The following is a 65,200-nucleotide window of genomic DNA, read 5'->3' as shown; positions in this document are numbered from 1 at the left end:
GAAATGAAGCCCAACAATCATGTTTTACAGTCCTGTGGTCTCAGCCTCAGATACTTATCAAATCACACAAAGCTCGTGTAGAAACAAACAAACAAATGAACAAAATATGTTCTCCTTCATTTCTGTCAACCACACGTTTCCAGCTATCATGGTTGCTAGGCAACCTGGGAAGCGCAACGGAGGCTAGACCGTCCCATTTCACAAGCCTCACACTTAGCGGTCTTTGAGTACGCGGACCTTGAGGCTGCGTACTTTAAGGCTGCAGACGCTGAATTGGGATACAGCCAGTGTCTGGCTCAGATGCTGGCAGTTCTCGCTGCAGTCTGCCGGTAGCGTCTCCTTTCAGGCCAGGATAGACGAACGTCACCGAGCAGTGACTCAGTTTGTGGTCAAAGGCTTGCACCCGTTTGCCACAGCAGATGATTTTCAGTAAGTGAATGTGTTTAATTGTAGGCAGGGACATTACTGGATATTCTTGTGTAATTGTTACAGAGTAATTCATGTTATACTTTGTTATTGCTACAGAAGAATATTTATTTTATTATTTTACATTTACAATGTGGACTGGGGACCCTGTGACGCCCCATTGAAGAGCCGTAGGCTGGATCTCTTAAGATCTCACTGTTGGGTTTCTAAGGCCATGTTACTCCTAAATTTCTATCTTGTTCAAAGAGAAGATATAAAACAAAGTTCTAAGCTAATCGACCTTAGTGTTCTCCTTTTTTAAAAAGAATCGATAAGAGAATCGAATCGTTAAACAGAATCAAAAATGGAATCGGAATCGTGAAAATCTTATCAATACCCATCCCTAGTGATCACTGATATCCATAGAAACCTGAATTTTCTAAATAAATAAATACATTTGAGCCTTCACGAGTAGCCTAATTTCAGAATGTTTTATGGTCAAGACCAAAAAATAAAATTTTTCAAGTCCAGTCCAGTGCAGCTACAGACAAGGTCGATAGAACTGCAGCAAGCACTGGGCAATTACCGTATTTTTGCGTATAAGGCGCACTGAAACAAAACAGTCTGATAAGTCAAACTTTACTCAGCTCATTCTTCTTGCTTCCTCCACTTTCGTACCATTGATTCATTAATGTTGAATTCTCTGGCAGCTGCTCTATTCCCATGGTGTTGCAGTATATTACTGACTTACCTCGTATTGTGGATGGATTATCTCAGTCAATCTCCTGACTGAAGTTTGGTCCGTTTACAGCATCCTGCCATGTGATTGTATTTGTCCCTAACCATCAGGAACCCTCACGTTAACTTTTATCAAGTGGAAAAAAGTTAGCGTTCATCCTCCAGCTTCACTGTGATTATGTTATGCTAACATAGCTGTGTAGCTAGCCACCACGTAGCACATCATTATATACCAGCTAGCACAACTTCCAAGCACAACTAGAATTCATACATAAGGCGCACTGTCAATTTTTGAGAAAATTAAAGGATTTTAAGTGCGCCTTATAGTGCGAAAAATACAGTAACTTCATGCAAGCGTACAGTCTAAAGGGGAAACAAAGGTTATGGTGACACAGGGCGACTGTGGATCAGGTGTGTGTGTGTGTGTGTGTGTGTGTGTGTGTGTGTGTGTGTGTGTGTGTGTGTGTGTGTGTGTGTGTGTGTGTGTTTTTGCAGAGAACTCAGGACTAACTAACCACTCAAATGTACACAAAATATTCCTCAATAACTGATACTGAAAATGTAACTAATGTAACTAAGATTTGCACTAAAATCTGAAAAGTTCAAATATTATGTGAGAGATTTAGAGACAGGCAGAACAGAGTGCGTATCGGTGTGTGGGAGGATGAGTACCACAAAATGATTTTGTTGCATTATCCATATTCGTTTGTATGGGCAGTAGCAAAGAGTTCTACTAACCATTTTGGTAGAAAATACTCTACTCTGTGTAGAATCAGGTGAGCAGGTAATTAAAAATGCAATCTCTCTATCAGCAGAAACATCAGCAAACACTGCCCGAGTGCAGTTTGTGTGTGTGTGTCACTAGCTGTATTTCCAGGGAGAGAAAAATTTGCAAGATAACTTTACTCAAAGATGTTTGAAGTAAATGCCAACTTTATACTGTCTAGTACAGTCATTCTCAAACAGGCCACGGGAAGTCTAAGATTTTTTTTTAAAGATAACATAATTATATATGTCACGGGCAGTGTTGCCAACTTAGTGACTTTGTCGCTATATTTAGCGAGTTTTCAGACCCCCTTAGCGACTTTTTTTCTAAAAAGCGACTAGCAACAAATCTGGCAACTTTTTCTGGTGTTATTGGAGACTTATTTATGATGACTTTTTGACATGAAAGCGTCTATCGCTCTTTCGGTGCGTACATGCGATAGAAGAGACCAGAGAGTCAGGTTTACATGTAGAGTCAATGAAGGAGCACAATGAAGCACGGCTGAAGGTCCTGCGACAAATCAGAAGCAGATTTGCATCGCGAAAAGGCTTTTCTGCCTTATTCGCGCAAACAATTAGCGCAACTGTTATGGCCCTGTCCATAATCTGTTTTGGTGGCTGTTGTTGTCTGTGCCTTTAAGTCTTTGCAGGTCCCGGAGTGGATGAGCTGACGGCTGCTGATTGGTCCCCTGGCCATGTGATCTTCTTCAAATCCCTCACCAGCAGTTGTCCTGGGGCAGCCACTGACAGCAGCAGCAGACCTGACCCTGGCCTCCAAAACCTGAGACTTTTGTGCTTGTGATTTTTGCGGCTTTTCTGAGTTTTGTATATAGTGTGTACATTAGTTTTCATTGTAAATAGCACATTGTAAATAGCACTGCAACAGAAGGGGTGAGCTGCCTTATTGTTTTTCCTTGCACTGTTTTCTCCTGTTTATTTCAGCTAGGGAGTTAGGTGTAGCGCTTGTCTTTTGTTTGATGTTTGATTTCACATAGGGTTTTAGATAGCACCTCCTCCTGACTTAGTTTGTTTTGTTTGTTATTTTGGCCTTTGTTCACCCCGGAGCTTCATTTTTGCAGTGTAGAAAAATAAATCACGATTCACTAAGAAATTGGTTTCCCTCTGTGTATGGTTTTGGGGACCAGGGCGGGGCAATCTTTTCAAACTTATGTTGCGTTCCTGTACCCCTAGACTGGGGCGTAACAGCGACTGACAGAGGTGGGACCAAGTCATTGTTTTGCAAGTCTCAAGTAAGTCTCAAGTCTTTATCCTCAAGTCTCAAGTCAAGTCTCAAGTAATGTCAGGCAAGTCAGAGTCGAGTCTCAAGTCACTGGTGTAAAAGTCCAAGTAAAGTCAGAAGTCTGAAATTTTGAATTTCAAGTCCTTTCGAGTCTTTAAAAAAACATACGAAAAAAAGCATGTTGCAGTTATATGCTAAATGTAAATATTAGACCATGTAATTTTTAAATCTGTGTTTTTCTCAACACATGACAAAATAGTGAACTTAGAAAATATACACAAATTGTGAAATTGCACCTCTTTAAAATGCAGCTCAATTAAACCTAGCTCCAAGAATAATTTTCACCGACAGTTCTGAGATAAGCTGCATGTTATTCTTGGATGCGGTTGTAGGACTGGCTTTAAAATCGCATGACAAAAATATCATACATAAATAAATGATATTTTTTTTTAAAATATCATTTTAAAAAAAACTGCATCACCAACGTAGCCTGGAAAACATTTGCTAGTTAGATGAAGTCAGCTATCTCATCGTAGCATATTTATATGCATATTTATAATCATACGGTTCTTGGAGTGAGTGCATACACTCATGAAGTTTAGTAACTTCCGGTCACTGCAACAAGCCCAGGTACAGTTTACCGACGGATGGGTGCAGGACCTTGAAATGCACCGTGTAGAAAGTAAAGACCATCGTACGTATCATAAGTTTACCAGTCTCACAAATCGTCGTCATAAATACACATTCGTTAACCGTTTATTAATAGGACCTTTGAGCTCAACGGTAGTTAATTAGCAGTGGAAATAATTTCTGGTAGCATCACAGAAATGTAGCAGTGACAATAATATTGTATGCTGTAATCGTACTGGACAATTAGTGATACAAACAACTGTTTTATCCTGTGAATAAAAGTATATGTTTTTGTCAATGTGCCATAATAACAGAAGCGAAACGCAATATTGTGTCAGGACAATTCACTATTTATGCACAATAAATAAAGGAGCGACAATTTCTGTTCAGCGCCAGACTTGCTTGTAACCTATATCACCAATTATGTTAAGAAAAATGACGCATTAACTACAACAGCAGACTGACCTTTGTGGAAATGCTTGGAGCAGACTAACCTGTGAGCTGGAGTGTTCTGGGACGTTATATTTGGTCTTTGAATGGCTGCAATCCAGTCGCCTCTTTGTTACTTCGGAAACATGGCTCGAACAATTTCTCTTCAACGACGTAATCCGATAACAACTGATCTCTTTACCCGTCGGCTTCCCATGGCTGTCATGCGACCGGCTATTGCAGTTAATAATACAACAGCTTCTTGACATTTTTGTGTTTCTTTTTATCGCTGTGTAACTGATTTCAATTGAAAGCCTGCGTGCGCTAGTACCGCTTGCCACGAGTTCCCAGAATCCTTTGCGGTTCTACCCGTGAATGACGTCACATTTTCAATCTCTATATAATATGCATGTTAAATTTTATATTTGGGGTAAAATATCAAGTCTTTTCAAGTAAACCGGTTCAAGTCCAATTCAAGTCCCAAGTCATTGGTGTAAAAGTCCAAGTCAAGTCACAAGTCTTAGAACATTTTTTCAAGTCAAGTCTAAAGTCATAAAATTAATGACTCGAGTCTGACTCGAGTCCAAGTCATGTGACTCGAGTCCACACCTCTGGCGACTGATGCGTTAGAAGCGCAAAGTAAAATACGCGTGGCATTTTAGGTGGTGCATTTTGTGCATTCGCGCTTATCGCATCTGCCACTCAAGTTGGAAAAATCTGAACGCCACAACAACCAATCAGGTGACGGGTGTCAGTGATGCTGTGACTAAGTGAATGGAGTCAGAGCATCAGCAGGACATGGATACTGATAAACACCATGGCTAATCACCCCGAGCTACATGACGCCAGCTGTTTTCTATACAGAGACAGGAATAAAAAAATAAAAAAGGTTAAACTATTTAGACAGGAAAGCTCTTAAGAGGTTTGTGGGTGGCTCTTAAAAGAGCTGTTGTGGCTGCAAAGGCCCCGCTCTCTCTGTCGAGAAGTGAGCCATGAACAGCTTCCTCACCCGGACACCCAGGCCTAATGGCTCCACCACAGCACGTCCTGCGCCGCTCTCATATTATAAACTTTTACTAACCACAGGCAGATGGACAAGCGCTCTGCAGTTGTGATTGAGCGCCTGTAGTTGGTGTCTAGGTGGGCGATGCTTGGACCGACGCGGAACAGCAGCTCCTCAAACTGGGCGAGGGACAGACGGTGGTACCGCTGTCCCTCATCCAGACACAGCTCCTGGAGCAGGTGCTGAAACTCACCAAACTGCTCACGCTTCTGGAGGACCTGATGGACCCAGGTACGGTGAGGATGTCCTTAACACTGCTGCTCTGCTCTTCTCAGTAAATAGAGAAGGCATACTCTCTCTTCAAACGCTAGATTGATGGCTGCCATCTTGCAAACATACCATCTGGCACTACTTCCTCCCACATTCCCGGTTACGTGCATGAAAATTGCATATTTTAAAGAACACGCTTCAAGGTGCGAATGTGCAAGCGACCAGCTAGGGGCGTGTGACGCTTTTTGGTCGCTTCTATCGCGATGTGAACGCACCGTTACTCTCAACAAGCAGCGGGTGCTGCTGCTTGTTGACCTCGCCCATGCCATGCCAAGGCGCTCACAGGCAGAGGGTAGTCCTCCCCCCCAGCTGCTATAAGGGCAGGAGATGTTCCTATGCGTCCTAACTGCAAATGAATCGCGCATGAGCGAAGCCGCTACTCCCACTGTGACTGTAACGCAGTCAGTTCTTCTTTTACTGTTAAGTTGTTTTCTGGACCACAAGGTTTAAAGCTACTTATAAACACACACACACAAAGTAACTCCACCAGAGCGCCTATTTCGGGTCACTTTTGCCGGTCCGAGCCCGGATAAAGGAGCAGGGTTGGAATTGTGACATTAAAAATGAATAATTGCTAAAAGAAATTTAACTTGCAGTTCTAAATACATTCTAAATGCATTTAGAACACTATGTCTCTTCCACAATGTTGTTTCTCTCTCCAACAATGTAGGTTACAATTACATTAGCATGACCAATTATGCAAATTAGGCAATGACATCATTTAGCAACTTTTAGGACAGCCAATAGCGATTTTCTTTACTGAGGAGTTGCCAACTCTGGTCACGGGTGTGACCAGTCACGCCCTTCTAAACGAGGCAGCAGCATGGGGTAATTACAGAAGCAGAAAGATGTAGAACCCAGTCAAATTATACAAAAAATATATATACACTTTTTTTTGTCCCGTTTGGATCTTTAGCCATCAGAATTGTTGTCTTAAGGCCAAGAAAGATGCCAAGCAGATTTACTTTACCAAGTGGATCATCATGGCTTTGCCATATTGGTCCATTTGTTTGACCTTTATTATAATTATGTATTTATTTGATTTTATTTTCGGTTGCTACAGACCGGACAGACATGACTGAGGGATAGGACAGGGAGAAAGAATGAAAGAAAGAGAGGGAGAGAAAGAAAGAAAAACAAACAAAACACCTGGATCACCTGTATGGAGAAAAAAAAAGAAGAGAAAGCAAACAAAAAAGAGCAACATAATAAATACAGCACCATCACAATAAACTAGCTAGCAGTAGATAACAGTAGATACTAAATATTGCAGCACAGAGTCCGGGGCAGCCCACCCGACTCCACCGCAGAGAAAACTGCACCCACCCCATCATCCAATCATCTCCCAAACTACACAAGACAATAGACACCCAGGTTGAGTTCATTCTCTACCTCTCCTATATCTCTCCCCCACCTGCAGAGTGAGCTCCTGTAGAGAGGAGACCACCTGCAAAGATATAACAGCCTCCCCACCAGTTAGAGAGCCCCCTAGTTGGGCTAACATACAGTTGATAACTATCCCGTGGAAGTCGTCCGCCATCAGCCTTGCTCAGCAAACAGCTGAACTTAGTGCCGCTTTCCAACGATGCAGTGTCGCGGTGAATAAGATCCATAGCAGATGATGTTAAAAACACACTGAGCGCATTAAAGTTAGTCGCTATTTTTCTATTCAGTTTGGTGAGACTACATATGTTGCAGATACGGCCAATTTGCTTGTTTACATTAGATATGAACACGAAAGTGCAGCTCAAGAAGACTTTCTGTTCTGTAAGTCACTTCAGACCAGAACTACAGCTGAACACATTTTCCAGTTATTGAATGAATTTTTTCAAGGAAATGGGCTGGATTGGAAAAGGTGCGTTGGAGTCTGCACGGATGGTGCTAAAGGTCCATGACAGGTCGCCATAGCGGAGTAGCAGCCCAAACTGCAGTATCCATCGCGAGGCCTTCGCAGTGCAAAAAAATGCCTGAAGAAGCTGTACTAGACTCAGCTGTGAAAACTGTCAACTTCATAAAGAGCAGGCCGGCGCACTCTCGCTTATTTCATGTGCTCTGTGATGAGATGGGCAGTGAACACCTCCAACTTCTGCTCTGTACAGAAGTAAGATGGCTTTCAAGAGAGAAGGTCCTTTCTAGGCTTTTCAAATTGCACAGAGAGATTCAAATGTTTTTACAGGACAAAAACTTCCCCTCATCAGATGTTTCTGAAGACACTGTGTGGCTCAGTCAGCTGGCATACTTGTCGGACATTTTCTCTCGTTTAAATGAGCACAATTTGGGCCTACATGGACTCTCCATCAGTGTTTTTGATGTGCAGGACAAAATCAATGCAATGTTGAAAAAACTGGAGTTATTTGTAATCAAAGTCAAGACAGGGGATGTTTCAGCTTTCCCCACTTTGGAGTGTTTCCTGTCTGACAACAATCTGACCTTCACCGATGGAGTCAGAGACAACATTGTTGCCACCTTGTATCTCTCAGACAGCAGTTCAGTGAATATTTCCCAGCAACAGTAGATTTTCTCCTCCCATTTGCGACCACGTATCTATGTGAGAATTGCTTCTCTTCACTCGCCTTCATAAAGACAAAATATAGAAACAGATTAGATGCTGAATCCAACTTTAGGCTGAAGCTGACCTCAATCAACCCAGACATCACAGAACGCCATGCACATCCCTCTCAATAGATATGTAGACCAAGTTGCAAATAACAACAACATTTAAATGTTTTGATTGTTTTCATGGAGCCGTTATTATTAATATCGCTTTTGCTGTGAATGTTTTCATGCAGTACATGATCAGTACAGTACAGTACAGATCTTACTAAATGTTTCAGTGCAGTACAGTTGTTATTTTCCCTTGTCACATCCTGAATGTTTAAATGCAGTGCACTTCATATTGTCGCTTGATGGGTGATTTAGTCAAGTACAGTTGTGGTGTTTTATGACAGTTAAAATAAATAACATTCCTATAAGAAATAAAATTATCTTGTGTAAACTGTATATGTTGTTAAAATAGGCCTATACTACTGTATTTTAATGTCGGTCATAAGAGTGAATAATAATAATAATGGATTGGATTTATATAGCGCTTTACATTCATTCACTCTCACATTCACACACTGGTGGAGGCAGCTACAGTTGTAGCCACAGCTGCCCTGGGGCAGACTGACAGAAGCGAGGTATTTCAAGAGCTACATATTTTATGAGGTGGTAGTCATTGTGAAAAGTTTGAGAACCGCTGGTCTAGTATAAAGAGTGTAGTGTGATTGTAGGGGATGGAAATCATGGTAAATGGACTGATTCTTGTATAGAACGTTTCTACTCCCAGTGTACTCAAAGCACTCTATACAACATGCCACATTCACAGCTTCTAAGCTTTCAGTCAAAACTAACATTCATACTCTGATGGATGCATCAGAGAGAAACTTGGAGTTGGTGTCTTGCCCAAATATATTTGGCATGCAGACTGGAGGAGCCAGGGTTCGACCCACCAACCTTCTGATGTAGATGACCTGCTCTACCTCCCGAGCTACAGCCAATCACATCATCCAAGATGGCTTGTGAAGGTGTGAACATCTTGTGAAACATCAGTTGTATAAATCCACACAGAGCAGCAGGTTTGCTGATCACATCATGTACACTCTGCCTGTGCTGAGCCACGACACAGATTTTAGTGTTCCCCCATGAAGGTGAAGAGGACTGGGTGAAATGGGCACAGCTTCATTCCTGACAGTCAGCAGACCTCAGTCTCATGAGGTTGTTGAAAAGCAAATAAAAGTCACAAACTCCCAGTTAGAGAACTGGTCACAGTAACAAGATTAAACATTAAAAACAGCTTAAATGTGTTTATGTTACTTGTAGGGGTGCAACGATACAGAAAATTCACGGTTCGGTTCGATACTTTGTTGTCACGGTTCGATATTTTTTTGATACAAAAAACATGTTCATGCCTTTTTAATTTGTCATTTATTAAATTTCCACGGCACATTCTGCACCACATCTCTGTGCGTTCATCATTTGTTTGAAGCCAGCTCACCTCCTGCAACCACTTTTCCGAGAATACGCGCTTCTTTTGTGGTTCGGACTCCTGACATTTCTTTGGAGGTGGAGGAACATCACAGTAATTGCTTAAAGGAGCTTCTGTTCATATTAGTGAATATTCACACACATAGTCAGACTTATGGAGCCTCTCACCACACTTTTTTTCTCTGTCTATTCACAAACAAGTGATGTTTCCACACTCTCTCCACCTGTCTAAACAAAACACCCAGAGTACATCATTAGACATACACACACAATTATGGGCATGCTGAGGTTTGTCACATGGAATGTAAATGGAGCTGGCACCAGAGGAAAGAGGTTAAAGATATTTAACCAGCTTAAAAAACTACAGGCAGATGTTGTTTTATTACAAGAAACTCATAAACCTGTCACAGGTTTAAACGAACTTAAAACACCTGAGTTTCCTAACGTGTTTGCAGCCTGTTATAATTCTAGACAACGGGGAGTAGCAATCTTAATACATAAAAATGTTAATTTTACAGTACTCGATACAGTTATAGATCCAGAGGGTAGATTTCTAATTATTAAACTATCAATATTGAACAAAAAACTATGTATTGTAAGTATATATGGTCCAAATGTTGGTGATCCCTCATTCTTCCACGGATTTTTTAGTGCACTCTCTAAACACCTTGATTGCACACTCATTCTTGGTGGTGACCTCAACCTTGGACTAAATGAAGACATGGATAGGCTCAACACAACAGGAACTCAGCGTAATTGGCAGTCCACAAATATGATCAAACAGTATATGAGCGACTTTGGTCTTTGCGATGCATGGCGCTCCCTTCACCCCACCAGTAAGGAATATACTTTTTCCTCACATGTTCATCACTCTTACTCTCGTCTGGATTATTTTTTGGTCAGCAGCTCACTGCTGTGTGACATTTCAGACACTGAGATTCATCCTATAGCTGTCAGCGATCATGGTCCTGTATCTTTAACACTAATGCACAAGAATAATACTACGCCAAGTAAAAACTGGAGATTTAATATATCACTACTTAAAGATGAAGACTTTATTAAATATTTTAAAAAGGAATGGACTTCATATTTAGACTTTAATGACACTCCCGGAATATCTGCGTCTGTTCTATGAGAAGCAGGGAAAGCTGTGATGAGAGGTAAAATAATTTCTTTCTCATCACACAAAAAGAAAGAAGAAAACAAAAATATTCAGGAATTAGAAAAAAACATCAAATCACTAGAAGAAGCCTACGCGTGCGACCAAGATCAGGAAACATTGAACAAAATACGCAAAACAAAACTAGAATTAAATGAAACTATTAATAAAAAAACACAATTCCTTATACAAAGACTTCGCTTGCAGAATTTTGAACACAGTAACAAATCAGGTCGATTTCTAGCTAACCAGCTAAAAATAAATAAAGAAAAAACAACTGTATGTGCTGCTAAAGATTTATCGGGGAACACAACATATGATCCTGGAAGAATAAACAACATTTTTAGGGATTTCTATGAAACTTTATACTCACCACAAATAAACCCATCTAAAAATGAAATTGATCTGTTCCTTGACAACGTAACTCTTCCAAAATTACTAGACAGTCAAGCAATGGCACTGGATTCACCACTGACGCCAGGTGAACTCCAGGAAGCCCTGATAAGTATGCCCAATAATAAGGCTCCAGGTCCAGATGGCTTCCCTGCAGAATTCTACAAAGAATTCTGGACAATTTTGGCACCAGTATTCCACAGAATGTTGCAGGAAATCGAGGAAAATGGCAGACTACCACCAAATATGAATTTTGCCAGCATTAGTCTCCTGCTAAAACCAGGCAAAGACCCTTTATTTCCCTCAAGCTATCGTCCAATTTCTCTTTTAAATGTAGACCTTAAAATAATCTGCAAAGCTCTCTCAGAGAGATTAGAGAAAATAACCCCCCTCTTAATTCATCCTGACCAAACTGGTTTCATAAAAGGTCGGCACTCCTCAACAAACACTCGTAGATTACTTAATTTAATAGACTACTCATACAATAAAAACATCGAAACCATAATATTATCTCTAGATGCAGAAAAAGCATTTGACAGAGTTAACTGGAAATTTTTATTCGCAACTTTACACAAATTTGGTTTTGGAAACTCTTTCATAAACTGGATAAGAATATTATACAATTCCCCAAGAGCTCGTGTCAGAACAAATGACCAGACATCCTCCAGCTTCTGTCTCCTGAGGGGCACCAGACAGGGATGCCCACTCTCCCCTTCACTGTTTGCAATTTTTATCGAACCTCTAGCAGCAGCATTTAGACAGGCTACAACAATTAAATTTCTCAATAACTTTATCCCTGACCTGTCTGGTGTGTTCTTTGGACTTCATGGTGTTGTTGCTCCCAATATTCTCTTAGACAACCTCTGAGGCCGTCACATGGCAGTTGTGGAGCTGTTTTCCAAAGAAGAATGGGCAAGAATTTCAGTCTCAAGATGTGCAAAGCAGGTAGAGACATACCCTAAAACAGCGGTCCCCAACCTTTTTTGCGCCACGGACTGGTTTATGCCCAACATTATTTTCACGGACCGGCCTTTAAGGTGTCTCGGATAAATGCAACAAAATAAAACTTGTACCAGTACCGAAAAAAATAAGATTTATTCATAACACATGTGAAAAGACCCAGGAAAACCAAGTTAACGATAAAAGCGATAACAAAATAACGCTGAAAACCGATAAAAACCCTGAAAAGCAGACATTTCACACCTGAGCCTCAACTCTCGTGGCCCGGTACCAAATGACTCACGGACCGGTACTGGTCCGAGGCCCGGGGGTTGGGAACCGCTGCCCTAAAAGACTGGCAGCTGGAACTGCAGCAAAAGGTGGTTCTACAAAGTATTGACTCAGGGGCTGAATAATTACGCACGCCCCAGTTTACTGTTATTGATTTGTAACAAATGTTTGGAATCATGTATGATTTTCGTTCCACTTCTCACGTGTGCACCACTTTGTGTTGGTCTTTCACCTGGAATTCCAATAACATTGATTCATGTTTGTGGCTGTAATGTGACAGAATGTGGAAAAGTTCAAGGGGGCCGAATACTTTTGCAAGCCACTGTAGGTATCGTGGTTGTATGTAAATGACAAAAGTAGTGAAAAAACAAGGAGGAAAAAATTGTCACCAGCCTTCACTCATAAAACTGTTCCTGTTTGGGGGTTCCTCCTTCAGCAGCTGAAACCGACTAACACCTCTACTGCTTAAATGACCAAACCAGTACCCCAGAAGATTGACTGACTTGATGCTATACGCTAATTAAAAGTGTTCCTTTAGTCTTTTTGAGCAGTGCATAAACAATAAACCAATTATATACGCTTGTATTATAAAAACTGTTATTTATTAATGCATTTATTGACTACAGATGACCAAGAAACAGTTCTGTCTCTTTATATTCACCCATTCAAACTGACACTAAGCCCTTGTGGGACCTATATGAACTATCCAAAAGGTGCAGGAGTCATGTGTTGAACCATTTTGAATGGCTGCTAACTAGGTCTGGCTGTGACTCAGTGTAGGTCAGTGGCTCCCAAACGTTTTTTGCTAAGCCCCCCTTTGTCTAACAAGAAAAATGCCCCCCCCCCACACACACACACACACAAACACATCTGCCAACCACACACAAACCATATTTTGTTCCACTGCGGTTTATTTCACACCTCAAACATTTAGTAAACAATTAAGCAAATACAAGTAATAATAAATTAATAAATAAATTACAAGTAGTAATAAAATAAACTACTCTACTACTCTTTTATGCTACGTCCGCACCTACACGGGTATTTTTGAAAACGCAGCTGTTTCGTCCACATAAACGGCGTTTCCAATCACCGAAAACTGAGATTTTTTAAAACTCCTTTTTTGCATTTACATGTGGACGAGGAATACAGAGTTCGTCACGCAACATCAAAGGTATGTGCCTTTATTCACGTCACGCTGTGCGCCACGTTATTTTTTACATGAGATTGTCATGGTCCTGGGCCGTGTTGGCCCAGTATTCTTAGTTCTCTTGTATTTTTGTATTCAGTTCCCTGTTTAGGTTCTGTTTCCTGAGTTGCCCTGTTATGTTGTTCCCTGTGTGCTTTCCCTTTGTGACTCTCACCCCCTGTGTGCCCCTCTATGTATTCATGAGCCCTTGTCCCCTTTCGTGTTTTATTCCATGTTTTCCCCAGCCTGTTATGTCTGTGTTCTCCCCGTGCTCTCTCCTCCTGTCTGAACCTCTGTGTACTTCCTGTTTTACTTTGACAGTCTCTCGTCAGTATGCGTCATGTTGTGTTCACTCCTGCCCTGTCTCATTATGATTATCTGTGTCAGCTGTGTTCCCCGTGTGCTCCCACTTCCCTCGTTAACCCTCTGTGTATTTATGTCTGCGTCTCCCTCAGTTCTGTGTCGTAGTCTCCCTCATAGCTGCGTGGATTTCCCTGTGTCTCTCTGCAAGTGTTAGTTTTTGTTCCCAGTTTAAGTTTTGTATTTCTTGTGATCTGCCTTCCAGCATTAAAGCTGTGATTTTGAGTTTATCCCCTGAGTCCGTGAGTTTGCATTCTGGGTCCTCATCCTGCCTGCCACGCAGCGACCATGACAGAGATGAATTGCAGAATGGCAGATAGAGACAAAATACTGTTAATCTGACTGTCTGCAGGTTTTACACGCAGTTACTGTCCCTCCATTTACAAAGCCAGAGGCGTCACAGTGTCATTATTTTACATGTAGTTGTTTTTTTCCTGTGTAATAATATTCAACGTTGCTGTCAATACATTTTTCAAAAACATGTCTGTGCAAAAATGGGTTCAAAAACATAAACAGCTGTGGGATCCTGTTTTTCCGTGATTTAGACAGGGGGAACAAAGTGTAGCAGGATCAGCCTGATATTATTTGTATCCCGCTGTAACTTTACTGTATAAAGAGCAAACATCTCCAAAATGTCAGGAGCAGTTAGTCATTACAACAAGTGTTTGTGAACTAAAAATCAAGAATGTGGGATCCTGTTTGTCTGTGATTTGAACAGCCCAGTGCATGCTCCCAACGCAGCGGAGACCTACCTCAGCACTTGTGCAGGTGAAACCAAAGGGCAGATTTGCTTCACCATATTTTCTAGTCTTTGTCTTAGAATGAAGTTGGTTTGGAAACATATATAGCGATGCTTCATCTCCTGCTTTGCGTTTTGTGGGCGCCCCGTGCTAGCAGTGTCCAAGCGTTTTTTTTTGGGGGGGGGGGTTTCCCCTTTTTTCCCCTTGCAATGGCTCTGCGCCCCCCTTAGGGGGCGGGCCCCACACTTTGGGAAGCTCTGGTGTAGGTCATCTACTAACTGGAAAGTTGGTGATTCAATCCCTGGCTGCTCCTGCATGCGAAAGTATACTTGGCCAAGATACTGAACCACAGATTTCACTCTAGTATGGTCACTGGAGTGAAAATAGGAAAGAAAAGTGCTTGTGTGGAGGAATGAATGAATGAATGAATGAGCCATGTCGCATAAAGTTCTTTGAGTGCTTGAGTAGAGTAAAGATAAGAGATAAGATAAGATAAGATAGAACTTTATTAATCCCTCGGGTGGGTTCCTCTGGGAAATTCGATTTCCAAAAAAGCACAGCACCGACAGAAGTTACAGAGTTATACACACACACACACACATATATATATATATATATATATATATATATATATATATATATATATATATATATATATATATATAAAAAACACCCAGCACGCCCCTGCGGGCGGTTTATCCTTCAAGCTCGGATCCTCTACCAGAGGCCTGGGAGCTTGAGGGTCCTGCGCAGTATCTTAGCTGTTCCCAGGACTGCGCTCTTCTGGACAGAGATCTCCGATGTTGTTCCCGGGATCTGCTGGAGCCACTCGCCTATCTTGGGAGTCACCGCACCTAGTGCTCCGATTACCACGGGGACCACCGTTACCTTCACCCTCCACATCCTCTCGAGCTCTTCTCTGAGCCCTTGGTATTTCTCCAGCTTCTCGTGTTCCTTCTTCCTGATATTGCTGTCATTCGGAACCGCTACATCGATCACTACGGCCGTCTGCTTCTGTTTGTCTACCACCACTATGTCCGGTTGGTTAGCCACCACCATTTTGTCCGTCTGTATCTGGAAGTCCCACAGGATCTTAGCTCGGTCATTCTCCACCACCCTTGGGGGCATCTCCCATTTTGACCTCGGGACTTCCAGGTTATACTCGGCACAGATGTTCCTGTACACTATGCCGGCCACTTGGTTATGGCGTTCCATGTATGCCTTGCCTGCTAGCATCTTGCACCCTGCTGTTATGTGCTGGATTGTCTCTGGGGCATCTTTACACAGCCTGCACCTGGGGTCTTGCCTGGTGTGATAGACCCCAGCCTCTATGGATCTTGTGCTCAGAGCTTGTTCTTGTGCTGCCATGATTAGTGCCTCTGTGCTGTCTTTCAGTCCAGCTTTGTCCAGCCACTGGTAGGATTTCTGGATATCAGCCACCTCCTCTATCTGCCGGTGGTACATACCGTGCAGGGGCCTGTCCTTCCATGATGGTTCCTCGTCTCCCTCCTCTTTCTTGGGTTTCTGCTGCCTGAGGTATTCACTGAGCACTCGGTCAGTTGGGGCCATCTTCCCAATGTATTCTTGGATGTTCGTTGTCTCATCCTGGACTGTGGTGCTGACACTCACCAGTCCCCGGCCCCCTTCCTTCCGCTTAGCGTACAGCCTCAGGGTGTATATATATATATATATATATATATATATATATATATATATATATATATATATATATACAGAGACAATATAAATAAAATATACGAAGGGAATAAATAGAATAAATAGGAATAAAAATAAAAATACAAGTGAATTGCACATTTCAAGTATTGAGTCTATTGCACCGTTGACTATTTACAAAAGTATTGCACAAAAGGTATTGCACAGTGAGGTGAAGAGGCACTACAGCTTAGTTGTTCCCCCCTCCTTTGTCCTCCTGTTTCCCCTCCCTCTCCCCTCCAGAGAGGAGTTAAACAGTCTGATGGCGTGTGGGACAAAGGAGTTTTTAAGTCTGTTAGTTCTTGTCTTTGGGAGAAGCAACCTGTCACTGAACAGACTCTTCTGGTTGTTAATGGCCGTGTGCAGAGGATGCCTGGCATTGTCCATAATGTCCATCAGTTTCTTTAATGTCCTTTTCTCTGCCACTGTCACCAGAGTGTCCAGCTTCATGCCGACCACAGAGCTAGCCTTCCTGATCAGTTTCTCCAGCCTGGATGAGTCCCTCTTTGCTGTGCTGCTCCCCCAGCACACCACAGCATAGAAAAGTACTCCAGCAACCACCGACTGGTAAAACATCCTCAGGAGCTTCCTGCAGATGTTAAAAGACCTCAGCCTCCTGAGGAAGTACAGTCGGCTTTGGGCTTTTTTATACAGGTGCTCTGTGTTGCATGACCAGTCCAGTTTATTGTCCACCCACAGCCCGAGGTACTTGTACTTGTTGACCACCTCCACCTCCTCCCCCTCTATCTGAACCGGCAGTGGACCTGCTCTAGACCTCCCGAAGTCCACAACCAGTTCCTTAGTCTTTGAGGTGTTGAGTTGCAGGTGGTTTGTGTGACTCCATGCGACAAAGTTCCTCACCAGACTTCTGTACTCCTCTTCCTGATCATCCCAGATACACCCCATGATGGCTGTGTCGTCTGCAAACTTCTGAATGTGGCATAATTCAGAGTTGTAGCAGAAGTCAGAGGTGTACAGGGTGAAGAGAAGAGGGGACAGCACAGTTCCCTGTGGTGCTCCTGTGCTGCTGACCACTGTGTCAGACGTGATGTCCTTCAGCCTGACGTACTGTGGTCTGTCGGTGAGGTAGTCGGAGATCCAAGCCACCAGGCAGGGGTCCACCTCCATCCTGTTCAGTTTTTCTTGAAGCATACAGGGCCGGATGGTATTAAAGGCACTGGAAAAGTCAAGAAACAGGATCCTGACCGTGCCTTTTCCCCCATCCAGGTGTCAGTGGGCTCTGTGTAGGAGGTACAGGATGGCATCCTCCACTCCGACACCCGCCTTGTATGCAAACTGTAGTGGGTCCTGGGCATGTTGTACCTGTGGTCGGAGGAGGTTGAGGAAGAGCCGCTCTAGAGTCTTCATAAGATGTGACGTCAGTGCCACCGGTCGGAAGTCATTCAGCTCATTGGGCCGGTTCTTTTTGGGGACCGGGACGATGCAGGATGTCTTCCATAGGGCGGGCACTCTCCCCAGTCGCAGACTGAGGTTGAAGACTCGTTGTAGCGGCTCCCCAAGTTCAGCAGCACACGCCTTTAGCATCCTAGGACACACCTTGTCTGGGCCTGCTGCCTTTCTGGGGCGAAGCTTCCTCAGTTGTCTCCTGACCTGATCCACTGTGACACTGGGAGATGTTTGGGAAGAGGGGAGGGGGGGAGATGTCTTGCTGCTGAGAGAGGGATTGGAGGAGGGGGGTGTCATGGTGTCAGGAAGGGGGGGAAGCGAGGGAGGCAGGAGAGTGGGGAGAGGACTCTGTAGTGAAGGTGAGGGTGGGGGGGTTGTGGGCTGGTCAAACCTGTTGAAGAAGTTGTTGAGTTGTAAAGAGCACTACATAAGGACCAGCCCATTTACAACTGGATATAATTACTGTTCCAGTGTGTTTTCTTGTGAAACACATGATTTGTGATTAAATGTTTCTACAGCAGTGTATCTAACGTGTATCTAATGATGTAAGATTTGGTTAAGCACATAACTGTACTGACTTAGCCTTAAACCAGAGAAGCAGCTAAAAGCACCCAAGGAAGAAGGAGAGTTCAGCTAACTAAATGAAGTTTACATCAAGTGAGTGGACCTTTATTTTGAACAAAGACTGTGTGTGTGTGTGTGTGTGTGTGTGTGTGTGTGTGTGTGTGTGTGTGTGTGTGTGTGTGTGTGTGTGTGTGTGTGTGTGTGTGTGGCTGATTGGTTGGGCGTTGTCAAGGAGATGACTGGACACGAGAGGATAAGGTTCAACTCGAATAACAAAGTAACAGAAGAGAGCAGCACACCGCTAAACAGACAGTCACACTCTTGCATGCTGCACTTTCTATTTTGGACAAATGTGACAAATTTAGGTTAAAGTGACTCTGTTAACCTGTGAACTGACTGAACCCTCCTCTGCTTTTCACGTTCGTATCCCAGTTTGGATAATGGAGAGCTGCAATCAGCGGGTGTTCACACTGCTGCTCCTGCTGCGCTGCTTCATGAGTCTCTCCACCTCGTCCATCGACACCAGTAAGTTTTTAACACCCGGATACAACTGTGTGAAATACTCCACAAACTCAACTAAAAGAGGCTTGGTGCACGTGTGTGTGCTGTATTTCTCTGTGCACAACGCTCTGATTGCGCTAAATATGTGAGAGTCAAAGTAACAAAACAAAGACATGCAATCATTTTTAAAATCTCTGTGTGTGTGTTAACAAGGTTTTTCCAAAGACACCAGCAACACATTTCAAATAAACCAGGCCAAGTTTATTTGTTAGTATTTCTACTAATTACTTCAAAAACATGAGAGGCTGAGACGTTCTAGTGCTTCAGTGTGTGCTCAGGCTGTACTGCTGTCCATAAAGTAGAAATCACTGACTAGGCTCAGGAACACTGACCCTGTATATCACACACGTTTTGCCTTCTACATAACTTCTGTTGAACTAAAGGTCTATGAAGACAGTGCCCAACAAAATTCGGCTTGTAATCACAAACAAGTGTCACAGTCCACCGTGTCCATTTCACAGTTTGCCTGTCCAAAGCCTGAAACGTCCCGCATGCAGAAGTTGCATTACTAGAAGGGGGAGATAATATATTTATAATATATATAAGTCGGTAGGAGGGATGGGTACCGTTATCCGGTGCCATCATGGCACCGGTTCTGACATAAACGGTAGTAACCAGACCGAAAAGCAGCGCACATTTCGGTGCTTTATTTCGGTGCTTTTTTTTCCTGAGCTGTGATACACTTCTAGCCAATCATTTTACGTTTCCGAGGATAGTAGGCGGGTCCAGGTACGTACGTTCTTTTAGAGCAGAGCTACAGATTAAAAATGCCCAAGGCGAAGTGATCAAAGTCTGGCTGTACTTCACAGCAAAATATGCAAACTCAGCAGCAACAAGTGCTTTAAGCTGATACTGTGATACTGTCAAAGGAGGTAACACCTCAAATCTGATGAAACACCTGGCGACGCATAGCGTTTTTTTAAAAGCCGAGAAATGCGCCGTATTTGATAGCTTGCTGCGAGACCTCACACCGAGCACATCTACTGCGGGTGTGGTGCCTGTTATCGGACCCGGAGTTAGCAACATCCCCCAAAAACCCGAAGAGGAGAGTCCTGGCCCCTAGCCCTGCCAGTGTAGCAGGAATGATGAGGATGATGATGCAGCAGCAGCCGTTCTTCTCTGCGTGAGTAGCTTAATGTTGTTCGTGTGTAATTTACGTTGAGTAGGCTAACCACGTTATTACATTAATGCATGTAAGGTGAACTAGCAAACATCATCATAGCTACATGCGGCTGTCTTCTTGTTTGATGGCAGATACTCCCTTCACCCTGGCCAAAAAGGCTAAAATGACCAAAGAAAAAGTGGAAAACAGTTAAACATGAGAGGTTTTTGGACAAAGTTGGTGTTTTTTCCATTGTTTAAGCACTGCTTCCAGCCAAGAGTGATACCATATATGCCCTATAGCTGCAGAAAAGGCTAACATTGTTATCTTTTTACAAAAAAACAGCTGAACATGAGAGGTTTTTGGACCAATTTTGTGTTCTCCATTCTTTAAGCACCGGCACCGTTTCAAAAGTACCGATTTGGCACCGGTATCGGATAAAACCTAAACGATACCCATCCCTAGTCGGTAGTGAGATAAACATGTATGATGTACACTCCAGAGTCCTTCATCACTAGAAACAATTAAGCTAGGCTGCTAACATGTATTTGCTTGTAAATGTGTTCTGTGTCTTAATAAATTAATTATTGTACATGAAATATACAGATGGGAGCCAAATTCAAGAGCAAACCTAGACCAGACCTCTAAAGTAAGGAGATGTGATGGCTGATGTTGTTATACCTAAGGGTTTGTCTTACTTATGCTCACACCATATGAGACCAAATATTTTAATTGTGGGAGAAATTTAAAAGGTCAAAGTGGGACATGACCAGTAGCGTGATGGAGAATGACCGAGCTAAGATCCTGTGGGACTTCCAGATACAGAAGAATTGGTTCTTATACAGGACTTTTCTACTCTGAGCACTCTATACAACTCGTTCATTCACCCAATCACGCAAGCTAAGTTGTTAAGTGCTCCCTATCTAACATTCACACTCAGAGAGCAACATGGGAACCACTAACCTTCCAGTTAGTAGCTGACCTGCTCTACCACCTGAGCTACAACCACCCCGGACAAAATGGTGGTGGCTAACCAACCAGACATAGTGGTGGTGGACCAACTGAAGAAGACGGCCGTAGTGATAGATGTAGCAATACTGAATGACGGCAACATCAGGAAGTAGTAACACGAGAAGCTGGAGAAATACCAAGGGCTCTAGAAGATGTGGAGGATGAAGGTAGCAGTGGTGGCAATCGGAGCGCTTGGTGCAGTGACTCCCAAGCAAGGCGAATGGCTCCAGCAGATTACAGGAACAACATCAACAACATTGTCGAAGACCCAAGCTTGCAGCATGAAAAACAAAAGTTTGATGCTGATGCTTTGGTGCCTGCTTCCTGAACTGACACTGGGAGCTGGTTCCACCACAGGTGATGGTTCTGGTTGAAGATTCACTGAACTCAGAGTGCCTCCACACTCACCAGAATTCAGTCTAATAGAAAATATTCAGATTTGGTGGAATGGGAGATTTTGAACACACACAGTGGGATGCCTTCTACATCCGGGTGTCCCCAAACCACCACCCACCTGCTCTTGGATAAAGGACTTCTTGGTCAACAGACCCCAGCCGGTGAAGCTCGGCCCTCACCTCTCTTCCCCTCACACTCTCAGTCCTGAAACTGGGAAAATGGTGTGCATCAAACAACCTGACACTTAACGTCACCAAGACCAAGGAACTCATCCTGCACTTCAGGTGGAACAGAACTGCCTCTGCCCCCCTGCACATCAACGGAGAAAGTGTAGAGCGAGTGGAGTCCTTCAAATTCCTTGGCGTCCACATCTCTGCAGACCTCTCCTGGTCAACTAACACCACGGCGCTAGTCAAGATGGCCCAGCAGCGGCTACACATCCTAAGGGTGCTTGCACAAAAAGTAATCAGTTCTCTGCCTGTCTGTCTCTGTCATCCAGTACTGTACTGTGTATTTATATTTATATTAAGTGTATAGTTAAATTATTGTATAGTCTTTATAATGTGCTAAGGTACCCATGCACTTTTCTAGAGCTGTTTCTAATCTTCTTATACTATGTATAATGACAATAAAGGCTTTCAATTTAATTAAATAGTGTCGCTAACAAAGTGGCCAGTGAGTGTATTTCTGTTGTTTGTATGTGTTCTTGAGTGCTTGTACAGCTTAGGCACTGGACAACTGGTTGTTGACTGGTTGTTGGTTGCTCCAGTCTGCAGGCCAAATATCCTTGAGCAAATTACTAACCCTAAGTTGCTCTCCAAAGCATCCATCAGTGTATGAGTGTGTGTGAATATTACGTAGAGAGAAAAAGTGCATGTTGTCTAAAACACTGAGTGCTCTGGGAGAGTAGAAAAGGACTATATAAGAATGGGTCAAATGACCTTTTTTAACCTCTAGGAACTCATGAAAGCTGCCCAAGAAAAAAAACAATTACTAAACTACAAAGGTTATCAAATCAAATCTAAATATAACCTGTGAGCATTGTGAATAACCCCTCGTCTGTCAGCTCAACAAATAGACTTAATTTACAATACATTTTTGAGAGATGAATTGAATTTTCAACCTGCAAAATTCTTTAGTGAGGCCTCTGTACCTTCTGGTCACCCGTGCATTGGATGTTATCCTCTCCAGGTCTTGTATTTACTTAGGCCATGTGGAGGGGATGAGCTGTTTCCCACCAACAGGGGCTCATGTGCCCTAGGACATTCAAGTTGCCATGGAAACAAAGCTAATAAACTTCAGGGGTGGTCATAAATTTCCTCATTATTTGGCCTGTGGCCCAGAGGGAAGGGGCCATGGGTGACAGTGTGGAGGCTGCCGGAGCCTGCTTTTAGATAAGCTGCGTCTTAGACGTTGGTCCCACGGTAGATTTAGCAGACCAGGTCTACAGTGTTATGATATGTGTGTCCTCCGAGGATCTGCTCTTCAGATGTGGTTTAACTAACTCTGACCTATCAGGCTAAAATGGTCCTGTTCCTTGTCAGCCAGCTATTTTTCTGCCAAGGGTGTTGTTTTGACCTCCTTGGCATTTTAATAATTCTGTAACTCTGTTAAATTAAAACCACATTATGTTATTTTTCATGACTTTTGTTTAAATGGGCTTATTTAGCAAATATTGAATTTTTGGGTGTATGGGATCAAAAGGAAAAAAGTCACGACAACTTCTACCTAGAACCACCATTTAAACCTGTCCTGCATGAATTATGACACCATCAATCAGGATTTGAAAAAAGATTTTTGAGCTTAATTTTTTTTTAATTTACTTTTCAAAGAGTTTTTTTTACAAGTACACTGGCTGACCAGTGGGTGGCAGGGTATGGAGTGACACATCAGTGTGTAGTGATTTATGTGCAAGTATACCATCAACACTGACACAAATACAAGAAAACCACCTATAAATACCTGTCTACTGTAGTGAGCACTGTGTGTGAAAGGGTTAATGTAACACCAGACTGGTTAGCACACATTTTGTGCGCACATTTTGAGTTGAAGATTGATAAAAACATCCCAGAGCTAGCCAGAGATGACTGAAAAACATGGTAGCACCAGAGATACTCTGCATAGACCCAATAAGGAAGAAAAAAAAAACAGAAAAGAAGAAGGAATTCAAATTTTAGTCAAGTGTAAACCAAAAAGCTGGTATCTTGGGTTGGTAATTGTGAACAAAATGGTATTCAGGTGGAAGCCTTCATCTCGTTTGCAAATCCATATCTGTGCTGATGTGCAAACGTTAGTTTCATTTTTTTTTAAAAAGACACTACTGAATTCTTTTGGTTTGTAAGAACATTAAACAATGAAGTCAGAGTTGCACAGTTTACAGAGAATGGGAACGCGAAAATATTCAGCAAGCTGAAATTTGTTGGCTGACGTTACACGACAATAGCTTTAAAATGAAAGGAAGGCAACATAAACTCAAACAACCATAATGGTTCGAAATACTTTAAAATACTGTGAAAAAACAAAAAAAAAAACCAAAAGCAACACAACTCAAAAACACAGAGTGTGTTCAGGTTAGCCCATTTTTAATAAAGAGAAATTGATCAAAGTAACCTTTTAAAAAAATCTGTAACAACCTTGCTTTGACTGTGTAATATGTGGGAAGTTAGTCTCTTGTTTTTTTTCTTCCCTGTCAGTGAATGTGGTAGATTTCTGTGGCCAGACAATCCAAGGTGACGGTATGATCATCAACTCACACCAGGAATCCAAGAAGTACTACTTTGTGATCATGGGGACTGATTGCCACCTGACAATGCAGGCCAGCTCTCCCAAAGACAAGGTCCAGTTCCATTTCCGCTTCTTCCTGGTTTACAGCTTGCTTAGAGTGGCCCCCCTGAGTCCTGCGCCTGTCTTGCCAGAGTCTCTGTCCCCCCACGGTTCTGCCCCTCTCAGCCCCAGATCGCAGTCTACCTCTGGTGAAAACTCAGAAGATCCGTGTCATGCCGGCTCTTACGTTCAGTTCTATGATGGTCGGGACACAACCTCGCCTCTCTTGGGGCCTCCTCTTTGTGGGAAGAGCCCACCCCGACCAGTGCTGTCCACAGGAAACTACCTGACCCTGAGGCTGGTGACCAGGGGGACTCAGCCTCGAGTTGACTTTGTGGGGGACTTCACCTCCTTCAGACTGGGTAAGAAAAACACAGTAAAGGTTATGAAAATGTGTTTGAAAGTCAGTCTTTAGCTAAGAAACAGGAGACCTTTAATCAAACACATACTTTAGGAAAGTTCTGCTTTGTTTTACTTCAAATTCAAATTCAAATTTTATTTGTCACGTACACAGTCATACACAGTACGATATGTAGTGAAATGCTTGGACAACTGCTCGTGACCTAAAGAAAACAAAAAAGGAAAAGGCTATGAATAAGATAGGAAATAAATATGAAAAATTAAAAAGGGTAAATTTAACTAGGAAGGAATAAAATATAAATTAAGGTTAAAAATGAAATAACTGTACAACACAAATTAGAATGAAGGGTAAATTTAACTGGGAAAGAATAAGATAAAATATATAAATTAAAGTTGAAAATAAAATAACTGTACAACAAAATACACAGTATAGAACTATATAAGAATGTATGAAGAAATATAAATAAATATATACACAATAACAGCAGCTGTACAAGTATTAACTGGAAATGAAGAATATAATGTCCAGTGTTGTGCAATCCACATTACTTGAAGGTCAGCTGAAGTTAAAAGCGAAAACCCACAGCGATGACAGAAGAAGCTTATAAGAAACTGGAATAACACGTCTTGTATTTTAATGTAACATTTTATTTTGCAGATACAAAATGTCACTGGAGATTTAACAGGATAGACAGATGCTGCATCATTTAAAGTCAGTGTTAATTTAATTTGAGAAGTAGCGCTGGGGGCTTTTGGCCTACTACTCCTTGCAGAAACTCTCTAAATCCTTTAGGTGTCGTTGCTGCAACTTGGCAACTCAAAACGGGAGCTCTGTCCACAGATTTCCTACAGGACTGAGGTCTGGAGACTGGCTAGGTCACTCCTGCAACTTGTGCAGGTCTGCAGGGTTGTCACTGACAGCTCTTTGATTTTACCCATAGTAGTGCTGAGGTTGGAATGGAGAAAATCGGTTCTGTGAGCAGGTGTGATTTCTTTTTTTTTGCCTGTCCGGTTTGGTTCCTTAGCCATCAGAATTGATATCTGAAAGCCAACAAAGGCACCCAATGGATTTACTTTTCCAAGTGGATCATCACGGCCTTGCCGTTTTAGTCCATTTGATCAACCCTTGTTGTTATTATTTATTTTATTTTATTTTCAGTTGTTACAGACGGGACAGACATGGCTGGGGGATAGGAAAGGAAGAAAGAGAGATGAAGGAACAGAAAAACAGAGGGGAAGAGGGACAGTGAGAAAGTAAACTTAAAAAGAAAAAAAATCTCCCAGATCACCTGTTGAGAGAAAAAAAAGAAAAAAAGAGAAAACAAGCAAAAAAAAGAGAGCAACATAATAAGTGTAAATAACAGTAAATACTAAATATTAAATGTTTTTGTGCAGCACGCAGGACCGACAGCACACAGTGTGCTTTGAGGTAGCAGCCAAGAAAAGTGTAGCTTGTCTGAACACCCGTGTGGATCAGTGCGCTTGTTTTCAAAAGGTTTCTCCATGTAATGATCTGCTAGAGGGTGTAGGGAGCCATAGCCCTGTCCCCCAGGGCATGAAGCATGCATGGAGGAGATCCAGGCCCCAGACATCCAGAGGCTCCAGAGTGCGAGAGCCCAAGGAGGTCCACTTTAAGGGCAACCATGCCACCCTCCTGAGAAGATTTGAGGAGAGCCCCAGACGAGAGAACTCCCAGCAGCCACAGAGCAGAAGCCAGAGGGAGCTGCAGTGGCGTGCCCGCGGGCTCTGCCGGCAGCCAGCTGTGCCAGAGTGAACCGAGCCGTAGGCCCAGAGGCCGGAGGGCCCCCCAATCCCCGGAAGAGGCCCGACCAAGCCATGGGCACCAGGACCCGCCAAGCGGCCACCAGGAGTGAGCCGGTACATACATGCGCGCCCAGCCCTGGACACCACCTAGACCCAGGAGATGTAACCCTTTCCCCTGAGGTGGAGACAAGCATACCGCTCCCGGCTCTGCAGCAGCCGGGAGGCCCTGCATCACAGACCCCAATTGGACGGCCAACTCCTCCTCCCAGCCTCTGCGTCCCAATGGCTAACAGAGAACGGGGGGGTGTGAAGACCCCATACCTCCCTCCTCCCACTCATGTGTAGTGTTGCTGCGTGCTGTTCCCAAGTGCATTTAAAACACGGGAGGGCATGGTGCTGCTGGCAAAGAACAGCAGGTGTCAGCACGGCCCCTCTCGAGAACCCTCAATGTCTACATGCATTTAAAATCAAGAGGCGGCCACCAGCACCAGAGGTGAGGTTCAATACACAGACCGTCCCCAAGCCCCTATATGTGTGTGTTATGAGAGTGTGAGTAATGCGGATGTCTAGGTTGTGGAATAAAATTGAGGCGCAGGCGGCCAGAAGGGGACAGAGGGGACACAGCAGGTGTGATTTCTAGACATGAAGAGCTGAGATCAGGAGTAGCTGTAATTGATTTACTGATTTGTTCCTATGTATGTGCCATTGTAATGTATGGGCACAGCCAGTCTGTGGGCTGATATTTGGTGAAAGAAAAGAGAGAGACTGGTCATTTCTGTTTAAAACTTACAAATTCAACAGGGCATCAGAAGTATTCCCCCCAGTGCACACTGCTGAATAGTGCAAAAGTTCATATTTAAATTCTTAAACAGTGATGTAGATTGTATTCAGAGTAGTTGTAAAAGCAATGAGAAGTCTTTTGTTTTAATATTAGTTGTTGGCAGATCACTGGAAATAGACCAACGTTTTTTAGGGTTTGCCAAGTTTTCCACTCAGGCCTTTTATATAAGTGCTGTTTTGTTTCTTTGGGGATATTTATTTGATATCTCCCTTTGAGGTAGCAGCAAGGGATCAATTCATTATCCCGCCTCACTGTATCTGCAGCTAGACTTTGTGACTCTGTGTCAGCAATACGTGGAGGCTTTACATTTGCAGATTTCTGTTTGCCATACCTCAGGAAGGCCAGAAAGTAATTTCTTCAAATTTGGTAGATATATTCATTCTTGTCCTTACCACATCTTCCATTATAAAATGGACCAGAACCAGAACACAGGGCATCTTTCTTCAGGAGACAACACTTTGATTTCTTGTCAAGCTGAGTTTGTTGTCGTTTGTTCAGGTGTTTATTGTGTCTTTCAGTTTCCACATAACACTGAGTAGAGATGTGAAAACAGATTATTTTGCTCAGTGTACATTGGTGCTGTTTGTGGTAAAAGAACGTCTTCGGTATGGTTTGAAGTTTGAAAAAGTTTTGTGTCTAACATTAGTTTTGTGTCATGCAGCAGACACGTAGATTTATATTTAAAAACAAATCATCTGTATACTTTTGTGCACGTGGCTTAATAAGTTCATCTGCATGTTTTCAGTGGGAGAAACGTTTTGTCATCATCCAAGTGACTTCCTAAACGTAAAGAGCAGTGTGTGAGTGATACACTGTGGCTGTGGTTTCATGGTCAGAGTAAGGTTACACCAGGTGGAGCAGAGAAACATGTGAATTTAGATGATGATGCTGAGATTCATTGACTGAATTCCACCATCACATCAACTTTATACCACCTAGAAAAACAGACAGCATAAACAGTGTGCTGTCAGTGTGGAGGATGGAAATCAGCCAGGACAACTCAGGAAACATCTGCTCACATCTGGTTGATTTAAGTTGTGTACATCCACAAAGAGCAGCAGGTCAGCTGATCACAGCCTGTACACTAAGAAAATCTACTGCAGCTCTTAGTAGAAATTATTGAGAGTTATGATTATTTTCCCCACACTGAGCCACTAAGACCAATTATAGGGTTCCACACCCGCTGAATCCACTTTAACCTCTGACTGTACACATTTTCTGTTTTGTTTTGGGGGGGTTTCAGTTTCACAAAAATAGAAACATCCTCAAAAGAGGGTTTAAATTTATTGATGTCTTTATTATCCAGGTGAGTAAATCCCAAAAAGTTTATTCTGTTCATCTGGACGTAGCATTTTCAGTGGGAGAAATGTTTGCTCATCATCAGGTGACTTCTTCAGTCTCACCTGACTGCAGGTTTCAACCTTATAAACAGGACATTTGCATAATGACTGAAACCAGTACCACTGAAGGAACACTGATCATTAATATGCAAATTCTCATGACTATATATCAACAACCACTGATGTCTGTGAAGGTTCTCAGTCATCCAGGTCATCATAGTCAAAGGAGCTTGCAAAGAAAAGCGTCTGGACTTCTTTAAGTTGCTTGAAGACGTTTCACCTCTCATCCGAGAAGCTTCTTCAGTTCTAAGGTCAAATGGTGGAGAGTCCCAGATATAAACCTAGTTGGAGTTTCCCCCCACAGAGGGACAAAAGGACCCCTGATGATCCTCTAATCGCCTGAGCCAAGGTGTGAAACTGGGTGTGGGTCCCAATCAGCCAGAGTTTCAGGTGAGTTCATTGTGAAACCTGGCCCCACCTTATCAAATCAAATCAAATCAAATCACTTTTATTGTCACATCACATGTGCAGGTACATTGGTACAGCACATGTGAGTGAAATTCTTGTGTGCGAGCTTCAATACAATAACGTAAACAAGCAAGATACAAGAATGGCTACATCTGAAACTAATAAATATACAGTATGTACAATATATAATAGTATATGCATTTCTGGATGTGTATACTAAATATTTTTCTACGTGTGTGTGTGTGTGTGTGTGTGTGTGTGTGTGTGTGTGTGTGTGTGTGTGTGTGTGTGTGTGTACACATATTTTACAAATTAAATAGAGTAAACAATAAATAAAATATATAAAATATACAGAGTTGAATATGTGCAAAACAGTGGCATTACTGTACAGTGTGGAGTGCATAATGTTGAAGTTCCAGTAGTGAAGCTGAGGTGTCTATGACGTGTTCAGCAGTCTGATGGCCTGGTGGAAGAAGCTGTCTCTCAGTCTGCTGGTACGGGACCGGATGCTGCAGAACCTCCTTCCTGATGGAAGCAGTCTGAACAGTTTATGGCTGGGGTGACTGGAGTCCTTGATGATCCTCCCCGCTTTCCTCAGGCACCGCTTCCTGTAGATGTCTTGGAGGGAGGGAAGCTCACCTCCAATTATCCGTTCAGAGCACCGCACTACTCGCTGGAGAGCTTTGCAGTTGTAGGCGGTGCTGTTGCCATACCAGGTGGTGATGCATCCAGTGAGGATGCTCTCAATGGCACAGTGATAGAAGGTCCTGAGGATGCAGGGGCTCATGCCGAATCTTTTCAGTCTCCTGAGAAAGAAGAGGCGCTGCTGCGCCTTCTTCACTGTTTTGTTTGTGTGTACTGACCACGTAAGATCCTCAGCCAGATGTACTCCAAGGAACCGGAAGCTGCTCACTCTCTCCACAGCAGCGCCGTTGATGGTGATGGGGGTGTGTACTTCTCTGCACCTCCGGAAGTCCACTATCAACTCCTTTGTCTTTGCAACGTTGAGGGTGAGATGGTTGTCTTGACACCAGTGGGTCAGGGCGCTGACCTCCTCCCTGTAAGCCGTCTCATCACCGTTGGTGATAAGACCCACCACTGTAGTGTCGTCCACAAACTTCACAATGATGTTGGAGCTGTTAGTGGCTGTGCAGTCGTAGGTGTAGAGTGAGTACAGGAGAGGGCTCAGTACACACCCCTGTGGAGCACCAGTGTTCAGTGTGACGGGGGATGAGGTGATGCTGCCCAGTCTGACCACTTGGCGTCTGTCAGACAGGAAGCTAAGGATCCAGCTGCAGAGGGAGCTGCTCAGTCCTAGATCCTGCAGTTTCCTGTCCAGCTTCGAGGGAACGATGGTATTGAATGCTGAGCTGTAATCTACAAACAGCATCCTCACATACGTGTCTCTCTTCTCCAGGTGTGACAGGGCAGTGTGTAGTGTCAGGGCTATGGCATCATCAGTGGACCTGTTGTGGCGGTATGCAAACTGTAGAGGGTCCAGTGAGTCGGGTAGTGCAGAGCAGATGAAGTCCCTGACCAGCTTCTCGAAGCATTTGCTTACGATGGGGGTCAGGGCTACAGGTCGGCAGTCGTTCAATGAGGACATGGTGGAGGATTTGGGTACAGGGACGATGGTGGCCATTTTGAAGCATGCTGGGACTACAGACAGAGAGAGGGAAAGGTTGAAGATGTGTGTGAACACTCCAGCCAGCTGAGCCGCGCATGACCTGAGGACGCGGCCGGGAATCCCGTCCGGACCAGTAGCTTTGCGTGCGTTCACCTTCCTGAAGCACTTCCGCACATCCTCCTCAGACACAGTGTGCGCACTGACGTCATCCGCGATGCGCACACTGTCCGGTCTCATGGTGTTCGCTGTGTCGAATCTAGCGTAGAATACGTTTAGATCCTCACACAGAGAGGCCGTGGTCTGCGGTGTGCTGGTTTTCCCTCTAAAGTCTGTGATCGTGTTTAGTCCCTGCCACATACTCCGAGGGTTGTCAAACTGTTGCTCCACCCTGTCCCTGTACTCACGTTTGGCTGCTTTGATCGTCTTCCGGAGTTGGTAATGTGCGTGTTTGTAGTCCGATGTGTATCATGCAAATTCCTGAGATCAGATGGCCCTTTAGATGCAGATGGACAGCTGAGTCTTGTCCTGTGGAGGTGGCTTCTCTATGTTGTGCCATGCACTTGTGAAGTTTGCACTTTCCATCTGCATCTAAAGGTCAAAGGTCACTCTTTCGAGGATGCCAATGTTCACATTTTGGACAGAGAGGACAGATGGTTTGAAAGAGGAGTGAAAGAAGCATCTATGTCCACTGTGAGCGACCATCTTTGAACAGAGGCGGGGGTTTACGACACCAACTCTCTGCCATCTATAATCCAGTTTTGAGATCCCTTCCCAGACGCCTTAACGCCCACTCACATCCTGGGCCATCTGACCTCAGGAATTCGCATGATAAGGTGGGGCCAGGTTTCACAATGAACTCACCCGAAACTCTGGCTGATTGGGACCCACACCCAGTTTCACACCTTGGCTCAGGCGATTAGAGGATCATCAGGGGGTCCTTTTGTCCCTCTGTGGGGGGAAACTCCCACTAGGTTTATATCTGGGACTCTCCACCATTTGACCTTAGAACTGAAGAAGCTTCTCGGATGAGAGGTGAAACGTCTTCAAGCAACTTAAAGAAGTCCAGACGCTTTTCTTTGAAAGCTCCTTTGACAACAACCACTGATCAATGATCCTTGAGTCATGATCAGTGACCATGGGAAACCTGGTCATTGATCCACTCTTTGTGGATGTACACGACTTAAATCAATGTGGAAATCAATTTACTGACTGGTGGAATTCAGTCAGTGAATCTTAGCATCATCAGCAAAATTCACATGAATCGCTGCTACACTTGATGTAACCTTACTCTGACCATGAAACTACAGCCATAGTGTATCAGTCACACACTGTTCTTTACTTTAAACCCATCACACTACAACTAACTAACCTGTTTATCCTGCAGAGGATTTTAATGCAGCCTTTGAATAACACACTTAGTTTGACTCAGTTTGTTTTGCAGCATGTTTCTCAATGTGATAAAACATAATGTCACATAGACTTAATATCTGATTAAAAACACGAGGACCTACATGGAAGCTTTAAATTCCCAGTCTATCAAGCAATACTGAGCATCCTTCCCTTTAAATCCAAGCTCTCTTCTTCCTCTCCTGTCCTTCTGTCTTAGTCTTTGGCCATGGAGAAAGACATTACCATATGGCCAGAGGGTGCCTCTCAGCAGCTGCAGGACTGTTTTGACAGGACTAACTGGGATATCTTTGAACATCAGGAATTCAATTCAATTTTATTTACACAGCGCCAAATCACAACAACAGTCGCCACAAGGCACTTTATACTGTAAGGTAGACCCTACAATAATACATAGAGAGAATAACCCAACAATCATATGACCCCCTATGAGCAGCACTTTGGCAACAGTGGGAAGGAAAAACTCCCTTTGACAGGAAGAAACCTCCGGCAGAACCAGGCTCAGAGAGGGGCGGGGCCATCTGCTGTGATTGGTTGGGGTGAGAGAAGGAAGACAGGATAAAGACATGCTGTGGAAGAGAGACAGAGGTTAATAACAGATATGATTCAATGCAGAGAGGTCTGTTAATACATAGTGAGTGAGAAAGGTGACTGGAAAGGAAAAACTCAGTGCATCATGGGAATCCCCAGCAGCCTACGTCTATTGCAGCATAACTAAGGGAGGATTCAGGGTCACCTGGTCCAGCCCTAACTATATGCTTTAGCAAAAAGGAAAGTTTGAAGCCTAATCTTGAAAGTAGAGATAGTGTCTGTCTCCTGAATCCAAACTGGAAGCTGGTTCCACAGAAGAGGGGCCTGAAAACTGAAGGCTCTGCCTCCCATTCTACTTTTAAATACTCTAGGAACAACAAGTAGGCCTGCAGAGCGAGAGCGAAGTGCTCTAATAGGGTGATATGGTACTACAAGGTCATTAAGATAAGATGGGGCCTGATTATTTAAGACCTTGTATGTGAGGAGCAGGATTTTGAATTCTGGATTTAACAGGAAGCCAAAACAGGAGAAATCTGCTCTCTCTTTCTAGTCCCTGTCAGGACTCTTGCTGCAGCATTTTGGATCAGCTGAAGGCTTTTCAGGGAGTTTTTAGGACTTCCTGATAATAATGAATTACAGTCGTCCAGCCTGGAAGTAATAAATGCATGAACTAGTTTTTCAGCGTCACTCTGAGACAGGATATTTCTAACTTTAGAGATGTTGCACAAATGGAAGAACGCAGTCTTACATATTTGTTTAATATGTGCGTTGAAGGACATGTCCTGGTCAAAAATGACTCCAAGGTTCCTCACAGTGTTACTGGAGGCCAAGGTAATGCCATCCAGAGTAAGAATCTGCTTAGATACCATATTTCTAGGCTTTTCAGGGCCGAGTACAATAACCTCAGTTTAATCTGAATTAAGAAGCAGAAAGTTAGCGGCCATCCAGGTCTTTATGTCTTTAAGACATTCCTGCAGTTTAACTGTGTTATCTGGCTTCATGGACAGATAGAGCTGGGTGTCATCTGCATAGCAGTGTAAATGTATGCTATGTCTTCTAATGATGCTGCCTAAGGGAAGCATGTATAATGTAAACAGAATTGGTCCTAGCACTGAACCCTGTGGAACTCCATAATTAACCTCAGTGTGTGAAGAGGACTCTCCATTTACATGCACAAACTGGAGTCTATTAGATAGATATGATACAAACCACTGCAGTGCAGTACCTGTAATACCTACAGCATGTTCTAATCGCTCTAATAGGATATTATGGTCGACAGTATCGAACGCTGCACTGAGGTCTAGCAGGACAAGCACAGAGATGAGTCCACTGTCAGAGGCCATAAGAAGATCATTTGTAACCTTCACTAAAGCTGTTTCTGTGCTGTGATGAGCTCTGAAACCTGACTGAAACTCTTCAAATAAACCTCTGCAGATGATCTGTTAGCTGTTTGACAACTACTCTTTCAAGGATGTTTGATATGAAAGGAAGGTTGGAGATTGGCCTATAATTAGCTAAGACTGCTGGGTCTAGAGATGCTTTTTGAGTAAAGGTTTACTCCATGCTGCCGTAACACACCTGGAGCTATGTGTGGATGCTTTTCATGGATTACTGCTAAGCTTTTAACACCATTCTTCCACACAAACTGGTGGTTAAGCTACAGGACCTGGGGCTTCCATACAGCACCTGCATGTGGCTCAACAGCTTCCTCTCAGGCTGTAGACAGAGAGTGAGAGTTGGCCATCACACATCCTCAGCCCTGAGCCTCAGCACTGGCTCACAGAGACTGCTGGTGTCCTTCTACAGAGCCACCAACAGACACAGACCTATTGCATATGCATCTGGTACACTAGCTGCACCGTGGCTCAGAGAAAAGCACTCCAAAGGATCATTAACACCACCCAAAGGATCACTAGCTGCCCTCTCCCCACACTGGAAGATCTACACAATACCCACCGTCTTAAAAAAGCTGCTGCTACTAAAAAATGTCCATCACGCCACTCTTGAATTGATCTATGCGCTGACTGAAGCATGTATGTGGGAATGTATGTGAATGTGTGCTCATACTACTTTTATTAGCACTTTAAGTGTTTTATTTATTGATTTTATTGAATTTTATTGTTTTATTTATACTTTCACATTTTTATTTTTTATGCACTGATCGGGGACCACTTATAATGTGGTTGTACCTGTGACAATGACAATAAAGACATTCTGATTCTGATCTTTGAGTGAAGTTAGCTCTCTTTCATTTCTCTCCCTGTCAAATATGGCAGCTGGACCTTTAGCTGCAACACACTGAGGCTATGTCCACACATCATTTTCTCTCCATTTTGGCCTCCCACACTGAGACAGCGTTTTCCTCAAGGGAAAAACGCAGCGTTTTGAAAACGCTCTCGAAAACGCTGCCCCGGCGCAGTGTGGACACTAGAAAGCGCAGACTTTCTAAAACGATGACACATTTTAGTCATGTGATGCAGTCATGTGACCACTTAAAAAAAGATAGTGGAGTGCATTACAGCAGTTGTTTTGATTGCTCTCAATTTTGACAGCCCTAAAAAAGATTATTATCAGTTTGTACATGCTCCAGATAGCTTTACTTCAAATTCTTTCATTCCTACTCGCTTTTGCACCTGTGGACGCACAACTCTGTGAAAATGACTGAAAACGCTAGTGTGGACGCGGAGCGTTTTCAGACGAAAACGCCGTTTTCAAATCTATCTAGGCTAGTGTGAACGTAGCCTGAGAGACAAACTGCACACACACAGTTTGTGTTTGTTGAGTTGATAGAAACGCTGTGTTAGAAATTACCTCACACTTAAAAAGTATTACTCTCTTTATGTTGGCTCCTCTTCTGTAGGGCTAGCTAGATGCTGAAGTACCACAGCTTACAGACAGTTGCAGTCGTTCTAGTGCTGTGGCATAAACCAAACAAATTTGGCAAAATTCTAATCGGTTTGATGTTTGACGCATTCAACTCAAATCCATCAAACCAAAAGTAACAAGCCTGTCAGGGAGTAAAAGTAAAAAGCAGTCAGGAAATAAACTTCTCAAGTAAAGTACAGATACATGTTCTTAGGTAGAGTAAGGAAGTATTTGTACTTCGTACTTCCCACCTCTGACCGTACCTACCATACCTATTTTCTGTACAAGGTAGAAATCCATTGCATGCACTGAATGTGTGTGTCAGTATTCAGTGGCAGTAGTCTACCCACTACCAAAGTAATCCCTCTTTTTCACTTTCTTTGTTGTCTTCTTCTTCCTTCAGGTTTTAATCAATCAGATTGCAGCAATGAGCCTTACTTCACTTGCAGGAATGGAAAGTGCATCCCTCTGAGTTTGGTGTGTGATGAAAAAGGCATTGATAACTGTGGGGATGGAAGTGACCTGGAGGAAAACCTCACCACAGGCTGCAAAGGTCAGTTAGGCTGATACTTACTTAATTAGGAAATTTGAGGATTTTGGAATACTGTAAACAGTTTAAGAAATGTATTGTAAAGCTTACCAGTGAAACACCATTTGTAATATTTAATAGCTGACCCAAATCTGTCCTTCTTCAGAAGGTCAAATTTTACCTCCTGAACCTTCACCAGCAATAGCAACCCCTCCTCATCCCTTTCTGAGTCCACCCACTGTGCCCTTCCTGACACGTATGAACTGTGGTGCGCCGATTGGTCCTCCCAATCCTGAGTCGGTAGCAGGTACGTAAACTTGCAAAGACAGTGCTTACACCCTGCAGTCAGTTGGCTGCTAAATAACAAAATTCAGTTGCACTCAAGAGTAGTCCAGTAAAATTTCTTCAGTCATTGTTTCCCAGAAGATCATTATCAGATGTGATGTGGCCAGTAGGGGTGACTGTGGAGGTGTCAGACTGTTTGAAAGCCTCGTTACAATTCTGGCACAATTGCTTTAAATGCTGCAGCTTTTACAAAGCCTCGCTTTGCCCAGCGCTACAGAGCTCTATCTAGAGGAGCAGACTGCTTGCTTTCAGTGGTCAGAATTTCATTCATGTGCTTAATTTATTGTGGAGAAGTAAGTTATAGCAAATATCTACAGAGCAACATAATCATAGTCAAAGTGACCATTCAGTTGAAATAGTGGAGGGTTTTTTTAAAATATATTTTGGCCCTTTGTTCATATTCAGATATACTTTTAAGGAACTCTCTGCAGCAGGAACATAAAGAGAGGCTCTGAAGTGCTGATGGATGGTCAGGCAATCTGTGGTTTATGACTTTTTGTCACCGTTTGTTTGGTAGAGAACTCAATCGCAGGACTCAGAAGCTTAGGGAGAAGATGAAGGGTTTATTTGTGATATTGCACCAGGTGAAGATATATAAATATATACAATGGGATAAGAAAACACAGGGCTCGAGGGAGTCCAAGGCTGAGGGAAAGGTCTGAGGCAGGCACCAACATTAGTTCTTCTTTACTCCGTCCGTGACTCACTCAAGCAGTCTGATCTAAAACGCTCACCGTCACTCACACACATCCACAGAGTTCAAAGCGACAGGGGACACAGGCAGGGGATCTGGGAAGCCTGTACACTGGGGAAAATACGTCAGGGAGAAACTCTGAGAAATCTCAAGGAAAAGATGCTCAAGTGGCTGGGCTACACTGACACTATTCAGTACAACGATCCAGCGAGGAAGCAGTCGCCTGCCATCTTAAGTAGTCTGCCAGGTAATCACTCACAATGAGAAGCCAGAGTAGGATTAGCATGAATGAGCAACAGGTGTGCGTTGAAGGTGGGTGCAGAGGTGGGGGAGCAAGGTCCAGCTCTGCCCTGGTGGGAGAGGCGAAGGCAAAAAGAAACACACCACACCGGATCCTGAGATTCGTGACACTTTTTTTTATGAATGGATGATCAATGGGCAGGACATTTCCAAGTCCATGGACCCTGTTGGGTATCACTGAATTGTTGACTATTGTTTTTTTGTGAGGTGGAGCTTCCCCACCACACACATAAATGAATGTACTTTTTCACTGCTGCTGTTTATTTAATTATGACTGTCATTTCCGATACAAATAACTATACTTTGTTTTAACTCTAGACTCCCCTGCCTCTTTGTCCCTGTTGGTTCTCTACATCATCATGGGCATGGTGACAGGTGGCATAGTGCTCTGCTGGTGCTTCTGGTCACCTGGCTGCTTCATGTGGCGAGTTAGCGCCTGTCGCTTCTTACCCTGCTGCAACTCAGCCTGTGCCTCATGCCAGTTGTGCACTCACAGCTGTATCCGCAATAAGGAGCACCGACCGGGAAAAGTCACTCCACACACACATGCCAGTGGCACACCGATGGGGACCGCGGTGGTTACTACAGCAGGTGTGTAAAGCAGCAGGACTGTCCAACAGGTCACGATTGGTACACAGAGATATGGCATGGACATGAATCATGAAGGCTGAGTGGTGTGTGACGATGTGTGAGACTCTGGCATGGACAGATCTGATGGAGTCGATTAAATGTGTTTTAAATGTAATCACACAGGTGGTGTTGTTTATGTTACTATGAGAAGATAAAGCAGGATAGAATTTATATCTGCAATTTAGTATGAAAGTATGTGATCAGTGTTTAGTCATATACATGCTATTTTCACTCTGTCTTTGAAGTAACTGTTTAGTCATGCTGTGAAAATATACCACATGTCCACAAAGTATGCTGAGGTCATATACTGAAGAAACAGCAGTGGAGTGGCCCACCTGGTGACAACAGCTGTTTGTCCCTTTGAAAAATTCACTTTTCACTCTCCATGCTGACATACTGTGGGGGAACATAACTAATCCATCCCCTGATAAATTTGTAATGTTTCTCAGTTCCAAAGAAATGAACAGTCTCTAATAAAACCCAGAAAACCACATAACAAACGCTATAAATTGATTTGGATTTCATTAAGTGAAATTCGTGGTGAACCTGTCCAATGCAGCCAGAATACTGCTTCCCACAGATTGGTTGTGTGCCCATGTACCACACAGATCCTAATCAGTCAATGAATTAATCAATCAGAGACTGCTAACCTCAACTCATTATTTGTATAAAGCACTTCTGTCTGCAGAACCAGTTCCTTCATTCCGACCTATCGACCACAAAGGGTAAGACCAAATAGCTGATAAAGGAAGTCAGGGACACAATTGTAGACCTGCACAAGGCTTGAATGGCCTATAAAACCATCAGCAAGTACTAAGTCCTGTTTCTCTTGGGAATCAAATAAGGAAAATTGTGTTCGTTAAGTTAGTTCTTTGATGTAACAATGCTTCTTGGCAATAAATCTAATAACTCTAAAAGGCTGTGTGTATGATGCCACATTTTTAAGGAAACAGCATTTGTATTTGTGTTGTCTCTTTATTTTGAACATGTTAAAATAGTATAACAACATCAACAACAGAGAAAAAGGAGACAAACAAACAAAGAAAAACAAAAGCAAAACAAAACAATAATAATTAGAAATTATAAATAATATGTTTAAAAAGCAGCTGGAAGAAGTGTAAGCTTATTTAATCCCACCCCTTCTCCCTCCTTTAGTAACTAATAGGCTACACCTTTTCTCCCTGTCCATTGTAAATTCTTCCGTACAATTTGTTACATGTATTTGCTTTTATAACTGTAGTAACACGTCAAAAGGCTACTTTTACATTTACAGATATATTACTTATGTAAACATACTTGTGCACCCACACATACACATCCCTGTTGTGAAACTAATGGGGGAGAACACCAGATCAGAGCCTTTCCTCCTCCCTGCACTTTGCAAAAACCATAGTTTTGAACCTCTGTTTAAACTGAGTCATGCTTCAGTTCTTCACTCAGTCTGTTCCACAGCTTTATTCCACACACAGAGATGCAAAAGCCTTTAAGTGTTGTTTGAACACAGGGATGTTTTACATTTATTTCCCCCCCTAACTGTATCCCTCTACTCTTTTAGAAAACATTTTGAGAATATTGTCAGGAAGTGGGCTGTTTATTGCTTTATATATAATTTGTACAGTGAGAAAATGAACCGGATCAGTGAATTCTATAACCAGTATTATGGATTATCCTTATGGCCCTTTTTGCAAAATGAATATTGATGATAGCAAAAACTTAAAAGCACCAAACAGCTTATTCAGCTATTGTCTCCTATTTGGTCTCTTTTCATTGGTCTGGATGGTTGAAGTCTGAAAAGAAAAAAAGAGACTCCACGTGCTCCCAGTACCTGCGTTTGGTATCTCTCATCGCACGCTGCATGCCATATGAGCCGCTCAAATCGCCAGTGGTGAGACCCACGTTGTAGGAGGCGGTCCTGGCGTTCATTGCAGTGCGGATCGATCTGTCCACCCACGGTTTCTGGTTCGGGAATGTGGTGACTCTCGCAGTGGGGATAATCTCCTCCGCTAGCATATTGACGAAGCATACTGCTACTTCCGTAAACTCGTTGATGTCGACTGGGGCATGCTCTGAACATGTCCCAGTCGACATTGTTGAGTGCGTCCTGCAGCGTAGCTTCTGATTGGGCAGACCAACGTTTCACCTCCCTCGTGGTTACTTCTTCCCTCCGTATGTTTTGTTTATACTGGGGAATGAGGAGGATGGCGTTCAAAACGTTCCAGTGCAAATGCCCCTGACAGTGAAGGGCAGTCACGGCAGGCCTCCAGCAGCCCTCTGACACTGGAGAATGGCTCTGTGCAGTCTGTTCAGGATTGTCTGGATAGAGAGCCATCGGCCACATCATCCTGGAAGCCCTGATTACCAATTTGAAGATTGGCTATGGTTCCTAAATGCTGATAGGTGTGGAAATGGGATTCTTATGTTGTTGTCTTCTTTGGACACCAGGGGCCCGTTCTTCGTACCTCGCTAAGTAGGTTAGCCGGATTAGATTGTTGACGATTTCGCGTGATCCTGGATCAGTCGGTTCCCCGAAGCTCATCCGGGACTTGCTGTCATAGCAACAGAGCCGTAAGCGTAAACCTGCTCGGGAGCAGGTTTACTTTATGTAAACAGGATTAGATCGCGGCCACGCAGGTATGTCCGCGTCATCATACGAAAGCAACAGCGATATTCCACCACTGTTTCACCATAAATAAATAACATCAATGTAACTAAAGACAATGCAGCACCTGATCCATTTATTGATTTCACACAGGTCATTTCCTAAAAAAGGGAAATGTACTATTAACATTCTATTACATGTATGTGATTATTACAGATTCAATTCATATTTCAGAGTAGCAATTGTAAATTACTTCGTGTAATCAAGATGAGAGACCACGGCTATAAAAGCGAAGGTGGATTTGGGAAGTCTGTCGCAGCCATGTCCTGTCCGTATACGCGAGCCACCCATTGTGGAAGGTGCAAGATTGATAAGGAGAGTCCTCAGAATCCAGCGTATATTGCGGGATAGACAGGATCCTTTAGCTCAGCGCGACAGTGTGCTCATAGAGAGATATCGATTTTCCCGTGAGGGTATTATTCACTTAACCAACTTGTTGACGAGGGGGTGCAGGACCACCACCTGTCTTTTTTTCCTCTGCCCTTTTCTTGGTTGCTGTTATAAACAAACAGATTATTCCAGGGTCTCTTTCCAAGAGACTAAAAGCAATATAAGTGATAAATATTACCATTCTGTAGGATATTCTTATATTTCACTTTTACCTGTTCCCATGTTCTAGTGGGTCCTGTCGTGGCTCTAATGTGAAAGAGGATAAAATATAACATATTATAATATAATGTAATATAATATTGGATAATATAGTGTAATATAATAAATCTACCCTACCGCCTACTGGTGTTGGCCAGAGGGGCCGATGGCGCGATATGGCAGCCTGGCTTCTGTCAGTCTGCCCCAGGGCAGCTGTGGCTACAACTGTAGCTGCCTCCACCAGTGTGTGAATGTGAGAGTGACTGAATAGTGGCATTGTAAAGCGCTTTGGGTGCCTTGAAAAGCGCTATATCAATCCACTCCATTATTATTGTTATTATTAAATTACTTACGAGTTTAATTTGTCAGCAACTTTCTGCCAGCCCTCGCTCCTTGCTTTTGCAGCCTTTGCAGTGTTCCCTTGCGTTCTGATTAAACTCTGAAACTCCTGAAATCCCTCACTCAAGAGTTCTTGCTCTGCTGCCGAAAAATACCGAGCCGAGCGCGCTCCGTCGACATTTTCGCCGACCAATCAGAGGGTTGCCGATCAATGTTTCTACTATCGATGCGTGGCCCCTTTTACGACACCCAGTGATGTCACATTACTGCGTCCAGCTGTACTAATCGTCAACAGCAGGTCTGTTCGGGGAACCGGATTAGCGAGCTCACGGTTAGCGCGATGATTTGATCTTGGATGTGTCATTTGATCTTGGATGTAGTAAGCGACGTACGAAGAACGGGCCCCAGGGCCCTATTTCAGGAAGCCGGTTTAGAAAACTCAGAGTGAAAAACGATACTCAGGGTTGAGTAACCCCGAACTGTCCAACTCGGAATATTCGGTTTCAGAAAGGCTGATAACAATTAGTTCAGTCAACGCGGAGTTGCTTTAACCCCAAGTGAAGCGCGCGCACGAGGATACATAAAGCCCTGATTAGTGGAGCACAGAGTAAGCGAGTCACCATGGAGACGGAGGGAAAGAAGGCGCGGTCAATGTATTTCACAGCGCTTGAGGCCGAAATTCTGATGGCAGCATATGCCGATAACATGCAAATTTTGAGGAAAAAAAGTAACACAGGCTCAGCTGCAAAAGAAAGGGAGCATGCATGGCAAAATATAGCCGACAGAGTCAATGCGTGAGTGTTAATTTAAACATTGATCTAGGGATTTCCACCCATTCAACACGTTATTTTATTATATTTTATTTTTTATTTTATACATTTTATTTTGTGACGTGATGTGAGCGCAGGTGCAACCCAACAGGCCCCAAATGTTCCTGGCAGCAAGTAAAGATGAAATATAAAAATATAGTCCAAACAGGTAAGGTGTAATTGTATTATGAGCCATAGTGCTTGATCTGTTTGTCCGATGTAAATCAATTGCAGTTAGAGGCTACATTAATTTCCCCTCTGTAAGCACTTATTGAAATTATCTGAGCACATTACAAGTACATATTTGCTTACTCTGTATGCTCAAATGTGACCTGTTATAGCCAACAGAAAAAAAGCGGAGGCCCGAAAAACAGGTGGAGGTCCTCCACCACCACCACTCACAGAGGCTGAGCAGTTGGCTTCCACATTTGTGATAATGTTGGCAGCATCACATATGATCTTCACAGTGCAGAGAACACAAATTAGCATCCATTACTATAATGAAATAATTTGTTAGTTTGAAATGCTACAGGGAACTATGTACCTGTACATTAATGCTGTGGAAAGACTTCCTGTTCACATAGTCTCCTTCATTTACTGAAGGAGCAATGATTGGAATGTGAGTGCCATCTATACAGCCAATCACGCCTGGGAACCGTGAAAATAAATGTAAAATTTAAGTAGTAGTTCAAGTATCACCACATCATGAATTAAGTTTCGTTCATCCTGATACCTGCAATTTTGTGGCATCCCTCTTTGATAAATCTTGTGGGTCTATGACCGGGGAACACCACAAACGAGTACAGGAGACGTTTCAGTGCAACTGTAACATTCCTGACTGCCCGACAGACGGTAGCCTTGGAAACGTGCTCAGCGTCACCAATATTATACAGAAAGCTCCCGTTTGCAAAAAACCGAAGTGCGATACAAATAATATGTACAGAGAGGATGTCTGCGATGTGTCACATGAGCAATATTAGGCCTGAGGATGTTATTCAAATAAATTATAGATTGTGCTGAAAAACGGTAACGTTCACACAGGAAATCATCAGGAAATGATAAAATGTCCAAACGCGCTCTAATCACTCTCTCCCGGCGGAGAGCTCTGCGGAGAATTTGGGCTTCAACATCTACTGGCTCTTCAAGGAAGGAGCACGCCATGTCTGACACTTCCTACAGTCAGGTTTCTGACAAAGAGGCGGAGAAGGTCAGGGTTAGTTGAAGTAAACCTGCTAGGGGGCAGGTTAGCTTCACGGAGTGTGTCGTCATAGTAACTCACTCAGAATTAATCTAAACTCGCTTTGTGAAACCGAAAACCCAGAGTTTCCGTTAACTCAGGGTATACTTACTCAGAGTTTGCACTAAACCGGCTTCCTGAAATAGGGCCCTGCTTCACAGTCTGTCTCTGACATCCCCCATTATATGGAAGTTGAACTTCATTTTGGAGATGGTTCTAGGGATCATTCCAAATAATGCTGCAATTTGGTTTTGTGGAACACCAGCTTGAACTTGTCCAATGACAGGGCCCTATCCAGTCAAAGATGGGACAGACGGACAAACACCAGCTGACCACTTTAGCAGGGTTCATGTTTGAATGCTGCAGGCATCAATCAGGCACCTGACTGTCAGCACCTGTGATACCAGCAGCTCAAAACAAGGCTCATTAGCAGAATAGGTTGTTTGGGATTGACAGGGAAGATTTGTAAGTTTTGCATGAGTGTGACCCACATACTTAACTCTGCTGCTGCTCAAACCATAAATGCGTTTTCCTTACAAATGTGGCACCTTTTAAGGGAAAAGGGGCTTTTCCCAGATTAAATGCAAATAAGCATTGTTCAAACAAACTATGATTAAGTGACCCTGACCAGATGATGTTTTGGCCTTTCTCTCTCTGACTTGCTTGTTTACCTTTGTCTGTATGTTTAAAACTTTATATAAAGTAGAGGCTAGAAGGACTTTGTTTGGTCTAAAACTTAAAGGCAAGAATTTATTATTCATTTGCTAATAAAAGATGTTGTTGGTAACTTACTTATATTTATTTCATCTGGTTCCAGTTTCCATACATAACATGTATGTGTGACGAGGTGCAGCTAGACTGTACAATACAGGAGGTATGTAACCGAAAGGCTTTCACTTTGGTTCTATTTAATTCCATTTGATTTTAATTATATAGCATCAAATCACAACAACATTTGCTTCAAAGTGCTTTATATTGTAAGGTAAAGACCCTAGAATTGTCAAGAACCATAGTTCTAACACGCAAGCTGGACCCAGAAGCAAACACAGTACGCAGGAAATGCACGCAGAATAAACTTTATTTCTTAACTAAAGGTGACCCGGAATAACCAAAGGGAAATGTTAGAACAGAAGAGACCGGGAGATAAACGATTCGGGACCGTGGGAGGCTGCAACAGAAAAGGGAGAGCGTTACTGGGGAGCAGGGAAAAGACAGCATACAACAGGGTAGACCTATTTATCTTGCGATCGGGGCCAGATGGTGGAGACCGGAGGGAGGAGTAAGTGTCTGCGGGAGAGGATTCCAAGGCGACGGAGAGGATGATGACAGGTTGTTTATCTGAACTCCAGGAGGACAGGCAGGTGAAGGCTCGAATACGCCAGACAATAACCACTGAATGGTGACTGACGGACTGATGTGGACCAGCCGGCCGTGTGGGGTTAAATAGTCCTCCTGATGATCGCCTGGAATGGGATGCAGGTGTGAAGACGACAGCCACACCCGTAGGCGTGGGCATCCCCACCGCTCCTCAGACACCGAGCCACGGCCCATGACAAGAATAATACAAAGAGAAACAGAGAAAACTCCAACAATCAAATAACTGCCTTTGAGCAAGCACTTTGGTGACAATCAGAAGAGAAAACCTTCTTTTAACAGGAACAAACTTCCGGCAGGACCAGGCTCAGGAGGGGGGGGCCATCTGCTGCGACCGGTTGGGTTGAGGAGTGTGATAAGACTTGACCTTCGCGGCTAAAGAAGTGCAGGAGACAGATGCTGTCTAGTGTAGCAAGTGATTTATTCACCATTTTGTAACCAACCAGTATTTACAAAAATAAATAAAAAACTCCATGATTAACTCAGGTCAAATAAACATAACTGAACTTGAATCAACAGAAATTAAGGTCAAACTGCACACAGCTACACTGACCTGGTCCTTCCTCTGAACACCTGCATTCCTCTGCGTAAAAGGTCCACTCACCCCTGGACTATTCAATTAGCAGTGTTGGGAAGGTTACTTTTAAAATGTATTCCATTACAGATTACATGCCCCAAAATGTATTCTGTAACGTATTCCGTTACGTTACTCAATGACAGTAACGTATTCTGAATACTTTGGATTACTTAATATATTATCATGCTTTTTACCACAACGTGAATGTACTATTGCTGTGTGATTTATTACTATTACTGAAGGTCCGCGACTCCGAACTGTAGTAAAGGGACCTCTGACTAATACGGCGGGGTCCCTGTCTGTTACGGTTTGGAGGAGGACTCAAGCGCAGGACTCCGGTTCTGATGCTCACAAGAAGGGTTTATTTACAAGTCACCAGGTGTATATACAAGAATGTGCGGGGGGGTGTTATATACAGCTGAGTGGGGGGAGAAGGGGTCTCCAGGGAAGTCCAGGGGACAGCGGGCGCTGTCTTTTGGCCGCGCCTGGCAATCCATGGCAATATGGCCCTTGCGGCCACAATAAAAGCACTCACCGGCTCTCCAGCGACAATACCGCTCCTCGGGCGACAGTCTGGAGCGGCCCAGTTGCATGGGCTGTTCACTTTCTTCCATGCTGTCCGATGAGTGACTGCCGCTAGGCGCGCCCCCACCTGACGTCTCCATGCGCCCTGGGAAATGTAGTTTCCGGTTCCCCGACACGCCCGTAGGTGCTCATCCATCTTCACACATAGTGTAATCACATCAGACAGGGTCTTAGGAACATCTCTCATCATCAGTTCTCTCTTTAACTCATCACAAATATTATTCAAGAGAGTACTTATCAATGCCGACTGCCCCCAGCCAGTTTCATCGGCCAAGGTCCAGAATTCGACCGAAAAATCCGCCATACTCCGCCTTCCCTGCTTCAAATTTAACAGTCTGTGGGCAGCCGCCTCCGCTCCGGTGCCTCTTTCAAAAACACTTTTAAATTTGGTGAGGAAATCCTCGTAAGAAATGTCTGGGGCTGTTCTTAAAACAGCTTGCGCCCAGTTTAATGCCGGCCCACGTAACAGTTGAACCATAAAGGCGATTTTGGCCCCATCTGTCTCATATGTTCTTCGTAACTGACGGAATTGTAGGGTGATCTGAGTCAAAAATCCACCACATTTATCAAACTCACCTGAGAAAGGCTCCGGCGCTGGTAACGATCGCTCTGGAGGTTCTGTGGAAGCTGGCGTGGGGGAAACAGGCGGAGCGACTGCAGATGGATTTGGAGCCGATAGCTGAGGAGAAATAGACGGAGGGGGTGAGGGTGGGCTTACCGACGGTAGACGTTGAGCGAGGGCTTGAGTGAGTGCGGCCAGTTGTTGATTTATGTGCCGAAGCATGTGTTTGTGGCGTTCCAGGATTGCCTCCGGGGTGAGGACGGGTTGCTGGGTGGGATTTGTTACGGTTATTATTATTATTATTATTGTTACGGTTTGGAGGAGGACTCAAGCGCAGGACTCCGGTTCTGATGCTCACAAGAAGGGTTTATTTACAAGTCACCAGGTGTATATACAAGAATGTGCGGGGGGGGGTGTGTTATATACAGCTGAGTGGGGGGAGAAGGGGTCTCCAGGGAAGTCCAGGGGAAAGCACGCGTTCTTCAGTATATCCACTCACACGATCACAGGCTCACACTCCGACACTGCCACACGGGAATCACACGGGGAAAAATCCAGGAAGCTCTGTAGACAGGGAGACAGGGTTAAGGACGACGCACAGAGGAAAACACTCTTAACTAAACTTGCTGTAGCTTGACTTCACTAACGCGTAGTAGACAACGATCCAGCGACGAACAGCAGTCACCTCTTGGCTTAAATGCTGCTCCCCTTAATGAGACCCAGGTGTCTCATTTCCTGAGGGCGTGGGTCGAGGGCGTGAACCCACAGTGAGTTCCGCCCCGGCGAGAGAGAAGAGCAAGAGAGAGAGAAACAGAGAGGGATGATCAGCGTGCAGCTGATCCGCCTGGCCGTGACACGGTCAGCTCGTAGCCGAAAAATAGCTTTACTTTGTTGTGTGGGTCAACTTTTCTTGCGAGAGACAGAGAGAGGCGTTGAAAGGCTGCTCCAACAGAACTTATTGTTTCGGAGGAAAACACGAACACAGCGTACAGTCGAGTCTTAATAGCTTACTTACAGCTGGGCTCGTCAGGCACTCTTCTTGGCTGAAGTGGTTATTATTATATTTACATGCTTCCAGCTCCCGTTTTTCCTCGATGACAACTCGTACCTTTCCACTCCCCTTTTTCTCCCTCCTCGCGCTCACAGACACATAACGTGTATGGCAGTGCATTCTCCCTGCAACACGGACTACACTGAACATGATGCTGCATTCTTTAGAGCTATGCTTGTAGCATTCTGCCTGTTAGCTTAGCACAACAACAACAACAACAACAACAAAAGGCGCTCTCTCACCCAGGAAACACACAGTCGCAGAGAGAGAGAAAGCGTCGCCCTGTAACCATGGCAACCGTAACGCTGCCGCCTGGAACAACAGACCGTAGCTGTCAAACAAAACCCAAACAGTCCTGACCCGCGACAATATGAAACAGGAAAGTACCGCAGTGAAATCCATTTATTTCAACAAAGTAACTGTATTCTGAATACCACCCTTTTAAACGGTAACTGTAACGGAATACAGTTACTCATATTTTGTATTTTAAATACGTAACGGCGGTACATGTATTCCGTTAATCCCCAACACTGTCCATTAGGTAGGTGAGACAAGCATTTCAATACTCAAACCTATACTGCTACTCCTTCCTAGCAATAAAACTCTACGGTGTACTCAATACATATTGCACCAATAACCCTTATCTGTATAAACACAGTCTAAAATCAGCTTTATTAAATTACAAAGATCCTCCCCCTTCTTCACCTGGTCTCTTCCTGTGACCTCAGAATAACCAAGAAGCTATACATATAGAAAGTAAAACTATATTTCCTCTGTTGTTCCTGGAACACAGGTAGGTAAGGTGAGCCCTAACTAAACCAATTAACAGTTGAAATAAAGAACATGTTAACTTAACAAACTTTTCAGAATTGATTTAAACCAAGATGTTATGTTACATAATCTGTAAAAGTGCAAAACATAAACAAACCCGCGATAGTAGATGTTTGCCTATTGCAGACTACATATGAAATGTGGTTAAATCAAAACAAGAATGTTAACTAAGAATATGGACAAATGGTGTTCTCACCCACTTTGTCACAAGGAGATGAAGACAAAAAAAAAGACACACAGAGATTACTAAAAACTAAGGATTAAGTGCAGAGTGGTGTATAAACACATAGTACTGGAAAAGAGAAACAGTGCATCATGGGATTCCCCCAGCAACCTACACCTATGGTCTTTAAGTGATGACGTGATCAATCCTGCTTCCGAGTTTAATAATCTGTTGTCTTTTTAAAATATTTAAAATATTTTGTTTTGTATCTTCTTCTATTTAATCTCAACACGACCCTAAAAACAGTGATCACTGTCTGCCTCTCTCAGTTTTTATTACCACTGTTCATTTTAAAACTTTGTTTTCAAACCCGTACAGTGTAACTACAGCCCACCCCATGCAGCAGTATATTAATGACTAACCTCTTTATTGTGGATGGATTATCTCAGTTGTTCTCCTGACTCAAGTTTGGTCCGTCCGTTGTCCCTAACCATCAGGAACCCTCACGTTAACTTTTTTTGAGTGGAAAAAAGTTAGCGTTCATCCTCCAGCTTCACTGTGTTTATGCTATGCTAACATGGCTGTATCGCTAGCGATCACGTAGCACATCATTATATGCTAGCTAGCCCAACTTCAGTAACCCTACAAACGTCACTGCTGTTTAGTTTCCTGTCTTCATTTATGTTGGAAGTGATAGCAGAGCTGTACGTTTGAATTTTTTCAGAAATCTGTCTGTCAGAACATGCTATGTTATGTTTAGAAGGAAGGTAGCAAGCTAACTTCCTGCTAACTTCTAACTCTGTTAAATTTCATAAATTCTGTTTTCATGGATGCCTGGATGTTAAATTTAATTGTTACACCTGGTAAAACAGCAACACTGATCATTTTATTAAAGATGAAAGAATTTAGACAGTTTTTAACTCTCAGTAGTGATGGGATTTCCGGCTCTTTTTAGAGAACCGGCTCTTTCGGCTCCCAGGCGGCTCTTCAGGTTGTTTTGTTGCTTTAATTAATTTATTATTAACAACAATACAAAATTATAAACAAAAGGAATTACTAATGTAAAAAAGAAACCCATGGTTTTATTTATATATGTTTATATATAAATATATACGGTGGCCCCTAGAAACAAAGCACATACAAATTACAAAACACATTTCTAGCGTTAACTGAACTTCCAAAACAGAGCTACCTAGACACTTAAATTACACAATTGAAAGCATATGTGTATTGTTTGTGTATTTATATAAAAGGGTTAGGGTTAGGGTTATGTAACCCTAACCCTAACCCTAACCACTCCACATAAAATGTAATAAATAAATCATATAATACAAAAACCAACTATTTACATTTCAACTTTTAACTATTTAAATTTTCAGCTTTTTCCTTTCAAACTAATTTAAAGTGAAACAACACAAAACACTGCAAACCACAACACAATTAAATGTAAATTAAAATATGAAAACAAAAAGAAGATGCACATAAGATAAGATAAGATAAGACTTTATTGATCCCACAACGGGGAAATTTTTGCGTCACCTCAGCTCAAGTACAGATATATGAAGGAAATACAAAAATACAATTAAGTACAATCAATGAAAAAAAAGTAAGATAATACACTATATACAATGGTAGCATACACAGTATGTGATTATGGATATAGTTGAAAATATGGAAATATGGAAGACATAAACTATATAGCTTGGAAGGTCATTTAAGGTCCATTATGCATGAAGTGGTGACCGTGGATGTTCACAGTGTCCAGTGACTTATGACATCGTGATTGAGGAGTTATAGAGTCTAACTGCTGTTGGGATGAATGATCTGCGAAAGCGCTCCTTCCTGCAGCGAGGGTGTTTCAGTCTCTGACTAAAGGAGCTGCTCAGCCCACTCACATACTCATCCAGTGGGTGATATGGGTTGTTCATGATGGATGTCAGCTTTACTAACATCCTCCCCTCACCAACCACCTCCACAGACTCCAGGGGACATCCCAGCACGGAGCTAGACCTCCGCACCAGTTTGTCAATCCTGTTTGTCAATCCACATTCTCTGTCATATGGGCCTGCATGAATAAACTTTCTGAATCCTTCATCATCTGCAACTGAAAATAGTTGTGGATGATTACTATACCTTTCTAATGTGACGTTGTTGTCCCTGGCTCTCTTTCTCTCTCCCTCCCGCTCTGTTCCTGTGCTACTGCGAGTGTAACTACCGCCCCTATCATTACTAGTGGGCTGCGTCCCAACTGCCTTTAAACACACAACAGTGCAACCTGTTCTAAAAAAAAAAAAAAAGCAGCCTTGACCAGAAAAATCCTGCAAACTATAGACTAGAGATGGACCGATCCGATATTACGTATCGGTATCGGTCCGATACTGACCTAAATTACTGGATCGGATATCGGAGAAAAATAAAAAATGTAATCCGATCCATTAAATATCACGAAAGCACCTCACAAAACTTGCAACACGCCGTAACTCACCTCAGAACGTTAGCACGTCGGAGCAGTATGCATCACGTGATAGAGCGGCTGTGGCATGCGGGACCTGTGGTGGTCTGGATAGCATTTGGAGCTTCGCTAGCAACCCGGCATTTCATCTCCGACAAAGTTATCCCCGAGAGAAGTAAAGCAAGTGTGTAAGTCCATCTCTGAATGTTTGTAAAGCATTCCTGCGTTAAGCTTAACAACTAATATATGGAGCGACTGCCTCTCTCTCTCTCTTGCTGCTACTTCAATCATGAAACTGCTTAACGATCAGCTGATCGGCTTTTCTGTCGCGAGTCCGTGTCTCTAGTTTGCTTTTGGCCCACTTTGCACCAGAAAGAGGAAACCAGCGGCTGAACAACAGCAGCACGTTTAAGCTCGATAAGCTGTTGTTAGAATGTATTTAATATTACTTTCTACTCGAGGATCTTTTTCTACGTAGCTGACGCTGGTAACTGTGCAGGGGCGGATCTAGCAAAGTTTAGCCAGGGGGGCCGATAGGGCATTAACAGAGAAAAGGGGGCACAAAGACATACTTTTCTTTCTTATTCTCATTTAAAATGTCTAGCTTTTAATAAATAATTATCTGACACCCAAAGTTTTAATTTGATGTAAAATGAATAGAAGTCAAATACTGTATATAGTGACTATTAAGTCTAATATATATACCCTAGTAAGCTATAGTACTTTTTCCTTTGGGAAGGTACCATCTGTGCAGTCTGCAATTTTGTTGAAGAAAGATGTTGAATCTATTTAATATTTTAATATATTGAAAAATAATTGATTTCTGTGCATTTTTTTTCACACTGCATCAAATTAAGGTTGATTACGTCGATTAAGCATCATGAGGTGGAGCGTGAGGGGTGGTTCCCTATTTTTTATTTATTTATTTTTGTTGTTGCTGGGAGTTGGAACCCTATTAGTTAGGTTGCTTAATATTTATGCTAAGTACTCTTTAAAATACCAGAATAGAGAGGATGGTGTAGGTTTAAGTTTATTAGATTGATCAGTATTGCTGAACTATGAAATATTTTTTTTTGCATACAGGTATAACAGAATAGCTTTAGTGTAGTTGTTGTTTTAAACTTGAGTATGAACTTATACAAAATGCAGCAAGATATTTAAAAAACAGTTTTGTTGATTAAAAAACACTATATCGGATTCATATCGGTATCGGCAGATATCCAAATTTATGATATCGGTATCGGACATAAAAAAGTGGTATCGTGCCATCTCTACTATAGACCGATCTCCAAACTCACGTTCTTATCTGAAGTACTAGAGAAAATTGTCTTTTTGCAATTTAAAGGCCTATTTAAATACAAATAATATTAGTGAAAAATTTCAGTCTGGCTTTAAACCATACCACAGTACTGAAATGGCTCTGCTGAGGGTCTTCAATGATCTTCTTTTAATTGCTGATTCAAATCGCCCCGCTGTTTTCATTTTTATTGGACTTGTCCTCAGCTTTCGATAAGGGAGACCATGATATTCTTTTAAGGAGGCAAGAACATGCTGTAGGTAGGCATTGAGGGTTTTGCCATTAACTGGTTTAAATCCTACCTCTTGGATAGATCTTTTTCTGTGACGATGGGATGTTACTCGTCCACCGTGGCCCCTCTTTGTTGTGGTGTGCCCCAGAGGTCTGTTCGTTTTACATTCGTCCCACCAACACAACAACCCTCTCAACCCTGCTTCCCCGTGATTTAACACCACAGGTGTGATCTGCAGGTGCGTCCGCACGGCACTACAGACCACGCCCCACCACAATTATAAATAACATTGCGCCTAGCTATCTTGCTGACCTTCTTAGCTTGTATACTCCTTGTCGAGCCTTAAGATCATCCTATCTGGAACAATCCTGACATATTACAAAACAATAATATGTTAAACTTTCCAGATTGGAGTGGTAAAGGAATCAAATATTTAGAACATATACTAGAAGGAACAGAATTTATTTCATTTGACAGACTAGTTACACAATATGGGATCAACAAGAAAAGATTTTTAGAATATCAACAAATTAAATCCATAGTAAAAAAGAAATTTAAACCGGGTAAAGTTGAACTACAAACACCACCAAGTGTGGTTCAATTTCTTACTCTTAAAACCCCCAAATTACTATCCAAAATATACAGAATGCTTTCTAAAACAGATGAATCAATATCACTTCCTATTGCAAAATGGGAAGCGGATTTATCAGTTAACTTAGACCTAAACTTCTGGTCTCAGATTTGCTTAAAAACCTTTCATCTAACCAGAAATCCCAGTCTTCAGTTAATTCAATACAAAATACTACATAGAGTGCACTATACAGGGAGTGCAGAATTGTTAGGCAAGTTGTATTTTTGAGGATTAATTTTATTATTGAACTTCAACCATGTTCTCAATGAACCCAAAAAACTCATTAATATCAAAGCTGAATGTTTTTGGAAGTAGTTTTTAGTTTGTTTTTAGTTTTAGCTATTTTAGGGGGATATCTGTGTGTGCAGGTGACTATTACTGTGCAGAATTATTAGGCAACTTAACAAAAAACAAATATATACCCATTTCAATTATTTATTTTTACCAGTGAAACCAATATAACATCTCCACATTCACAAATATACATTTCTGACATTCAAAAGCAAAACAAAAACAAATCAGCGACCAACATAGCCACCTTTCTTTGCAAGGACACTCAAAAGCCTGCCATCCATGGATTCTGTCAGTGTTTTGACCTGTTCACCATCAACATTGCGTGCAGCAGCAACCACAGCCTCCCAGACACTGTTCAGAGAGGTGTACTGTTTTCCCTCCTTGTAAATCTCACATTTGATGATGGACCACAGGTTCTCAATGGGGTTCAGATCAGGTGAACAAGGAGGCCATGTCATTAGTTTTTCTTCTTTTATACCCTTTCTTGCCAGCCACGCTGTGGAGTACTTGGACGCGTGTGATGGAGCATTGTCCTGCATGGAAATCATGTTTTTCTTGAAGGATGCAGACTTCTTCCTGTACCACTGCTTGAAGAAGGTGTCTTCCAGAAACTGGCAGTAGGACTGGGAGTTGAGCTTGACTCCATCCTCGACCCGAAAAGGCCCCACAAGCTCATCTTTGATGATACCAGCCCAAACCACTACTCCACCTCCACCTTGCTGGCGTCTGAGTCGGACTGGAGCTCTCTGCCTTTACCAATCCAGCCACGGGCCCATCCATCTGGCCCATCAAGACTCACTCTCATTTCATCAGTCCATAAAACCTTAGAAAAACCAGTCTTGAGATATTTCTTGGCCCAGTCTTGACGTTTCAGCTTGTGTGTCTTGTTCAGTGGTGGTCGTCTTTCAGCCTTTCTTACCTTGGCCATGTCTCTGAGTATTGCACACCTTGTGCTTTTGGGCACTCCAGTGATGTTGCAGCTCTGAAATATGGCCAAACTGGTGGCAAGTGGCATCTTGGCAGCTGCACGCTTGACTTTTCTCAGTTCATGGGCAGTTATTTTGCGCCTTGGTTTTTCCACACGCTTCTTGCGACGCTGTTGACTATTTTGAATGAAACGCTTGATTGTTCGATGATCACGCTTCAGAAGCTTTGCAATTTTGAGACTGCTGCATCCCTCTGCAAGATATCTCACTATTTTTGACTTTTCTGAACCTGTCAAGTCCTTCTTTTGACCCATTTTGCCAAAGGAAAGGACGTTGCCTAATAATTATGCACACCTGATATAGGGTGTTGATGTCATTAGACCACACCCCTTCTCATTACAGAGATGCACATCACCTAATATGCTTAATTGGTAGTAGGCTTTCGAGCCTATACAGCTTGGAATAAGACAACATGCATGAAGAGGATGATGTGGACAAAATACTCATTTGCCTAATAATTCTGCACTCCTTGTACAGGTCATCGGATGTCCAAGATGGGCTTTACGTCTACCAACAACTGCTCACACTGCCAAACCAATTCACCGGACAATTATATCCACGCTCTTTGGTTCTGTCCACCAGTTCAGAAGTTTTGGCGCGAGATATGTGAAGACTTATCGAAGTGTCTGAAATGTAACATTCCAACTTCCCCCTTAGTGTGTTTGTTGGGCAGCTTAGATAATGTCACTTCAGAAAAGAATATCGCCCATATGGTTTTCACTGCCCTATGCATAGCCAAGAAAACAGTCCTCATGAACTGGAAAAATAAAAATAATCTTAATTCTAACCAATATAGAAATTATCTATTAGATTACATTAGTCTTGATACAGCCTCTGCCACCACATCAGATCAATTGCTCTGGGCTCCTTTGATCAGCTCCATCACCTAGTGGGGGTGGGGGGGTCATAGTTTGGTCCCGCCTTCACTGTTGTGATTGGTGTGGGGGTAGGGACAGGCTTAGGGCGTCGGGGGGTTCCCCGGAGGCGTCTTCCTTGGGGGGCTCAACCCGGGGTAGCGGTCATGGCCAATTAGGGGCTCTGTTGGCTCTTAGGTGACGGTTTCCTCGTGGATGCGTGCAGCGGGGCTAGGGGAGGGTCTGTGCTGACGGACGTGGGTTACTGACCTGGTAGCCTGTCTGCCCCTGGGTGGGTTCGGGACGGGCGTGGGGTTCTGGGGGTGCTCCGGCTCTGGGTTGGGGCCCTGGCCGGGCCTCAGGGGCTTGGGTCCTGGTTGGTGTGTTGCCGGGGTTGTGGGCGGGTGGGTGTATGGGGGCCCAGCCCTGGCGCAGGGTGCCGCCGGTGCGTCGAGCCACCTGGGGGGCTCTTCAACTGGTGAGGGAGATTGTCACACCTAGCAGGAGCTTTCCTCTCTTCAGGAGCTCTCTCTGCAGGAGGGGGAGATACAGGAGAGGTGGAGGAAGATCTCAGCCTGGGCGTCTATTGTCTCATGTAGTCTGGAAGATGAGTGGATGGTGGGGTGGGTGCAGTTTTCTCTGTGGTGGGGTTGGGTGGACTGTCCGGGGCTCTGTGGGGCCGGGGGGCGCTGCTGCGCTGGGCCCCGGTCTGGATGGGCCTGGGCCCCCTTTCCCTGGCGGGTCGCGGAGTATGGGGGTGCCTACTGGGGTCAGCGGGGGAGCTGGCCCCAGGGAGGGGTCGCTTGCCCCTCCCTTCCTTCCCTCCCCATCTCCAGCTGCCTCCCTCTTCCCGCTCCACCACAACCACCCACACATGCAGGGCCTTGGAGTAGGGGTATGTCACCAGGGTGCAGAGGAGGCTACCCCCCCCCCTCTGTCCCCTTCTGGCTGCCTCTGCCTCAATTTTATCCCACAACTTAGACATTCACATTACTCACACTCTCATTACACACACATATAGGATCTTGGGGGTGGGCATGATACACGGAGTCCAAATTACCATCAGGGTGTACACCTCACCCCTGGCGTCGTTGCCCACCTCTCAATTTTAAATACACGTAGACATTGAGGGCTAGCAGGAGGGACCATGCGCTTACCTGCTGCTCTCTGGCAGGTAGCTCCATGCCCTCCTGGGTTTTAAATGCACCTTAGAACACACATGCATCAACACTACAATGAGCGGGTGGAGGGAGGTTTGGAGTCTTCTCTCACCCCCGTTCTCTGCGGCCTGCTGGAGCGGGGGGGCTAGAAGGAGGAGTTGGCCGTCCGACTGCGGTCTGGAGTGTGGGGCCTCCCTGCTGCTGCGGAGTCGGGGCGGTCTGCCTCTCCCCACCGCAGGGAAAAGGGTAACACCACCTGAGTCTGGGTGCAGTTTCCCCCTCCAGGGGCAAGGGTACCTAGACCCGGTTGGTAGAGTACGCTTGGGGAGTGTGATCGTGTGTACAGCGTCTCTTTATGTCTGTCTCCACGTTGGTTGAGTGTGAAGTAAGTGCATATGAGAGCATGAGGGTGGGATGGATGTTTGTATATGTGTGTGCCTGTATGTCTGTGTCTATATGTCAGGTTGGGTATCAGACGCCACCTCTCTGGGGACATCTCAGGCCCTCCAAGGTTTGGAGGCCTATCTCCCCCCACCACTCCCCCTGCCGGTGGCGGACTCCCTCAGACATCGGTGCGTTGGCGGTTCTTTGTGTCCGGGGGTGGGCGTCCAGGTACCCACCGGCTCACTCCTTGGTGGCTGCTTGTCGGGGCCTGGAGCCTGGGGCTCGCTCGGGCCACTTCGGAGGTGGGGTGCCCCCGACCTCTCGGCCTGGGGCTCGGTCACTCAGGCACAGCTGGGGGCCGGCGGAGCTCACGGGCGCGTCACTGCAACTCCCCCTGGCTTCTGCTCCGCGGCTGCTGAGTGAGCCCTCATCTGGGACTCTCCTCAGCTCTTTCTGGGACAGTGGCGCGGCTGCCCCTCTGTTGGTCTTCCTTGGTCTCTTGTGTTCTGGGGGCCTCTGGATGTCTGGAGTTTTGATCTCCTCCATACCTGCTTCATGCCCTGGAGGATGGGGCTGTGGCCCCTCCACACCCTCTAGCAGATCATTACATGAAGGAACCTTTTGAAAAAACAAGCGCGTCCATGCTCACAGGTGTACACACGGGTGATCACACCCACAAACTACACCCTTTTTGGCTCCTACCTCAAAGCACACTGTGTTCTGTTGATCTTATGTGCTGCACAATAATGTTTAATATTTAGTATTTACTGTCATATTCCCATAGATCATTGTGATGTTGTTTATTCTATTACTCTTGTTCTCTTCTGCTTGTTTTCTGTTTTCTTTCTCAACAGGTGACCCAGGTGATCGATAGATGTATTTTTTTTTCTGCTCATTCTGTTGGTTGTTGTTTTTTGCCCTTCTCCCCCGTCCCTCTTCTCAGCTGTTTCTCTTTCCCTCTTTCTTTCTCCCCTTTTTTCCCCCAGTCAAGTCTGTCCCGTATTCAGCAAGTGAAAATAAAATAAACAATAAAAGGTGAATCAAATGGACCATTACGGCAAGGCTGGGATGGTCAATTTGGTAAAGTAAATCCGTTGGGCATCTTTCTTTGCCTTTAGACAACAATTCTGATGCAAAAGAGCCAAACGGGACAGGCAGGAAAAAAAAAAAAAAAAAAGATCTGGTCACTTACTCTTGGTCCAACCCAGGTCCCGCCTGAAGACCAGGGGCAATTGTGCCTTTGTCTCAGCTGCACCGAACCTCTGGAAAAGTCTTCCTGTTACTATTCGTGCCTCATACTCTATTCAATCTTTCAAAACAGGGCTGGAAACATACATACATTTCATTTAACATTCCCCACTAGCTAGTGCCCTTATTTCATCTATTTTACGTTTTAAGATTTTAACCTTCTTACTACATTTTAACTTCTTACTGCATTATTGCTGATTCCTCTAAATATTATTTTATATTTATGAATTGGCTCTCTCTTACCCTTGGCCCTATTTTATTTAGCCCATACTCCTGGTTTAATTAGTGCTTCCCATCTGTTAGTATTAGTACTAGTGTTTGTTTTTTTGTACTAAATTTTATAACAATGTCTTATTGAATTATTGTGAAGCACTTAGGTATACCTTTAGTTTTAAATGTGCTGTATAAATAAAATTATATTTTATTGTAAATCTATTAGCCGCAACCAGCCAACCCACCACATTAGATCATGTTCCAGTTCATCATATGTACAGAAGATGGCGCCTAAACGTGTTTTTAAAACTTGAAGCACCTTTTTTTTTTTTTTTTTTTTTTTTTTAAATCCAGCTTGACAGAGAGTTACATCTGTGTCTGTTTTTGAGAGCAGGGATCAATGGTGTAAACTTCATGCTTGCCTCTCCCGGCCGGTCATGCTAAGGAGCTCAAATTCCCAGACCAGTCTCTCTCAGCCAGTTTATTTCAGCAGCCCAATCATGCATGTTAATTGTCTCTTGTGCTATTTAATCCCACATGACCAAATCAACTGCAGGATTCTAGCAAAAAAGGTCGCATTTAACCCTTGTAAGCTCGCAGCGTTGCAGCAACACATCCAAAGTTAGCAAATTCAAAGTTTGTTTTCTCATACTTTGCTCTGTAATCAGAAGGTGATGTTCATAGTTTGAGCGCAGTCACGTTCTGAGTAACCAGCCTAAAATGGTGAAATAGGCTCAAGCCTTTTGTATTCAGACCTTACAGATATTCACTAATAATGAAATCTGGCTACAGTTATAAAAGTCATCCTCTCGTCTGCAGAGTGATCTTCCACACCAAAGCATCAACTGTGTGCGCTCAGCATGCCCTTATCTCACTTCTTCCCTTAAACTCAGGCTTTTCACTCATCTTAACCTGTAACTTTGTCCTCTCAGATGAGAAATCAATTTGTGCACATGCTGTGAAGTTTCTGGGCACTTTAGGCATCCTAGATAATCAAATGCTGCTTCTGGCTCCCAATCCATTAAACATTAGCTGCCTCCTCCGCTTGGCCATCTCAGTCGCTTGTCGTAGTAGTTTTACCTTCTTCAGTCATGTGCATTACTTTAGACTTCTCATCCTGTGCAACTTCTACCACGTTCTGTCATTTAAGGTCACTGTCACTTAGGAAGCTTTATCACACCTGCTCAATATTTTAAATGGTATATCCTTTTCTATGTTTTCATTATTCTTCTTTTGTAGTCCATCGTCAGGGTTTGGGTGTTACTATTCGTATTGTTAAAAGTTAGCAGGTTTAGCCCCATTTCCTGTTCTCCCTATATTTCATGCCTGTTGGCAGCATGGGTCACAGACACAGTACCATGACAGGATCAGTATAGTTATTCTTAAAGAATCAGGAGTGCTGTTAGTGAAAAGACAAACAGGTTCTTCTTTGACTAACAGTGGGTGTAAAGACACGAGTGTGTTTATGAAACCACAGCACTGTTTTTAGGAGGCACAGTGAATGCACACACTTACATATGACCTGGAACATAAAAGTTCAAAAATGCACAGGTACATAAATCAACAGTCTTCTTGTGGGTTACGTGAGTGTGAGAGAGAGTGTCTGTGTGTTTTTGTCACAAAATGTACTTGAAAATGAGTGGGGGGAGCTCCAATAAACCCCCCCAGAAGCCAGAAGAACAAAGAGAAGGATCCGGGAGAACCAGGCGATCCGCAACCCCCAACAGTGCTGAAGATCTAAGGCCACATATCTCTGCAATATCTGCATGCCAGAGCAACAGGAGAAGAAGGGAGGCCCTCGACGGAGCGACCGCTGCCAAGGGCTGAGAGGACCACAGGGAACAGGCAGCAGGATGTCTGTCTCAAGTCACTCCATTCAAGAAAACTGTGTAAAAATACCCTCACCTTTTTGATAAACTCCTCTTTTTCCCCAGATATGTTTACCTGCAGTTCCTGAAGACACTGTCATGAACCGGCTATGAAGCAGGCAGACTGCAACACAAAACATGCTCTACTTTTGGAAGGAAAACTAGAACACAACTAAACTTGAACAAACTCAACCCTAAACACAACGACAATGGACAGAGGGCTTAAATACACAAGGAAAAGAAGAAGAAAAAGGGAGGCACAGCTGAGGCTAATCAGACACAACGAGACAAAGGAAGCAAAGACGAGGTACCTTCAAAGTAAGACAGGAAGTGACACGCACCGTGACAATAGAACACAGAACACGCAGACATGAATTCAGCTAATCCAAAATGCTCCAGCAAGAGTCCTGACAGGGACTAGAAAGAGAGCATACTGTATTGGCTTCCCTTCATTGGCTCCCTGTTAAATCCAGAATTAAAAATCCTGCTCACATATTTTTGATGTTGGTTAGCTTCTGTCCCATGATAGAAGCTAACCATTTTTACCTGCAGGAGCTGCATTGCAAATAAAGATCTTCTTATGTTCGCTAGGTTATTTCTTAGTTTCTTGGCAGCCTGTAATGCTTTTATCATCTATGACAGACAAACTCTCCTGGACATTCATCAAAACTTGCAATCCGGACCTTCAGGAACCGACTTTTGTAAATGATGGTTACACACCTTAGCTACCTGGGCAGAAGAAATGCTGGAGAAAAAGGGAGGAAAGCACCGGGATTCTGTCTGAGAAACAGACAACGTTGCACCCCGCTTCCCAGCATTCTTCGAACATCCAGTCTCTGGAAAACAAGCTGAATGAACTAAGGGCCAGGATAACTTTCCAAAGGAACATTAAGAACTGCAACATCGGTGTTTTCACAGAGACATGGCTGGACCCTTCCTTCCCTGACGCAGCCATTGTCCCTGAGGAGCTCTCCATTCACCGCCAGGACAGAACAAAGGACTCGGGTAAATGTAGGGAGGTGGCGTGTGCGTAAAGACCAGTGTACTGATGTACACACAGTTTTGTGGGGGTGCTCTCCTGATCTTGAACACCTTATGATCAGATACAGACCCTTTTATCTGCTGTCACAACCTGGCTCATAGGAAGTGACAATCAAGAGGGAGACCACACACAGGCTTTTAAAGGCTGTAAGACACATTTAATGAAAATAATGTAAAGCAACTTAAAGACAATTTAAAGGACATAGCAGCCAGAACTGAAACTTCCAAATGAACATGATGGGTGCCAGACAGAGAGAGCCAGAGCCAGTCAGAGCCTCCGCTGGTTCAGTCAAGGTGTCTTTATATACACTGGGACTGGCCTTCTCAGAGATACTTCAAAGGCTTGGCTACACTGACGCTAGGTAGTGTGACGATCCAGTGAGGAAGCAGCACCTCCTGCCATCTTAAGTAGTCTGCCAAGAATAAGGCTGTGTCCCAATTAAGAGACCGCACGCTTGAAGTATGCGCACTACGCGTACGAGAAGTGCGGAAGTGAGAGGCTTGTGAAATGGGACGGTCTAGTGTTCGTCGCGCTGTTGCCTAGCAACCATGATACTAACCGCGAGAAATGTTACAGCATTGTGTGACAGAAATGAAGGAGAAAAAATGTTTTGTTGGTCATTCATTTTTATCATGACATCACTTTGATTAGTTGAGTATCTGAGGCTGAGACCACGGGACTGTAAACATGATTGTTGGGCTTCATTTCTGTGCTGAACAGTCATTTAAGATTAGTTAGTAAATATCAATTAGCTCATGTTGTTCATGAGACTAAAATCATCTCACTGTGGTAATGTAAATATAATATGGCCAATATTATAGTATTGTCAGATTATTATGAGATATATATATATATATATTAGGGGTGCAACGATATTCGTATCGATATTGAACCGTTCGATACAGTGCTTTCGGTTCGGTACGCATATGTATCGAACAATACAACATTTGTAATTTATTTTATCAATTTTCCTTCTGACGATGCTGTCTGTGTTGAGCGCTCAGTGAATCTGCGTTCGACTACTCCGCCTAGGCTGCACTGTCCAGCGCAGATCCACTGAGCGCTCAACACAGACAGCATAGTCAGAAGGAAGAGCGCAGGGCAAGCTAGCGAGACAGAAGTTAAGCTCTCCTTTTAACATGGACCTCCCCCACTCTCATTCAGATCTGGCGTTTGGAATTATTTTGGTTTTCATGTGACGTATGACCCTGAAGGTAAGCGAGTCATGGACTAAAGTAAAACAGTATGTTGGATGTGCCATGCAATGCTCAATTACATTGGTGTGAACTAGTGTGTTAGCGCAGTTAGCTCGTTAACGTGTTGGCCGTCTAGCCCCATGCACGGGGCGATCGGCGGTAGCTCGTTAACGGAGATTTGCCGTGTTGTGGCGTTAAGGTCATTTCAACGAGATTAACCTGAAAGCACTAGTGGGAACACAACGAATATGACTGCACATTTACGCCGACATCATCCTAGTGCAAAGACAAAAACAACAAGCATGCTACTAACTTTAGCCGAGTCATTTAGACAGCTGTTAGCACGTGATTCTCCTTATGCTGCTGAGAATATAGCCCAGAAGAAGCGGATAGTATAGCTTTTATTTTGGAAAGAGCCATTTCTCTGTAATAAACTCTCTTTTCCAAAGATGAGTGATTCCTCAATCAGATACAGGGCTTGCAATATCGCTAGCCCGACGTCCTGGAGCTAGCGATTTTTTCAGTCGGGCTACCAAAATCTATCTCTGCCCTGCCCGTCGGGCTATTGTAGGAAGGAAAAATATATGTCAATGCTTTTGCATTCTTTCAGAAATGTAGCTGGGTAATTATGTCATTGGCATCGGTGAGCCACTGTCAATATGTGACATATTGAAATCACGTTTGAATTTGCGCTTGTTTTTTTGCTTTCACTTTGCAATCGCGCGAACTGTGTATAGAGAGCGACAGCACTGATCTGTGAGTGATGATAATTTGTGCACCAATTCCTCTGACATCGTCTTATTAATCGTTAGCTTACTATGCAAACATGACAAGTGAAATCTCCCGCAGCTTAAACATGTGAGAGGTTGATCGCGCAGAGACTCGCTGAGCTTATGTGAGTGAGTGTGTAAAAGCATTTCAGTTCTGCTGAGCCAAATAAGACAGGTCAGGGTGAAGAAGTGACAGCCAAAGAAAAGCTTACCACAAAACGGACAAGTTATGACAAATCAGACTATAAGGCAAAAAGAAAGTGCAGCTTTATGGTTTCATGGACAAAAGAATTTCTGTGGCTGCGATATGATGAGCTAAATAACCAGGGCTGCACATAAGTGGTCCGCAGGTGCGCATTCGCTGTCAAAATAAAAAAACACGCACAAGGGTTAGGGTTAAATTTAAAAACTGTACTTTTGAGTTAAAATATATATTTATAATTTTAATAAATGACAAATTAAAAAGGCATGAACATTTTTTTTTGTATCGAAAAAATATCGAACCATGACACCAAAGTATCGAACCGAACCGTGAATTTTGTGTATCGTTGCACCCTTAATATATATATATATATGCGTTCATCATTTGTTTGAAGCCAGCTCACCTCCTGCAACCACTTTTCTGAGAATACGCGCTTCTTTTGTGGTTCGGACTCCTGACATTTCTTTGGAGGTGGAGGAACATCACAGTAATTGCTTAAAGGAGCTTCTGCAACATCTTTAAGAGTTCTAAACAAATGTCTGTCCTCCTCCAGAAAATCCTATGTACGCAAACACGCGTTGCAACTTCTTATCTTGTGCGCGTTTTTTATTTTGACAGCGAATGCGCACCTGCGGACCACTTATGTGCACCCCTGGTTATATAGCTCATCATATCGCAGCCACAGAAATTCTTTTGTCCATGAAACCATAAAGCTGCACTTTCTTTTTGCCTTATAGTCTGATTTGTCATAACTTGTCCGTTTTGTGGTAAGCTTTTCTTTGGCTGTCACTTCTTCACCCTGACCTGTCTTATTTGGCTCAGCAGAACTGAAATGCTTTTACACGCGCACTCACATAAGCTCAGCGATTCTCTGCGCGATCAACCTCTCACATGTTTAAGCTTGCTGCGGGAGATTTCACTTGTCATGTTTGCTTAGTAAGCTAACGATTAATAAGACGATGTCAGAGGAATTGGTGCACAAATTATCATCACTCACAGATCAGTGCTGTCGCTCTCTATACACAGTTCACGCGATTGCAAAGTGAAAGCAAAAAAACAAGCGCAAATTCAAACGCGACTTCAATATGTCACATATTGACAGTGGCTCGCCGATGCCAATGACATAATTACCCAGCTACATTTCCGAAAGAATGCAAAAGCATTGACATATATTTTTCCTTCCTACAATAGCCCGACGGGCACGGCAGAGATAGATTTTGGTAGCCCGACTGAAAAAATCGCTAGCCCCGGGACGTCGGGCTAGCGATTGAGGAATCACTCATCTTTGGAAAAGAGAGTTTATTACAGAGAAATGGCTCTTTCCAAAATAAAAGCTATACTATACGCTTCTTCTGGGCTATATTCTCAGCAGCATATTAAACATATCAGGTCCCCATAAGGAGAATCCTGTGCTAACGGCTGTCTAAATGACTCGGGTAAAGTTTGTAGCATGCGTGCTTGTTGTTTTTGTCTGCTTCCACTTGTCTTTGCACTAGGATGATGTCGGCGTAAATGTGCAGTCATATTCGTTGTGTTCCACTAGTGCTGTCAGCGTTAACCTCGTTGAAATGACCTTAACGCCACAACACGGCAATTCTCCGTTAACGAGCTACCGCGGATCACCCCGTGCATGGGGCTGGACGGCCAACACGTTAACGAGCTAACTGCGCTAACACACTAG

The 65,200-nt window shown here is 43.5% G+C and overlaps 1 protein-coding gene and 1 long non-coding RNA gene across 2 annotated transcripts; one reads left to right on the top strand and one right to left on the bottom strand.

Annotated features, from left to right (window-relative positions):
• The first annotated feature begins 18,207 nt into the window (after positions 1 to 18,207).
• On the top strand, positions 18,208 to 41,189 carry ldlrad2 (low density lipoprotein receptor class A domain containing 2). Its single transcript, XM_085405448.1, has 6 exons — positions 18,208 to 18,414; positions 18,754 to 18,846; positions 24,085 to 24,576; positions 35,821 to 35,970; positions 36,113 to 36,253; positions 37,604 to 41,189. Exons 1-6 carry the CDS (start codon positions 18,399 to 18,401, stop codon positions 37,882 to 37,884), a joined length of 1,173 nt encoding a protein of 390 aa, XP_085261574.1. The 5' UTR covers positions 18,208 to 18,398; the 3' UTR covers positions 37,885 to 41,189.
• Positions 40,934 to 41,622, bottom strand: LOC146669029 (uncharacterized). Its single transcript, XR_014911666.1, has 3 exons — positions 41,516 to 41,622; positions 41,177 to 41,210; positions 40,934 to 41,069 (listed from the first exon to the last, which is right to left on the bottom strand). It is a non-coding gene; the product is annotated as an uncharacterized LOC146669029 (long non-coding RNA).
• Between the last annotated feature and the right edge of the window lie 23,578 nt (positions 41,623 to 65,200).

This window comes from Rhamphochromis longiceps, linkage group LG5, assembly GCF_057381845.1.
Source record: "Rhamphochromis longiceps isolate RC_006_pf linkage group LG5, R_longiceps_female_GT1.1, whole genome shotgun sequence".
Lineage (NCBI taxonomy): Eukaryota > Metazoa > Chordata > Actinopteri > Cichliformes > Cichlidae > Rhamphochromis > Rhamphochromis longiceps.
The sequence above is the reverse complement of the archived record's forward strand: the minus strand, read 5'-3'. Positions and strand labels throughout refer to the sequence as shown.

Coding starts and splice junctions, on each gene's coding strand:
- ldlrad2 (XM_085405448.1), top strand. Junction 24,577..35,820: donor CTTCACCTCCTTCAGACTGG/GTAAGAAAAACA, acceptor TTCTTCCTTCAG/GTTTTAATCAATCAGATTGC. Junction 36,254..37,603: donor CAATCCTGAGTCGGTAGCAG/GTACGTAAACTT, acceptor TTTTAACTCTAG/ACTCCCCTGCCTCTTTGTCC.